General features: G+C 33.7%; 1 protein-coding gene, 1 long non-coding RNA gene and 1 other non-coding gene across 4 annotated transcripts; 1 reads left to right on the forward strand and 2 right to left on the reverse strand.

Annotated features, from left to right (window-relative positions):
* Positions 1-10583: 10583 nt before the first annotated feature.
* On the reverse strand, positions 10584-23590 carry LOC145599807 (uncharacterized). 2 transcript variants are annotated; one of them, XR_014104083.1, is made up of 5 exons: positions 22888-23590; positions 11442-11519; positions 11232-11300; positions 10982-11129; positions 10584-10867 (listed from the first exon to the last, which is right to left on the reverse strand). It is a non-coding gene; the product is annotated as an uncharacterized LOC145599807 (long non-coding RNA). The 2 variants fall into 2 exon arrangements; XR_014104078.1 differs by lacking the exon at positions 22888-23590 and having other exon boundaries at positions 11442-12175.
* Positions 23591-42493: 18903 nt separating this feature from the next.
* Positions 42494-46793, forward strand: LOC145586670 (putative RNA 3'-terminal phosphate cyclase-like protein). The gene is made up of 6 exons (XM_081643563.1): positions 42494-42777; positions 42887-43036; positions 44387-44568; positions 44637-44812; positions 45025-45241; positions 46203-46793. The coding sequence occupies exons 1-6, from the start codon at positions 42573-42575 to the stop codon at positions 46410-46412; spliced, it is 1140 nt and encodes a 379-aa protein (XP_081499689.1). The 5' UTR covers positions 42494-42572; the 3' UTR covers positions 46413-46793.
* A 2380-nt stretch (positions 46794-49173) lies between these two features.
* Positions 49174-49246, reverse strand: TRNAA-AGC (transfer RNA alanine (anticodon AGC)). Its single transcript has one exon. It is a non-coding gene; the product is annotated as a tRNA-Ala (tRNA).
* Positions 49247-72089: the final 22843 nt, after the last annotated feature.

Below are 72089 nucleotides of genomic sequence, written 5' to 3' on the forward strand. Positions count from 1 at the left end.
AATAAACCTCGTTAATGCTGCCATGCGGCCAGTTAGCTTTTGTTTTTATTTAATAAATTTTGGCTGCGATAAGCTGAGGATGGCTTCAATATTATCTGGATTGGCATCTATTCCTCTTTCACTAACCATAAAACCCAAGAAATTTTTGTGATCTAACGCTAAAAACACACTTCTTAAGATTCAACTTTGTAGACACCCATTTATGTCTCCTCAAAACCAAACCCAGTGATGAGTACCTTTTGCGTCGAATCATAATCGAATGAGGTGAAAGTGTGGAAAGTCTAGTGTTACGAATAGTTTTTAATTCTTTTCTTTTTCTCTGTTTTTGAAAACCTATTTTAAGAAAACAGTCAATACAGTTTGGTTTGGTCCATGGCAAGGGTCCAATAATAGTGTAGTTGGATGGGGTTGAAAAGAGCTTTCCAACGATATATTATAAGCCCAATTCCGATGAATAATGAGGAAGTTATGGCCAAATTACTAAACTGGGCCCGGTTTGATCTTTATATGCGGCCCAATGATCTATAGGAGGGCCTAATATGGATTTATCATTCCTAATGCAATTATAATTGATTTTAGTCTTCTAGATTCTTCTAGAAGGTTCTTTTCATTCCTAATTCAATTAGCATTGATGTAGGGAATATTTCAAGCGTTATCCCTAACTTGAACCCCACTGTGATCATACACTAAAGTACGGTGGCGTCCAAAGGGAAAGAAGATAGAGCAAAAGAGTCGCCAACAAGTTTTTTTTAGGAACTTGTAAACCGTTCATGAGGTGAAGGTTACACCCCTTAACGATCCAAGAGATCGTCAACTCCATAAGGTCTTAAACCATGAGTGGTAGTACGGGGATGAAGGTACAAATCCAACCTAAAAGAGATTGAACCTGCCCTAATAATAGGCCTCTACTTTATTCTGATCGTATTCATGTGCGCTTTCTGACTAACATGCAATCAATAGGATTAACCCTAAACCTGTTTAATCTATGTTGGTTGAATTTAATGCACAAATAAACTATTATTGGCAATCACTTGAATTATAATCAAATTAACCCTAAACAAGATTATTAATTATCTTATTAAGCGTGATTACAAGTACTAATTCCCTTTAAACATGCATAAAAGGCATGATCAAGCAATAACAATAAATATATAGCAACATAATAATAATCATCATAACAATTATAATAATCATAATAATAATAAAGCATAATAACAATAGCAAGATCCTAGGCATGATACTAACAAGATTAATAACAAACCCTAACATGTCATTAAACATTGAAAATCAAAGCTTTAGCCCTAACACGATACTAACATTAATATTAGGAAGAGAATAGGAAGCATCATAATAATCATAATTATCATATTTGATATTAGAAATTATAGTTATTACCCTAAACATGATACTAGGAAGATCAAAACATCTTAACATGACACTAGGAATCATAATAACAACCTAGACATGATTTCTATATCATAATATCAATAAATCAATTAAAGCACTTACTTGGATGCCTCGTAGCTCTTTCTAATAACAAAATACACACGTTAGTAACTTCAAGGAAAATAATAAACAAACAATTAAATTAAATAATTGAAATAGAGATTTGGGACCAAACCCTCAGAAATATTAACCTTTCACGTCTAGGGCGAAGGCAACTTCGAATATGGCTAGGTGTATCTAAGTCTTGCGAATGCGGAATTTTGTATTTTGAGAAAAGCTAGTTTAGAAAAGATAGAGAGAGAAAGTACTCAAGAATTTCTTGATGAGAGTTGGTGAATAGAGAGAATTGGAAAGTTGGTGAATGAAAACGGAGTTTTTAGAAGGCTATTAATAGAGAAAATCAGCCAAAAAGATAAAAAAATCGAAACAGAGTTCTTATGCGCAAAACGAGGTTAGCGCGCTAGCGTTAGCGCCAGGGCCAAGCTTAGCGTTGGGCGCTAATGCTGGCGTTTGGCGCTAACTTAATTATTGACGCGTTTTCTTAAAATCAGATAGAAATTGCCGTACAGGAGGATAAAATTATATTTTCCTCAAAAACATTCTTTTGTTCTGATTAAAACTCTAGAAAGTCAACAAAAGTCAATTTATCAATGCTAATTGAATTAGGAATGAAAAGAACCTTCTAGAAGAATCTAGAAAACTAAAACCATTCCTAATTGCATTAGGAATGATAAATTTATATTAGGCCCTCCTCTAGATCATTGGGCCATATATAAGGCTCAAACCAGGCCCAGTTTAGTAATTTGGCCATAACTTCCTCAATATTCATCGGAATTGGGCTCATAATATATCGTCGGAAAGGTCTTTTCAAGCCCTATCCAACTACACTACTATTGGACCCATATCATGGGTCAACCAAACTGGATTGGCTGTTTTCTTAAAATAGGTTTTCAAAAACAAAGAGAAGAGAAAAGAAATTAAAACTATCCGCAACACTAAACTTTCCACACTTTCACTTCATTCGATTATGATTCGACGTGAAAGGTACTCCTCAATGGGTTTGGTTTTGGGGAGACACAAATGGGTGTCTACAATTGATTAATTGACTTTGGTTGACTTTTTAGAGTTTTAATCAGAATAAAAGAAGTGTTTCTAAGGAAAATACGATTTTGCCCTTCAGTACGGCTAAATTTTATCAAAATTAGGAAAACGCATGAAATTGATCATTAGCGCCTGACGACAAGCATTAGCGCCTGACGCTAAGGCTTGGCGCAAACCTTTAGCGCCTAGCGCTAATGTTCAGCGTCTGGTGTTAAAGGTGTTTTATCCTCTTCGAAACTCTGATTCGTTTTTTTAATCCAACGGTTGATTTTCTCTATAAATAGCCTCCTAAAACCTCTGTTTTCAACCATCAACTCTCTAGTTTTCTAATTCTCTTCTCTCTCTCTTTCTCTCTCTCTCTCTCTCTCTCTAGCTTTTTGCATACAAAATTCCGCATTCACAAGATCTAGACACACCTTGTATTGTTCGAAGTTGCCTTCGCCCTAGACGTGAAAGGTTTTAATTTCTGAGGGTTTAGTCCTAAATTTTATTTCAATTATTTAATTTAATTGTTTGATTATTATTTTCCTTGAAGTTACTAATGTGTGTATTTTGTTATTAGAAAGAGATACGAAGCATCCAAGTAAGTGCTTTAATTGTTTTATTGATATTTTGATATAGAAATCATGCTTAGGTCATTATTTTGATTCCTAGTATCATGTTTGGGATGTTCCTAGTATCATGTTAGGATGCTTTCTTTAATATTATATTTAAGGTAATTTGCTTATATCAATTATGATTCCTGCGATGCTTCCTATATTCTTTCCTAATATTCATGTCAGTATCATGTTAGGGCTATATATTTGATATTTGATGTTTAGTGACATGCTAGGATTTGTTATTAATATTGTTAGTATCATGCCTAGGATCTTGCTATTAATATTATGTTTTAACATGATTATTATAATTATGATTATTATTATTGTTGTGTTGAATTATATAATTTAACGTAATTTGTTAATTAGCGAACTGTTTTCCGTAATTTGTTAATTTACAATTTATTTAATGTTATTTGTTAATTGTCGGGTAACTTATATATAATTTAGTTTGATTATGTTTGTCATGATTATTATTATGTTGCTTGATTTATATTGTTATTGCTTGATCACACCTTTTATGCATAAAGGGAATTTATACTTGTAATTATGCTTAATAAGATAATTAATAATCTTGTTTAGGTTTAATTTGATTATAATTCAAGTGATCGCCAATAATAGATTTATTTGTGCATTAATATTCAACCAACATAAATTAAACAGGTTTAGGGTTAACCTATTGATTGCATGTTAGTCAGAAAGCGCACATGAATACGAGAAGAATAAAGTAGATGTCTATTATTAGAGCGGGTTCAATCTCTTTTAGGTTGGATTTGTACCTTCATCCCCGAACTTTCAGTCATGGTTCCAGACCTATTGAAGTTGACGATCTCATGGATCGTTAAGGGGTGTAACCTTCACCCTGTGAACGGTTTACAAGTTCCTAAAACTTGTTGGTGACTCTTTTGCTCTAGCTTCCTTTCCTTTGGACTCCATCGTACTTTAGTGTATGATCACAGTGGGGTTCAAGTTTGAGGTAATGCTTGAAATATTCCCTACAGTTTTTGGCGACTCCATTGGGGAGGATTTCTATTTTAATTCCTGAAATTTATTTCAGCAATGATTTGGAATGAGTGGATGAGACTCAAAAAGTTCTAAGTATTTCATGTGCGTAATTTTGATTAACATTATTGTCATATGCATAAAAAAAATCTCATTGGAAAGACCATCCGTAATGAGTTAAAACATAGGATTTTTACACGTAGGAAATTTGAGGAATATCTTTCATAACTAGGATCGAAATAATGTTGCGCGAAACTGAAAAATTTTATCGAGTACAGAAAGCTGCTGAGGCATGTAGGAACTAGCGTTAGAAAACAGATTCTAGCGCAACTAATTTGACTCTTGCGCCAGACGACAGCTTCTGTCGCCAGGCGCCAAAGCCAAATTGTTGGTGCCGGCCTCAGTTTGCTGGCGCCAAGTTCTTCCAATACCGAGCCAGAAATATGCATTCTAATTTTGACCAGTTTTAGCACTTTTTGCTCGATCCTACTTCCTGATTGAGTTTTTCTCACTTTTTTGAAACCCATATGTGTTCTACATATGGATATAACCTTCTGGGAATTCATGCTCCATCTACCTGATAGAACGCTCTGTGCAACAAAGGGTACATCCGAGAATGTTGAATTCACCAAACCATGGAAGCGAGTTTTTAACTCGCGCTGTCCCATCCACTCGCGCCAACCCTTCACGGTAAGGCTTTCGCGCGGTGCATCCGGACAATTAATCATGGACCCTCTTTGACTAACCCATATCCCGAACTTTATAGAACTAGAGCCATGGTTAGGTTGCAAACTCATTGCATCATATTTTGACTACCTGACTAATTGTGCATTATTTGTTGTACATACTCTATGTGTTTTTTTCCTAACCGTTTTTTTTACTTGTGTTAAGACTAAATAAACTAATTAATGACTAAAGGACTTTACTTAATTAATTAATTAATTAATTTGAGCTAATAAATATATACCTAAAATCGAGTCATAGTTCCTTTAAGTCAACCCGGATTTTTGTTCCCGTATACTTCACAAACGTCAACTTGTTTTGGTCATAGACAGAGTTTTAGGAATAACTATGAGTCCTAAAACCTATGGATCTATAGCCCCGAGTTTTATCTTTAATTTGGCGTTGGTTTCATCCCAATCAGAGTCACAGATCGAAAGTTATGACTAAAATACCACAGCCTGTCCAGTTTAATGCATATACGTGAAGTCTTAATTTAGTCTTTGCTTGAGTCTAGTCACATAGTCTAGTCACATGGTCATGACACAAGTCTTAACATGTCACCTACACTCACTAGTTGTAGCACACACTTTGTACATACTATTTTCACACCATGACCATGTCCTAGATTCATGCATGAGTCGTTTTTTTCGTCATTTGAGTTGGGGGTACATTCTATTCCTAATTTTTTCATATCTCTCCATCTACATCATCTTTCCATTCTCTACATGCTTTCTCCATATCACAACCTTCATTCTTCCTATCTTCTTCCATCCATGCATGTTGAATCGAGTTTGAGTCATGTGATTGACAAACAAAAAAAATGAGCGTAATGATGAACCAAATGCACAAGGCAAGCTTCTCACCAAGATTTCATGCTTTCTTCTTCTTTTTTTCAAACCCTTTCCCTAATAATTCTAGCATAGGCACCCTTCATCCTCCTTGAATTTATTTCTTAGAGTTTGATTTTTACCCTTCACTTTTTAAATAAAATGAGCATTTATTTCCTTACATATGATCTTTGCATTGCATTGGATTAAAAAAAATAAAAAAAAAAAATTCATTGTCAAACTAAGCACAAGGTATACCAATGATTTGAGGCACCCCTTGTAGCCACATAATATCACCTTTCACCCTTCAAAGATACAATCCTTTTTTGATAAACCACTTTGAGCATCGTCTAACGATAGACCTTTCTTTTTCAACCCACATCTACCTAACCTTGGGATGGGACAATGTGCAATTTATGCAATTTTAAAAAAGCTTGAGTGATTTCAAAAAATTAAAATAGCAAAAAAATAAATAAAAGTGTACAAAAGGGATAGTGTTCCAATGTCTTTGACATGAACATGTCTTTAATATTAACACGTTTCAGATTGCGTCTCTTATCGAGGGCTTGATACCGTGCCTGAGAAACATGAATGCCAAGTGAGTGATAGACCGCATGATCGGGATTGCCCACACTTATAAAAAGATTCAAAATATAAAAAAAATGCAAAAGCAAAAAAAAGAGAGCAAAAATTAAAAAAAAAAAAGGGAAAAGCTAAAAAAGAGTAGAAAACCTCAAGCATAAAAATATAAAGATTCAAAAGCACGGTTGCACACCTTGGGGGCTTATCTAGGGTGTTGAGCCTTTATCCCCTTCTTTTCTAATCTTTAGTCTAACAACGTTACAACCCTTAAAAGACCTCTTTGAGGTATATACACACTTGTGCGAGGTTCGGCTAGAGCTACGTTCGGCCTGATTCCTAACGGATACGTAGGCAACCTCACAAAGGGGTGCGGCTGTATTATAAATGCATTCACATTCACATTCACACATCATGATCATATCAAGGGATCTCCTATGCTCATCCCTATTTACTTAGAGCTAGACTTGGGGGCTTGATCCTTACATCATTAGCTTACCTAGCCTAAAGAGTCACCATCATTTGACTCTTCTTGAAATAATATTTTTCCACACACTTAGCCCTTGCTGCCTAACTTTTGTATCACTTTCACACACCGCACAGATACATGACCAAATATACTTTCCCTTAGGAACCCTTTGTCATGAAATCTTAACATAACGCTGAAGCATGCCTTGTCATGTCAAAAGCGCTCATCAATCATCATTGCATCACAAAGTATGAAGTACTTAGCCTCCGCGCCTAAGTTACCTAAATACTTTCATTATCGAGTCAACTAGGATAGTCTAAGATGTTACAATCCTTGTACTAAAGATCGACAACGTTAACGGATTAAGCTCATTCAACATGCACCTTCAAAAACTTCGCTTCTTTCTTTTTTCGCGTCTTTCTTTTTCGGGAGAAAGTCGGTACCCTCCACAAAAATGACTAAAATTTTTTGCATTTTCGAGTCGCACGATCACAATAAAATGCACACACGGGTCATGAGTCACACGTGTCATTTCACTTCGAGTCGAGTCAACCTCGAGTCAATCACAGCGAGTCAAGTTTATACCTTGAGTCGTGTCAAGTCAATGAGTCAAGCGACACTAAATCTTAGGTCAACCCTAAGATAAATAATTAAAGAGATAAGCAAAGTCCTATAGTCAAAGATATAAATGCAGGTGCTCCCAGCAAGCGAGGACATTCCCGGATTTTTTCTAAAAAACTGCGAATATGACACAGGAGATTCCTCCAAGATAAGAGGAATTACATTGATCGGTAAATTAGAGATGAAGAGCTTTAATTTACAAAAGATTTGAGCGGATTTGGTTGAAAGGAAACGACGAAGTTCAAAGTTCGGAGCGAAACCGAGCAACAGCGGCAGCAAGAGCAAAATAAGGAAGACCCGACTCCAGCGCCAAACGACAACATCTAGCGTCTGGCAACAAAGTTCAGCGCCTGGCGCTAGATTCCAGCGTTTGGCGACAGAGCCAATTCTTGGCGCCAGAGATATTTCAGCAACGACAAAGCTCGAAGCCTCTCAGAACAGCAATTTCGGGTTCCTTGTAACGCCAGTTAGCCCCTATAAGCAATTTGACATGATTGAGTAGTCAATTTGATTACAACCGCAAATAAGTGATCGACCTGACGAAAGATCGTCTCACTTAGCTTAAAGCGCCTAAACATTAGCTCATCACAAAGGAACCGACATACTGGTTCAAAAGCACCGACAGAATGGTTCACAGCACCGACATAATGGTTTACAAGTAGCAGAAGCGCCAACGCACTGGCTAAAGTAAGTTCAAGCGAGATTTAAGGATCAGCAAGCGTTGGTCTTTGGTAGTTTTCTTTGGAATATTATCACAACAACTGAGGATGACTTCAAGAGAGGTTATTTTAGACAGCATTCGCTAAGATTGTGGAGGTTGTCACCAAGATTTGAGAAGATAGCACGAAATGGGCGGTCTTCGACAACATTCGCTATGATTGTGGAGGTTGTCACCAAGATTTGAGAAGATAGCCCGAGATGGGCGGTCTTCGACAGCATTCGCTAAGATTGTGGAGGTTGTCACCAAGATTTGAGAAGATAGCACGAGATGGGCGGTCTTCGACGACATTCGCTAAGATTGTGGAGGTTGTCACCAAGATTCGAGAAGATAGCACGAGATGGGCGGTCTTCGACGACATTCGCTAAGATTGTGGAGGTTGTCACCGAGATTTGAGAAGGGCGGTTTGTGATGAGGCAGTCTTCGGCAACTTTTGCTATGATTGGGAAGGTTGTCACTATAATTCAAGAAAAAAAGCTCTTTGTTCAGAGACGCGTGAACATATCCAAAAAAGCTCTATTATTCAGAGACGAGTGAACATCAAAACAACAAGATGGCGTTCCCTAGCTTGTGGAAGGTTGTCACAACAACAATGCAACTACAACAAATCGGTTACCGTCAGAGACGTGTGCTCGACAGTGCCAAATACGCGTTTCTTAACTCTCTTATCTATTTTAACTAACGCTAGTTTACACGTATCGGCGTTACAAAAGTGATTTGGGATTGCAGAACGTTCTGAATCATTCTCCGTCCCTATCGTTACTTTGACTTTCGTTTTAGAAACTTGCGTTTCTCCAAACTCAGTCAAAGTGGGGGCTTCTGTAGACACCCATTTGTGTCTCCCGAAAACCAAACCCAGTTATGAGTACCTTTTGCGTCGAATCATAATCGAATGAGGTGAAAGTGTGGAAAGTCTAGTGTTGCGGATAGTTTTTTATTCTTTTCTTTCTCTCTGTTTTTGAAAACCTATTTTAATAAAACAGCCAATGCAGTTTGATTTGGTCCATGGAAAGGGTCCAATAATAGTGTAGTTGGATGGGGCTTGAAAAGAGCTTTCCAACGATATATTATAAGCCCAATTCTGATGAATAATGAGGAAGTTATGGCCAAATTACTAAACTAGGTCCAGTTTGATCTTTACATGCGGCCCAATGATCTAGAGGAGGGCCTAATATGGATTTATCATTCCTAATGAAATTAGAATTGATTTAAGTTTTCTAGATTCTTCTAGAAGGTTCTTTTCATTCCTAATTCAATTAGCATTGATAAATTGACTTTGGTTGACTTTTTAAAGTTTTAATCAGAATAAAAGAAGTGTTTTTAAGGAAAATACGATTTTACCCTTCTATACGGCTAAATTTTATCAAAATTAAGAAAACACGTGAAACTGATTATTAGCGCCTGACGACAAGCATTAGTGTCTGGCGCTAAGGTTTGGCGCCTGGCGCTATTGTCCAGCGTCTGGCGCTAAAGGTGTTTTATTCTCTTCAAAACTCTGATTCGTTTTTTTTATTCATCCGGCTGATTTTTTCTATAAATAGCCTCCTAAAATCTCCGTTTTCAATCATCAACTCTCTAGTTTTCTAATTCTCTCCTCTCTCTCTCTATCTCTCTCTCTCTCTCTCTCTCTCTCTCTCTCTCTCTCTCTCTCTCTCTCTCTCTCTCTCTCTCTCTTTCTCTAGCTTTTTGCATACAAAATTCTGCATTCACAAGATCTAGACACACCTAGCATTGTTCGAAGTTGCCTTTGCCTTAGACGTGAAAGGTTTTAATTTATGAGGGTTTGGTCCTAAATCTCCATTTCAATTATTTAATTTAATTGTTTGATTATTATTTTTCTTGAAGTTACTAATGTGTGTATTTTGTTATTGGAAAGAGATACGAAGCATCCAAGTAATTGCTTTAATTGTTTTATTAATATTTTGATATAGAAATCATGCTTAGGTTATTATTTTCATTACTACAAAAAAAGGCCTTAGAGAACTGTTATAATAGGCTTTATTAATCGCCTTAGGAGCATTCTTCTGCTAAGCGATGTATAAAGTATAGAGAACGGGTTGTTTAGGCGTTTTATATAATCACTTATAGAGAACGGTTGTTAGTCACAACCGTTCTCTTTTCCCTTCTTAAATTCATACCCTAAGGAAGGAATAAAGAACGGTTTAGGCCACTTAACCGTTCTATATTGCATTACAATAGATAACGGTTAAGTTAGATAATAGTTCTCTAATGTTTTTTTTTAAAAAAAAATATCCAGCCATATGTATTTCGAATTACCCCTGTATATATTTTATATTGTATTATTCCTGTATTTTAATAATCTGTATTATTTTTGTATTTCATTTTAGATTTGTATTTGTTGTATTCCTGTTTTATATCTTGTACATTTTTCCTGTAAGAAAATTTTCACATTTCCTATGTAAAAATAAATCCATGATCCTGTATACGTACAATATAAATTTCTGTATAATAAAATTAACAAAAATATTTCCAAATACGACGAAAGCCATCAAAATATACTTCATATATATAATTTAAAACATCCAACCACAATTAAATTGAAGCATCCATACAAAATTTGTTCTATACAAATAAATACCTGAGTTTAATATCAAAACACCTTTCTAGTTAATGTTGATTTTAAAAAAATAATGCTTAGATATACCAATACCATATTGATCTACAATTCCCATAGGGATGACAACTTAGACAGCAAATCTCTCTTTGGCTCGGATTTTGCTAACAATCTTCAAGGACAACTCCATTGGGATCAAATGACCAGCACCTGCCAGTACAAAATCATTAAGTAAACTAGCTATCGAATCCAACAGGAACATTCACATTTTCTAAACAACCTCAACAACAAGATTATAAGAAAGGGAAATAAAAATTTTCATACCGGCATTTTTGTAATTTGGCCAAGCATATGATGATCCAAGGAAATACTGGTTTTCTATATAAATGAAATTTTGAGCACATCTGATTGCTTCAATGTATGCTATTTGGATGCTCTTGTCTATCACCAAATTCTTCGCACAAACCAGGTTCTGCAATGAATACAAGTACATTGAGTCCAAATTCGCTTCATTATCGAAAATACATAGCTAACAGTACAGTTAGTGCAAAAGCAAAACATTGTGTCAACGAACCTGAGACTTAGCCTCCTGAACATCCTTTGGAAATCCTTGTACAGAACCTAAAACAATAGACCGGAAAACCTGCATCAACACAGTTTTAGATAAGAGGTTAAAATTAGTAGCACTTTTAGGTACTACATCCATTCTTCTAAATGTTGGTTGAATTTAACTTATATGAAAGGAAAAGCTAGATAAAGAAAAGAGTATGAAAAAGATACATACGGAGTACTTTATAAATGGCTGTTATTCTGCAATGTCACCATGTCTTTCTTTGGATGACTTAGCAAAAGTGCCTGTTAACTGTTAAGAGATGGATAAGTTGACGTTATAGTTTCAAAAGTTGGATGCAGATATAATCAACAAGTATTACTAGTGTTAGGGAAGGAGGGGCACTAACATATCAAGTTCAACTCTTCACAATCAACCAACAAGAAATTTTCCTTTAATCAACTCTGCCACCTTATTATTATTATAAATTCACTTCCATAAGATTCTGATTTCCTGCTCTTCTCTCTTCACAATCATCTACCCAAAATCCACAAACACCATGACTACTCTTATACATCACTAGAATTAGATTAAATCATCACTGAATTTCAATCACAACATCTCATAACCAACCCTTTTATGAAAGAAAAGCAAAGCAAATCAAATTTTCTAAAATAATTTGCAAATTAAAGTTTTTTTTTTTTAACAGAAAATCTGAGCATAATATTACTCCAGGCTAGTTAAATCTAGCAGCACGGCATTACAAGCACAATGTGGCACTTCTTCCAACCATACTCTCATCTCACCAAACTCAATGCTACCTCTAGCTAATAAAAGCACGGCACAATTGCCATCTCTACCAACCTGTGAAATATAAATACTAGAGAAAGAGCTAGCCAAGAGAAGAATATCATTAACAATTACACCAAAGGCTGAAGTTTCACATTTCCCATGTTGTAAATACTGGTACAACTTGTTGCAGTCCGTTTCCAACACTATATCACGCAGACCTGCACCCAAAGCAATGGTCAGGCAATGTCTTATTGCAAGAGCTTCAACAATATCCACCTCGAAACACCAATGCTGTAAACAACAAGTTGCTGCCATAACATCACCAAGGTGATCTCTCATGATCCCACCCAAGCCAAATATCAATGCTACGACCCTTCCCAACAGACTTCACCGCCCCTTTTTTCAGCAGGTCTCGAGCAGATAATATAGACCTCCAAGTATAACTTGCATTAGAACCCACCTTAGCATCCATAAATTCAGAATTTGGGAAGTACTTATTTTTCAGAGTTTTAACCATCAGTGAGGGAGTGTTGTTTAGGATCCTCTAAGCTTGCTTAGCGAGTAGAGCTTTATTAAAAGCCTTCATGTCCCTCATTCCCAATATTTTGAAATTAATAGAACATAATAATTTAGTGGTAATCAATTTCCCCTACCCCTCTTTCTTTATCTAATTAGGTTCTATATTTGACCTTGGTAAGAATAATTTGGCGAAAATAATTTTGATTAATACTGAAATTTCTTGTAATTCGAATAAATTAAGTGTAATTTGATTGAAAAAACTGCAATTTTATTGAATTATTTGCGTTTATAAAAATCGATTGAATTATTTCCCAAAAACTAAAATTGTGAATTTTTTTAATCCACCAAAAATTCGATCGAAATTACTGTAATGGATGAAAAATATGAATGCACTACAGCTGAATTGAAAAATTCGATTGATTAATACAATTAGATTGACAAACTCATCTCAATCAAGAAAAATTTGAACGAATTACCTGGAAAGTGCAGTGGTGGTGTAGTGGTGCGGTGAAGTAGACGTTCAATAGTTTGGCGGTGGGACGATGGTGGGGCGGTGGAACGATGGTGGGGAGATGGGGTGACGGTGGGGCAGTAGGGCGACAAAGCAGTTATTGGTGAATTGAGCAACAGGAGGTTTCACTTTTCATCGTTTTTTTGAAGCAGTAAGCAGTTGATAGTTTGATACTCTAGTGAATAGTGATAGTGCAATATAAAAGCGTTTCAATTATGTTAAGCAGCCTTTGAATAATTAGGGTAATTCTAAATATCCCAATGGTCCACATAAATATCCCTCCAATTTTTTATTTTTTATTTTTAAATATAGAATAAAAAAGAAATACAAAACGGTTGTCAAGATGACCGTTCTGTATCATCTAAAATGAATAATTATTTGTTTTTTATTATTTGAGTAAAAAAAATAGAGAACGGTTAACTATTCTAACTGTTCTGTATTTAATAACTCATAAAACGCCTCTTGCACAAATGCGTTCTATATTCTTCTGGAGAACGTCTATCTTTGATAACCGTTTTATATTTTGTGATGTGTAATCTAATTTTTGTGCTAGTGTTTGATTTCTATTATCATGTTTAAGATGTTCCTAGTATCATGTTAGGATGCTTTCTATAGTATGATATTTAGGGTAATTTGCTTATATCAATTATGATTCCTGTGATGCTTCCTATATTCTTTCCTAATATTCATGTTAGTATCATGTTAGGCTATATATTTAATATTTGATGTTTAGTGACATGCTAGAATTTGTTATTAATCTTATTAGTATTATGCCTAGGATCTTGCTATTAATATTATGCTTTAACATGATTATTATAATTATGATTATGATTATGATTATTATTGTGTTGAATTATATAATTTAACGTAATTTTTTAATTAGCGAATTGTTTCACGTAATTTGTTAATTAGCGAATTGTATTACGTAATTTGTTTTTTGATGAATTATTTAATGTTATTTGTTAATTGGTGGATAACTTATATATAATTTATTATGATTATGTTTGTCATGATTATTATTATATTGCTTGATCACACTTTTTATGCATAAAGAGAATTTATACTTGTAATCATGCTTAATAAGATAATAATTAATAATCTTGTTTAGGGTTAATTTGATTATAATTCAAGTGATCGCCAATAATAGATTTATTTGTGCATTAATATTCAACCAACATAGATTAAACAGGTTTAGGGTTAACCTATTGATTGCATGTTAGTCAGAAAGCGCACATGAATACGAGAAGAATAAAGTAGAGACCTATTATTAGAGCAAGTTCAATATCTTTTAGGTTGGATTTGTACCTTCATCCCCGAACTTCCAGTCATGGTTCCAGACCTATTGGAGTTGACGATCTCATGGATCGTTAAGGGGTGTAACCTTCACCCTGTGAACGATTTACAAGTTGCTAAAACTGGTTGGCGACTCTTTTGCTCTAGTTTCCTTCCCTTTGGACGCCTCCGTACTTTAGGGTATGATCACAGTGAGGTTCAAGTTTGGGGTAATGCTTGAAATATTCTCTACAAACTTCATTCAGTAACGTCGGAGAGCATAAAATGTTTCTTTCAAATTGTCAATGTGATCCACGGCCAATCGGCTTTTTACAGTGGAGTCATCTACATATACTTCAACGTTTTTCCCCTTCTGATCTGTAAAGACCTTATCCACCAATTTCTGATATGTTGCTCCCGCATTTCGTAACCCGAATGGCATTGCTTTATAACAGTAAACGCCGGCGTCCGTTATGAATGTCGCCTTATTATGTCAGGCTCAAATAAGCTGACCTGATGATATCCCAAAAAAGCATCCATAAAACTCCATAAGGCATGGCCAGAAGTGGAGTCAACCAGGCAATCTATCCTAGGGAGGGGATAATAATTTTTTGGGCAGAACTTGTTTAAGTCCGTGAAATCGACGCACATTTCCATTTTCCTGAAGCCTTTTTCACCATAACCATATTAGCTAACCACTTAGGATATGTACATGGTTTTATAAACCCTACCGCTAGCAATTTGTTAACTTCAGCTTATATGGCTTCAATTTTTTCGGTTTAGAAATTCCTTTTCTTCTGCCTTATTGGTCTTGCTTGCCTATCCACATTCAATTTGTGAACTATTACGTCAGGGTGAATCCCTGGCATTTCTTCGGCCGAAAAGGCAAACACATCTATGTTTTCTCGTAGGAGCTCAATTAGATGGCATCGCATGTCCGTATCCATGTCAGATCCAATTTTCACCGTTTGGTCCGGGACCCTTGGTTGTAACTCTATTTTGACGGTTCCTCGAGACGGTTCCCCATCCTAGTAGTGGTCGAGGCACCGTCATGGGTCTTACATCAAAATTTTCCATTGCCAGATCATGTGTGGATGAAGTTCGTTCTCTTTTCTTGCTGGTTTGGTTAGTGGGTGGTTGTCGTCTTGGCTGCTTCAATGATGACACATAACATTCTCTCGCCATGGTTTGGCCTCCCCTAATGCGTTCTGTCCTATCAGCGTTTGATACATACACCATTGTAAGATGATATGTCAAAACTACAGCCTACGCATTATGGATCAACGGTCTTCCGATAATGGTGTTGTATGCTAAGGGTACGTCGACTATTAAGAATTCGGTCATAAAATCCCTTGCTACAACACCTTCACCAATTTGGACTTGCAAAGTTATGCTACCCTCAAGCCTGACTATAGAACCATAAAAACCAATAAGTATGGGACCAACATCAAATACTTTCGGCCAATCATCATGGCATCAAATGCCTTGGTGAACAGGATGTTAGCGGAGCTTCCCTCGTCTACTGATGATCGCTTGATGTTGCACCCATTTATCATTAGTATAAATACTAGCGGATCGTCATGTGGGAACACAAATACCCTTGACATCAGCTTTCAAAAAGGACACGGAAGGAATTGTGGCAGGTCGAGGTCGATCTTCTATTCCTAGAGCATTCACAATGTGCTTGTACTCCGACAAGCTTTTCTTCGCTCTGCTTACAGAGCCTCTGTGTACAGGTCCACCAGTAATGAAATCTATAGTGATTTTATGCCTAGGTGGCACATGACCATGTCGGTATACTTCTATATCAACTTGTCGATAAGTGTCATCCTGCATGGATGGGTCACCTTGCTTTTGGTATTCCGTTTGCCTCGTCTGTGCGGGTTGTTGTCGACTTGGCCCCGCTTAAGATAGATATTGAGATAGGTGCCCTTTCTTGATAAGGTCTTCAATATTTTCCTTCAACCGGATGCACTTTTCAAGATAATGACCAACATCCTTGTGAAACATGCAATACTTCTTTACATCCTGGCCTTTATTTTTCATAGGCGTCGGTCGGTTCCAATCTTCCCTGTGTTGATTTACAGAGTATATTGCAGCTCTAGGTGCGTTCAGTTGTGTGTAATTTTTGTATCAGCCTAAACCTTTGTTGGGCCTATTTGTTCTTTGCTTATTCTGCTGCTGCAATCTATTTACCCCGCCAGTATGAGTGTAAGGAGGGTGTTCCCATCGTAGGGGATCCTTCTCCTTAATAAGATGCTCACGGCCCTTTTTTCTTTCGTTCTATTTCTCTTTTTTTTCTTTTTTTTTTGTGAGGCAAACATCCAAGTAAGGTTCTCGAGATTTTCTTTTTAAACCATAGAAGAGGTAAATAAATTGTACTCTTAAAATAAGGTTTATCAATTACAACTAAAACATGATGAAAACAAAAATAGACACGTCTAAGAATAAAAATATTGATGACTTCCTATTAAGGGATGCTGCAGACACCCAAATGTGTCTCCCCAAAACCAAACCCGGTGATGAATACCTTTCACGTCATTTGATTATCGAACAAAGCGAAAGTGTGAAAAGTCTAGTGATCAGGATGTTTTTATTAAAATATCTCTTCTTTCTATTTTTGAAAATATTTCTTTTCTTACCTTATTTTTGAAAAACGTGCATTCTATTTTAGTTTGGTCCATGATAAGGGTTCAATAATATTGTAGTTGGATAGGGCTTGAAAAGACCTTTCCAACGATATATTATAAGCCAAAATACTAAACTGGGCCCAAACCGGATTTTACCTACGACCCAATGATCATGTGGAGGGTCCAAAGGTTTAATCCTATTACTAAACTAATTAGGATTAATTAGAAGCTTCTATAAGTTTCTAAAAGATCTTAACTATCCTTTTTGAAAAGATAAGATTAAAGAATTTGAGTTGAATAAAAACTTTCCTTTTTTAAAACTTTCATTTTCTTTAATCCTAATTCTATTCGAATTTAAAGATGTTCAAAGACAGCCAGATTTTATTTTCGTGCCTCATAATCTTTATCCAAATCTTATATGGTTGGATAGATCTTGAAATTATCTTTCCAATGATATATTATAATATTAAATCCGAGCTATAACGAAAAAGATATAAATTAGATACAAAACTCTATCCAAAACTGACACCGTCCCACTATTTCGGCCATATCTTTTTATCTACATAAAATTTTAATCTGATTTTTATTGGGTTGAAAAGTAGACTTTAAGAGCTTTCCAACGACATATTATATGTCTTATTTAGACTTCTGGATCAAAAGATATGATAAAAACAAAATCCGCAAAAACTGCTGTCCATCGAGTTTTATTTTGATTCGAATTCGGATTATTTTCTTATTCTTCGACCCTCTTTTTTCTCTATAAATAGAGGTCATATCTCCCCTTTTTCAATCATCAACTCTCATCAAGAATTTCTTGATTCTCTCTCCCTCTTTCTAGCCTAGCCCTTTTTCAAACACAATTCCTCATACATTAGCACTAGACACACCTAGCCAAGTTCGAAGTTGCCTTCGTCCTAGACGTGAAAGGTTTTAATTTCTAAGGGTTTGGTCCCAAATCTTTATTTCAATTATTTAATTTAATTATTTTCCTTGAAGTTACTAACGTGTGTATTTTGTTATTAGAAAGAGATACGAGGCATCCAAGTAAGTGCTTTAATTGATTTATTGATTTTATGGTTCTTAGAAATCATGTCTAGGTAGTTATTATGATACCTAGTGTCATGTTAAGGCGTTTTGATCTTCCTAGTATCATGTTTAGGGTAAAGAATAAGTTCCTTAAATCAAGTATGATTAAAAGAACTTTCTTTCCTAATATTCATGTTAGTATCATGTTAGGATCTTGCTATTATTATGCTTTATTTTTAACATGAACATGATTATGATTATTATTTTATTATTATGTTGCTTGATGTTGTTATTGCTTGATCACGCCTTTTATGCATGTTTAAAGGGAATTTGTACTTGTAATCCACTACAAAAAAAAAAATCAATATAGCATCAACTAAAATTTGTTGCTATTCACCAAAAATCCGTTGCCAACTCTATTTATCAACGAGTTGGAAACAAAAATTTGTTGTTGCTAAAAGGCTTGTTGCCATGGGATTTTGGAAACCAGTTGCAAAGCAATTTTGTTGCAATATTGCATCAATTTAAATATAGTTTCCATGATTGTTGCTGTTTTTGGTGCATTCGTTGCCAACTTTGGCAACAGATTACCATTGGTTGTTGCTAAAATTAGCAACAAATTATTAATGTTAGTTCCTAAAATAGCAACAAATTATTAATGTTGGTTCCTAAAAATAGCAACAAATTATTAAAGTTGGTTCATAAAACTAGCTACAAATCATTAATATTGGTTGCTATCAACACTACGAGACAAAAACCCAATCCCTATTAGCAATTCGGTTCAACCCGATCTCGGCCTTTACCAATCTGAAATCTCACTAAGGTTAGGTCAACTCGGCTCGACTTTGCATGTAAGGCTCTTTGAATCCCCAGTCTCAAGAATCGCATTTGGTAGGAGTCGAACTTGCGACCTCAAAGTCAGATGGTGAATCTCTTACCAACTATATCAAGTAATATTTGTTTACTTCTATGCATATAATTTATAATAAGTGAACAAAATATTAGAGACGAAATTGAAAATTTTGTCTCCAAATTAGGGACAAAATCAAAAATCTGTCTCTAAATTAGAGACGAAATTGAAATTCGTCTCTATTTGATGTCATTTTAGCAACAAATTATTTTATACATTACAGCAAAAAGTGGCTTACATATAAATTAACAACAATATGTAACACAACTCGTTTCCAATGGCAACAAACAAAATAATGCGTTATCAATTAGCAACAATAATTTAGAAGACTTGTTTCTAATGGAAACAATTCAAAAATTCATTGTACTTGTTTGTTTCTAAATCAATACAAATAAAATATTTGTTGTCATAGATTGTTACTATTTGGCAACAAGAGAAAAATATGATGCCGTCTAGTAAAAACTAGTAAGACAATTTGTTTTAAAAAGAAACAAATCAAAAATATGTAGCCATTGTTTATTAAAAACTAAAGCATAAAATGTCACTTTTAATTAGGCAATGAAAAAATTTAGATTCGTTGCTATTTAGCAACATTTTAAAAATTTGTTACCAAACTTAGTTGCTAAAAAACTTTTATTTTTGTAGTGATCACGCTTAATAAGATAATTAATAATCTTGTTTAGGGTTAATTTGATTATAATTCAAGTGATCGCCAATAATAGATTTTTTTGTGCATTAATATTCAACCAACATAGATAAACAGGTTTAGGGTTAAACCTATTGATTGCATGTTAGTCAGAAAGCGCACATGAATACGATCAGAATAAAGTAGAGGCCTATTATTAGGGCAGGTTCAATCTCTTTTATGTTGGATTTGTACCTTCATCCCCGAACTACCAGTCATGGTTCCAGACCTATTGGAGTTGACGATCTCTTGGATCGTTAAGGGGTGTAACCATCACCCTGTGAACGGTTTAAAAGTTCCCAAAACTTGTTGGTGACTCTTTTGCTCTATCTTCTTTCTCTTTGGACGCCACCGTACTTTAGTATATGATCACAGTGGGGTTCAAGCTAGGGATAACGCTTGAAATATTCCCTACAGATGCGAACTTCTAATGATGAACCTTATAAGAATTAATGTCATTAGTTTGATTATAAAGTACGTAAACGAACCATCATAATCAAAAATAGTTTCGCGCGCAATTCTTCATCTTGCGCTAAGGTAGAAAGTGCAACTTCAAGAGTAGCATCTGCCACATGCGTGTTTTTTTTTTTTTTTTTTTTTTTTTTTTTTTTTTTTTTTTTTGCGAAAACGCAAAAAAGAACGATAAAAAACATTGTTTTGATTTTTTTTGAAAAAAAAGAAAAAAAAAAACAAAAAAGACGATCAAAGTAAAGGTAACTAAGTTAGACAACGTTGTTAGCCAAAGAGATATTTGTAGCGCCTACTTAACAATTAAACTCGAAGCGGTAATATCGTTTTCTCCATATGATATTGTTCATAATGAGTCAAACTCAACGTTAAACAGTGGGCGTGCGCAAGACACAGAGTTGCGCGAAGGTGCCGCGCGCAACTTCTTAACTTGCGCTTGGAGGGCGCGCGCAACTTTGACAGTTGCGCGTGCCACCTGGTAGGTTCGACAATTTTTCTTTTTTTTTTTGGTCAAACCATAATTTTTGCGAATTTTTTTTTATTATATCTCTAGGTAACAAGTTGGAATTAGTTAGATTAGACACGAAGCACATATTCATGTAATCACATAAGCACATAAAAAGAACCGTCAAAACATACAATGTCATACTAAGGTCAAGGCTTGGGTGTCCAAAGGTACCTTATCTTAAGAGACGATGTATGAATCAATCACTCAACGTGTTGACCCATGACATAGCCCTCCCAAAATTTTGTTGGCGATATGGATAGGATGATTGTTATTGATTTTGGGATAAAAGCCTAGTGTTGGCAACCCCTAGTCAATGACACAATCCCCAATGGTTAAAGTGTGCTATGATTATGCATGATGCAATGTTGCTTGTTTGGTTTTTACTTTTGTGAAAAAGGAAGATATTATGCATTCGAGTCTCGCTCTCTAACTAGAGATTAACCAAATTAATTCTCGTTACAATCCATAGGCAACCTAGTGTTGGAAACCTTGAACCATAACTAAGAACTAATCTTGTAACCTCTAAGAACCCAGTGGAGTCGCCCACTGTAAGGAGGTAGGGTACCCTTCTCCTTAGATGCCAATGGCCCTTTAAAAGCCTATGAATTTACACTTGTTAGGGTGTATTAGGATTTAAATTCCTGATTGTTTGGGAGACCTTGAATTAGAAATGATACTCTCATCATGCTTTTTTGTAAGAAATAAGTAGGAGTCGCCAATGAGTTTTAGGAAAACTCATAAACCTCATTCATGTCTATCTCCCAAGTAGAGTTCAAGGGATAATTAACACAAATCGTAAGTTTACCCATTCCCAAATTGGTTTACATGTACCAGAAATGAGTTCGGGAGCAAGGGTACTAAAATAACATTCCTTTTAGGGAGGAATCGCTATTCTAGCCCTAGTTACGGCCTCCACTAGCTCTTCCTTTTTCAAAATTTCATTACTAAACCATATATGCAATGTGGCTCCTAAAAACTAAGTTAGTTGATTTTATTTACAAGCGTCAATCACGTAGGAATTACATTGCAAAAGTCGTTATTCTTATTTAGTCAATATTCGTGTAAAGAACAAAATAAACAATATTTGTCTTATCTTAAGTGATAAAACAACAATTAATTATCAAGTTCTAGTCTTGATTAACGAAAGAATACTATGAGAATTAATTAATTAAAAGTTTGTTTAAGTGATCAAACAACAATAATTAATCAATTAAAGTTACGTTATTTAAACTATAAAAGAAAAATGATTTATCTAAGTGCTTAGGAAACTAACAGTTCTTCTTTTATGCTAAATCTCCTTCTTATGCGTTTATGGACTTTCTTTCTTCTTCGTACCTCCAAGAGCTTCAATGAATAGATTATGGTTGAAGATTAGTTGGGAATAAAGAGGAAAAACTAGTGTGATAGTGTAGGGAATAATTTTTAAGCGTTAATCCCCTTTGCTTGAACCCTACTGTGATCATACACTAAAGTACGGTGGCGTCCAAAAGGGGAGAAGATAGAACAAAAGATTCGCCAACAAGTTTTAGGAACTTGTAAACCGTTCACATGGTGAAGGTTACACCCCTTAACGATCCAAGAGATCGTCAACTCCATAAGGTCTTGAACCAAATAAGGGTTCGGGGATGATGGTACAAATCCAACCTAAAAGAGATTGAACCTGCCCTAATAATAGGCCTCTACTTTATTCAGATCGTATTCATGTGCGCTTTTTGACTAACATACAATCAATAGGATTAACCCTAAACCTGTTTATCTATGTTGGTTGAATTTTAATGCACAAATAAAACTATTATTGGCGATCACTTGAAATTATAATCAAATTAACCTTAAACAAGATTATTAATTATCTTATTAAGCGTGATTACAAGTACAAATTCCCTTTAAACATGCATAAAAGGCGTGATCAAGCAATAACAATAAAAATCAAGCAACATAATAAATAATAATATAATGATAAAAATAATTATAATCATGATCATAAAAATAAATTATAATTAAAATAATCATAATAATAATCAAAACAATAATAATAATAATAATAATCATGGTCATAAATTATGACAATTATAATCATAATTAACATAATTATGTTAAAGCATAATAATAATAGCAAGATCCTAGGCATGATACTAACAAGATTAATAACAAATCCTAGCATGTCACTAAGCATTAAAAATCAAATCTTTAACCCTAACATGATACTAACAATCATAAATATTAGGAAGAACATAAAAGGCATCATAGCAATCATATTTTATATTAAAAGTTACCCTAGACATGATACTAGGAATATCATAATAATAAACAAAACATGATTTCTACATCATAACATCAATAAATCAATTAAAGCACTTACTTTGATGCCTCGTACCTCTTTCTAATAACAAAATACACACGTTAGTAACTTCAAGGAAAATAATAATCAAATAATTAAATTAAATAATTGAAAGAGAGATTTGAGACCAAACCCTCAGAAATTAACCCTTTCACGTCTAGGGCGAAGACAACTTCGAATATGGCTAGGTGTGTCTAGATCTAATGAATGCGGAATTTTGTATGTGAAAAGCAAGTTTAGAAAAGAGGAGAGAGAAAGAGAGATGGTAAATGATTAAAGAGAATGAGAAAATTGATGAATGAAAACTGGTTGTAGGTGAATAATTGAAAACTGGTCGTTGATGAATGAAAACTGAGTTTTTACGACGTTATTTATAGAGAAATCAGCCAAAAAGATAAAATTATCAAAACAGAGCATTGGCGCACGTGAATCAGAGTTGGCACCAACGCTGGCTTATTGGCGCCAGGCGCCAACACTAGCGCCAGGCGCCAACACTAGCGCCAGGCGCCAATGCCAGCGCCAAACGCCAGGCACTACTAGAAATAGGCCTATTTCCGACAGACACCTAATTCCGTCAGAAACATTGGAAATTCCGACGAATTTTTATTCCATCGGACATTTACGATGGATTTTAAAGATCTGTCGGAAATCCGTCGGAGATTTCCGACGGAATATAAATCCGTCGGAATATATAAGCTTTCCGACGGAAAATTCCGTTAGAAATGTAATTTTCCGACGGAATTAAAATCCGTCGAAAATTTCCGACGGAATATTCCGTCGGAATATATTTAAAAAAAAATTCTACAAACCCTAAAATCAGCCCTCCTTTTATTTCACCCCTCAGCCGTTTTTTTTCACTTCCCCCTTTTCATTCTCTCTCCTTTCTTTTGCTGTTTCTCTCGCATCTATGGCTTCCTCTCCTTCTCCCCCTTCTTTCTCCGTCATCTCACCCACGACCCTACGTTCTCTCCTTCGTACTTCCTCTCCGCCGTCGTCTCACGCCGCTGCAACCTCTATAAATCCCCTTGTCGCGCCAATTGTCTTACGTTTTTTATTTTATACGGTTTTTAAGGTTAAATTCGACAGTCAAAACTCTAGATCTAGAGTTTTTATTGTCGAATTAAGCCCTATTAACCTAAATTTGGTGAAATTCGAAGCTAATTTCATAATTAAAGGTATGCTTTGATGTTTTTAATGTTCTTTCTTTTGTTTTAAAGTTTTTTTTTTTTAATTTGGTGGTTGTGGTGGCTCGTTGGTGGTTTTAGGGTCAGTTTAAGGGTGGGTCGAGGGAGGTGGTGGTGGGTGCCGCCAGGGCTAAGGGTTAGGGTTAGGGTTTGGGTGGTGAGCGAAGGTTGGTTTAGTTAGGGTTCGTTCTGGTCTGGGTTAGGGGTTTGGGTGTTTTAGGTCAGGTCTGGGTTTGGGGGGTTTGGGTCTGAATTTAGGGGGTTTGGGTCTGGGTTAGGGGTTTGGGTTTGGGTCTGGGTCTGGGTTAGAGGTTTGGGTCTGGGTTAGGTTTGGTTTTGTGGTGTGGGTTAATTTAGTGGGTGGCGGTGGTGGTGGTCTGTAGTGGCGGTGTTGGTCTGATGTGGTTGGTGGTGGCAGTGGGTTAGGGTTTGAGAAGGTTGGTTTGGTTGGGGTTGACAGGGCCTTTTTGGGTGGTTGGAGGTGGTGATACGCCGTGCCGGTGGTGGCACGACGTATTTTTTTTAATTTCCCGAAAATAGTTTCCGACGAAATTGGAAATTCCGTCGGAAATTTTCGACGGAATTCGCAGGTACCAGAAATTGTCTTGCGACGGAAAATTCCGTCGGAATAGTGTTTCCAACGGAATTTTCGTCGAAATGGTGGTTTTTCCTACCAAGGCATTTCCGACAACCTTTTCCGACGGAATTCCGTCGGAAACATCTTTTCCGACGGATTTCAAGGTGTTTTCGACGGAATTTTTCCGTCGGAAATGGGCCTTTTTCTAGTAGTGAGGCTTAGCGCCTGGCGCCAATGCCTGGCGTTAGGCGCTAACCCTGTTTTTGACGCGTTTTCTAAAATCAGATAAATTTTGCCGTACAGGAGGATAAAATCGTATCTTCCTCAAAAATGCTCTTTGATTTTAATTAAAACTCTGAAAAGTCAACAAAAGTCAATTTATCAATGCTAATTGAATTAGGAATGAAAAGAACCTTCTAGAAGAATCTAGAAGACTAAAACCATTCCTAATTGCATTAGGAATGATAAATCATATTAGGCTCTCCCCTAGATCATTGGGCCGCATATAAGGCTCAAACCGGGCCCAGTTTAGTAAATTGGTCATAACTTCCTCAATATTCATCGAAATTGGGCTTATAATATATCGTTGGAAAGCCCTTGTCAAGCCCTATCCAACTACACTACTATTGGACCCATATCATGGACCAACCAAACTGGATTGGTTGTTTTCTTAACATAAGTTTTCAAAAACAGAGAGAAGAGAAAAGAAATTAAAACTGTCCGCAACACTAAACTTTCCACACTTTCACTTCATTCGATTATGATTCGACGTGAAAGTTACTTATCACTGGGTTTGGTTTTGGAGAGACACAAATGGGTGTCTACAGATAGGAAGAGAGTTTGAGAGAGATTAGGGTTTTCAGAATTTAGGGTTTTGAATTCTGATTTTTCGGGTTTTGGGGAGACACAAATGGGTGTCTACAAATGGGTGTCTACAAATTGATGTCTTTCGGGTTGAACAAAGACCCCTATTTATAGGCATAGGGATCTAGGTTTAGGGTTTTAGAGTCGTGCCTTCAGGTGGCGCGCGCAACTCTCTGAGTCACGCTGGGTGCCGCGCGCATCTCAATTAGTCGCGTACGCCAGGCGCGCGCAACTCACCGAGTTGCGTTGGGTGCAGTTTGCCTTATACAAAAACGCGTTTTTAAAACTTCCATAACTTTTGATTGCAAAGTCAGATTAAGGCGTGTAAGATTTCATTGGAAAATTTGAATGTCTACTTTCCAATTCCGTTAGAACTAGTTAAAATCTGTTATGGATCAAAAGATATGGCCGTTGGAGTGGAAGATTGTCTGTTTTAGGGCCCGTTTAGTGTTTTGATCATAACTTCTTCATTTTAGCTCGGAATTGGGCTTATAGTATACCGTTGGAAAGATCTTTTAAAGGGGTATCCATTTGTATAGGCCATGCATGGAAATATGATGTTGTTTTATCTGTTTGGCTCGGTTTTTAACAATGTAAGATCCGTTGGATCTAATCATTGCATTTGACGCATTTGGGTCCGTTATAAATCAAATTAAAACATGTATGAGCACGTTTTAGGCCTAATTAGTAATTGTACAAGGCTCTAATATAACTTGGTCTCAAATATGGGTTTTAACTTATTTCAAAATGCATTTCGTAGTCCATAAACACTTTAACTTTGATCTAGCATGAAGAACGAATTTTTGTAACATCATCGCACTTCTTTTCGAGACAAGAGGCCAAAAGTAGGTGTCTACAATGAGTTTTGGGCGTTACACTATAATTCTGTTGCCGAGAGGGTTCTGCTGATGCTATTTGGCTGCTAGTCTTTAAGAGCTCCTCACTCTTTATATACTCATGCGCTTTGCCGAACGTTGTACCCAAATTCGAGAAGGATTTTTGTGCCATATATCTCCTTACTACTATTTCTTGTTGTAACTTTGGTATGGTATTGGCTTCATTGTTGAAATACCTGATGAAATCCCTAATCGATTCATCTTTTCTATGCCTTACTGCCATAAGTTCTCCCGACATTCTCTGTCTTGCGCTGTTGCTTATGTATTGGCCTATAAATAATTCTACCAAGGTTTCAAAATAGTCTATGGAACCGGGATCCAAGTTGGAAAACCAGTCTGAGGCAGCCCCCGTTAGCGTGGTTGGGAACACTTTGCACTACACAGCGTTTGTGTCGGTGTATAATAACATGTGGCTTTCAAAGGCCGCCACATATCTTTTGGGGTCTTCTTTGTTGTCATACGTGCATGATAGCATTTTGATTTTTTCCATTTGTTCATAGGATCTCCTGAGTAAAGGGGGATATTCTCTGGCTGACCACAATACTGGCCACACGTCGGGACGACCCACTACTAGCTTCTTGTCGATAAGACTCTGAGTCTCCTACCTGCACGCCCTACAAGGTCGTGCGCCTTGGCGGTACTACCACTTCTTGGGGTTGTGGCTGGGCCGGGTTGCCTTGTTAAACAGACTCGCAAGGTTGACGAACACAGGCGCGGATGGCACATAGTTTCCTCTTATTCTGTCGATCGTTGCCTCGGCGATTACTTTTATTTTTTGGTACATTGCTCCCATAACCTTGGCTGTTAGCTCCAATTTCTCTAGAGTGAACTCATCCAGAGGGTCTAGGGTTGGTGATCAATTTTGTTCGGGCGTTATCGGTCTTACATTGACATTAAGGATTCCGGTGTCATAATTACAGTTTCAATTTCTGTCACTTGTCTGTAATTTCATTGTTTCCTTCCATGACTGTTGGAGGTCCTTTGAACGATAGAAGTTATTACTTTCCCCTCCTTTTAGCGCCAATTGTTCCGAGTGTGCACCGATATCGAGAGTCCTGGGGTTGGTAAAGGTTTACCGTCTAATTAAGCACTTGCACAGTCAGCACAAATTAGCTAACCCGAAGGATTATCCTGGGATGACCACTCCAATGCTAAAGTTAGTAATTTGATTAGAAGAATTAAGGAAAGAGTAGGAAAATGCTTTTTAGAGAGAGAAAGAGAGATATTGTACCTTTGTAATGAAATTGTGCCTTGGTATTTATTGGGAGATAACCAACCAGGTGCCACCTATCAAAATAGGTGGCAAACCGACCTTGTAGGCAGCAGGTGCCTACGTGATCTGGAACAACTCTCCACGTGGCCAAGAGAAGGGTAATTAAGGTAATTAAGCCGATATGCGAATTGATATATAAGATGATTAGCAACTTAAGGTATTTTAACAACTAATTATTACCAGTGTCGGCTCAATTTAATATCCATTGCCTATAAATTTTAAACTTTTATCACTCATATAGAAGATACATTCCATAAACATGGATACTAATGGGACTCCTCCAAACTAATTCTATTCAAATATTCAGAACAAACAACTACTCTATTATAAAGATCACTAATTTCCACTTCAATAAGTGTAGGGAATATTTCAAGTCACCCAACTTTGAGCCCCTCTGTGATCATGCATTCAAGCATGGTGGCGTCCAAAGAGAAGGAAGGTAAAGTAAAAGAGTCGTCAACAAGTTTTAGGAACTTGTAAACCGTCCACGAGATGAAGGTTACACCCCTTCACAATCATAGAGATCGCTAACTCCATAGTGGTCTTAAACTTTGGCTGGATATTCGGGGATCAAGGTACAAATTCAACCTAAAAGAGATTAAATCTGCTCTAAATAGGCCTCTACATTATTCTTCTCATATACATGTGCGCTTTCTAAATAACATACAATCAATATATTAATCCTAAACCTGTTTAATCTATATTAGTTGAGTATTAATGCACAAATAAATCTATTATTGGTGATCACTTGAATTAAAATCATATTAGCTTTATTTAAAATTATTAATTATCTTATTAAGCGTGATTCAGGTACAAATTTCCTTTACACCTGCAAGAAAGAGCGTGATCAAGCAATAACAATAATATATCAAGCAACATAATAATATTGATATAACAAATTATCACCATAAAAATAGTCATAATCTCATCAAAGCATAATATTAATATAGCAAGATCCTAGGCATGATACGAACATGATTAATAATAATTCCTATCATGTCAGTATACAATAAAAATCAAAGTTTTATTCCTGACATGATACTAGAAATATACATGATATTAGAAATATTAATTAATTCCCTAAACATGATACTAGAAAAATACATGATATTAGAAATATTAGTTAATTCCCTAAATATGATACTAGAAAGCAATAAAAGCATCCTAATATGATAATATAAATTAATAAAATAATCTAAATATGATTTCTATATCAAAAGAATAATTAATTAATTAAATTACTTACTTTGAAGTGTCATATCTCTTTCTATTAAAAGAATACACACGTTAGTAACTTTAAGGAAAATATTAAATTAAACAACAGTAATTATAATTTAAATTAGATTTGGGACCAAACCCTCGTAACTATCAATCTTTCACGTCGAGGTCTAAGGCAACTTCGAGCTTGGTTATGTGTTAAGTCTCATGAATGAAGAATGGTGTATTTTGAAAAAAGGTGTAGAAAGGCTTAGAGAGAAGAATAAGCTTTTAGATTAGAGACAGAAATAATAGATGATTGTTGATGATTGAAAACGGAGGAAAAAAACTCTATTTATAGAGAAAAAACGTCTGTAAACAATAGAAAAGAGTCAGAATTTGACTCGCGGTAAAATGGTTCCATCGCGACGTGACAGAGTTATCGCGTCACGATGGACTTCATCGCGGCGCGATGGAATTTATCGCAGTACGATAGCGACAGTACGATAAGACGCGTACGGATTTTCCTTTTTCAATCAAATTGGGTTAAGAGGAGTCCGTACTTATCTTTTATTAAATCAGAATTAATCTTTTAAAATACTTGTCTTATTCCAAATAAAATTCTTTATCTTTTCTAAAAATCAAATATAATTACAATTATTAATTCTAATCTCATTAGAAGTTAAAAATAACCTTTTAGAAGATTCTAGAAGATTAAGATAAATCCTAATGACTTTAGGAATATAATTTAAACTAATGGACCCTCCATCACTGGTTTGTATATAAAATTATTTATAACCCAGTTTAGTATTTTGGTCATAACTTATTCGTTATAACTCAAAATTGGGCTTATAATATATCATTGGAAAGCTCTTCTCAATTCCTATCCAACTACACAATTATTGGCCCCATATCACGGACCAAACTAAACTGGATTTGACGACTTTTTTTTATAAATAAGATACAAAATTAATGATTTTCGAAAATAGAAATGAATTATTTTTATTAGAAAATAGAAGAAATCACGAGGCCTTCAACATTTCACCTTGTTCGATATTTAATGACGTGAAAGATACTCATTACTAAGTTTGATTTTTTGGGAGACTCAATGAGGTGTCTACACTAAGCTAATCAACTAAATAAATTAAATAACCTCTCTAATTCAATACATGACTACAAGCATAAGGTAGAGAAGGTTTTACTGTATTGAGAAGCAAATCGACGAAAAAAAATGAATCTGCCCCTCAGCAACCATATAGATGGCCAAAAAATCACTCGAAAGAGCAAGTATCGAAACCCTACCAATAAGAACATCAACAACACACAAATCCTAAACAGAAAGACCACTTCCTTTATCCTTAATCTCCTTGGCCGCTGCAAAAACATCTGTAATCTTCGCAACACAAAATCCTACCCAAATTATCAAACAATTATAACAAAAAAAATTGAAAAAAATCGATTCTTAAAAAAATCAAATGATATTTGTTGATGAATAATCAACTTGTTTACCAGGAGATCGAATGAACAGCAAATATGAGACCGAACTTTCGAAAATAACCAAGGGTTTTTGCAGGAGGATTGTTCGCATCGAAAATCAAACCGTCGAACATGATAGTAATAGGATTGCCGATTTTTGCAGAAGAAATAGTCTTTTTTAATCTGTTTCGATATGTTCTTCTTCAACTTGCTCTTAAAATTGTAAGGTTTTCTTGCTTGAATTGTGATCACTGATAACCGCCATTGTTGATGAGCTTGATCTGAGGATTCATCAACTTAGTGTTTTCAAATTTGTTCACATAAACTTCAGCATCGCACTAGCATATTTCGAATTTGTATCAATTTTTCGAGTTCCCAAAAGTTAAACATAATTTAATTTGTGTCGAAAATTGACAAAAAATTGCGTTCAAAATGCATAATTTAAACACGCAAATGATTTCTAGCAACATGAATTTCAAGATTACATGTTCAACTAAGAGAATTTGATCTTCATCGAGTGTAAAGAGGTTGAATGTTTTTTGACAGAGGAGAGAGAAAAGGCTTGAGCAAAGAGAGAAAGAAGAGAGAGAAACGCAAGATCTGTGTTTTGGGTGAAATGAATCTGATTAAATCCTCGCTGTTGATCGCACGCCTCTTTATGTTAGCTCTGATGGTCCAGATTAGTTCTTGGTTCCTATTATTCGTCTAGTTATACACGTATACAACACAATATGAATATATATACACGTATACAACACAATATGAACTTTAAATTTGCAGATCACAACATAGTAACAAAAACAAGGACTCGATCACAAAAAAAAAACTAACAGCATCTAACAACAATGAATGAAAATTATTAGGGTTAGAAATTTCTACACTTATCAGTTACTCGATCAAAGGAAAGAAAGGTGAAATTACTTCAAATAAAAAAATAAAAAATAAAAAAAATAAAAAAAAAAAAAAAAAAAAACTCAAGTACACATCATCACACTATTCATTAATTGGTTACCCAAATTTAAGCATTTTGCTCTCATATTTAGGATCATTCGAAAGAAATCTGATGAAGATTGAACTTCATTATATTGAGTATTAGTGTCACCTTCCTCATCTCAATGTAGTTTTTTCACCTAAACCGTTAATGTCACAATCAGTATCACAATCATTAGCGATTTTGACCCCATTCCCTCTAAGTTTCCTTATGGGATGTAAGTATATATTCAAGTTTTTGGAATTTTAACCTTCAATAGATTTTTCTTATATATCCTCCAAACTTCCCCTACCCTCCTCCTTTTTCCAAAACCCCTTTGTCCTTGTAGAAATCTAAAACATTTTTCCCTCTCTTCCCTCTCTTCTCATCCTCAACAGATTTAAAGACTTTACTAAGGGCCGCTTCAAGAGAATAAGACAAAATCTTACTTGCATCTCCAAAAAGGTAGAAATGTCGAAGAGAAGGAGAGTTTGCTTCAATCGTGTGAATAAGGTTGGCGAAAATATCAGTCTCCTTTCTCGTTAGAGGTGTTAAAAACTGACCCCCATTTCGAATTGAAAAAAAATTAAATTCTGATTTCGATTTGTATAGACACAATAATTTAGCATGACTCAAATTTTAAATGGACTTGTCCTGACTTCAATGAACCTAAGCACACTCAAATTAACACCTCTACCACATCTTATTTGTAGTTGTAAAGAGCTTCATGGATAGGGTACATATCAACCATTATGAGGGACTCAAATAACATATCTATGAGATAAAACAATGAGAAAGGAGATATAAGGGATAAATATAAGAGAGGGGTCTTAAAGAAAATGAAGACAAAGAGGGAAATCGAGGGAAGAGAGAGAGAAAGATTGGTGTCTGAATTTAAGAGAAAGTAAAAATGAATGAAGGCTAAGGTTTTTAGATCTTAAGTTGTGTGAGATATGATTAGTTGATGAATTAAGTTTAGGTGAATTGAATGATGGTAGTAGGGATCGGAGGATGATTAATTTTCTTTGGTGGGGTTCATTAGGTTTAGGGGGGTACTAAACCACGCCCGATATTTATCGGGTAACGCCTGTAATTTTATATGAACTCCCTTAAGTAACCCTTTCTTAAATAACTCTTCAATTTTCTCTCTGATCTCTTACTTTCACTTTCACTTTTACTTTTCTCTCTCTTCACCTTAAGAATTTCATCAACAACCATCACCAATCAAACCACCACCACCAAGCAAACCACCAAGGATTGCGACCGGCTACAAGGGATGATTCGAGAAATCAGAATGGTAAGGGGGTTGTGACTAGCAATCATGCACTGGTTTTACTTTTTATATATTTTTTTTATTTTTTTATTTCAGTCATTCTAAACAAACGTCTGAAATTTTAGAATGTACACCTTAAATTTTAGAATCTCCTCTAGAACATTCTAAATTTTCAGGCATTTCCCCCATAACATTCTAAAATTTGAGGCATTTCCCCCATGAACGGCTGAAATTTTTAGAATGTTCTAAAGGTGACTCTAAAATTTTAGACGTTCCTTATATGATTACGCAATTAAAAAAACAACAAAAATTCTAATCACTCACCGATTGCGTGTGCTCTGATGACCTTGATGTGTCTATTTTATATAGTATTTTACCCCCGTCCCTTGGTCATAATTAGTAGTGTTTTTGGCTCTTTAGAGCCACTTTTATTACTAATTGGTGTTTTCTAGTGTTTTCGTAGATTTGGTTGACTTTTGCAGGGATTTGCACTTTTGGAGCATTTTCCCGAGATATTATGGAGCAATCATGAGCATTGGAGAAGCACAACCAGTTTTTATAGCCCAGGGCCGGTTAGAATCGTCGAACCGGTGATTAAGGGCTTGGTATGTATGATACCGGGGCATTTGGACCAAGTATTCAAGACCCGAAGAGGAAACCCAGATTGGCCCGAAGAATTGGAGCTCAATCGTAGTCCAGATAGTGGCCCAAGAGAGCCGCCCGGCCAAAAAGGCTGGCGCCCGGAGGCGCGCCCGACCGGGCGGGAGAAGCAAAGGTCGGCGCCCGGTGACGCGCCCGGCCAGGCGCGAGAAGTGTACTGATGAGCAAAAAGGCGCGCCCGATCGGGCGATGCCTCGCCCGATCGGGCGCGTGTTATTATTAGGAGTTAATATCGACGTTTATGTTTGTTTTAGTTGAGGATTTGTACGGAGTATAAATACTTCTCCGTAAAACGATTTTAGGATCTTCTTTCACCCTTCTCTTTTAGATTTTCTCTCTCTACTTAGCTTTTAGATTTTCTCTATCTTATACCTTTGTTCTTAATCTACTCTTAATTCCAGATTTATTTGGTAACGATTTCTTTTCTCTTAATCTTAGTTGTTTATTTTATTCCTTCGATCATGTCTTGTTTTATTGCTTTGATTAGTTTAGTTGTTGTTATGTGTGAGTAGTTCTATTTCTAGGGTTTGTGGGGATCCATAAATAATATGAAGGGGTGATTTATTGTTGTTGATTGTACTGTCAATGCTAGATTAATTTCCTATTGATTGATTTAATGCTCTGTGACTAGATTAGGCCTGATCTTTTATGCATGACTTTGACAATATTGATTCGAGATTCGACAGATGAGAATTGATGTTTATGTCTAGTTTCAATAGGCAGGTTAATTTATAAATGGTTAGGTCGAGATTCGAAAGATGAGATTTAATACCGGAAAATTAATTGTGTGATTATAATACGTAGCGAAAGCCCTTTATAATCTGGTTCATGTATACATTGATGAATGATTATTATATTCTACCCTGAAATATTATTTATTGGTTAACCTATGCCCTAGATCTTTTTATTCATTGTTTTCTCCCTATTCTTAGTCTTCGTAGTTTAGTTTCATATTCAAATATATATTGGTTACTTTATAATCTAGATTATATTAGTTAATTAGGAATAGAAAGACTCGTTTCTCTGTGGATTCGACCCTACTTCCCTATCTACATTAGTTAGAGGATTTAGGAATTACTTTTGATTTGGAGATACGACTTTACCCTGTCAGACCTCTCCAGTGGTGTCGTTGGCTCTTAAACTCATCCATTCACTGTTTGCGTTGATTGGTGAAGAGTAAAGCAATTTATTTTAAAAAAATGACATGATGGCTGTTAGGAGGTGATGGTTGTTCGGTGTGTGGTGGGGGTAACAAGTTGGAGAGTGATTAAATAAAGTGAAAGTTGAATACGATACATTTTATAAAAGGGCATGCTTGCATTGTGAAGTTATGTTAAAAATACATGCGTTATCCGATAAATATCGGGTGCGGCAATATAGTAATTCCACTTGAAAATTTACTCAAAATGAAATTTTTGGATTGTTGCACAAAATTGTAGCATTCGTTGTTGAAATTTGTTGTAAATGATAATAAATTGAGATAACAATGAGGATTTTTTGAACAATAATCACCAACAATGGTTGTTGTTGTAGTAATAAATTCTTTTTTTTTTTTTTTTTTTTGGTGAATTACCATCTACTTTTTTTTTTTTTTCCCCCTAAAAGACTAAGGGCTGAGCTGAATTGAACTAAACTGAACTGAACTGGATATTTTATGGGAGAAGGAAATTAAGATAATAATTTAACTGAATTTATTGGAACTGTATTGAACTGAATTGAAAATCTATAATATAATTGTAAAGTGGATCAATGAGGAGCCTCCAAAACCCCAACCAAGCCTCCTCATTCACTCCCGCCTAATTACCCCTAATCCCCACAATTTCCCATTAACCAATCTAATTTAAATTTAAATTTCAACAACAACAAAAAAAACTTTCTAATTAAATGCGTGTAGCATACTATCACAATTACCATAAAATGAGAAAAACTGCAAAACTACTCTATTTTTCATGTACATCTTCAATTTTTAATTTTAGAATTTTATACGTTGATCCAATTAAAATACAAGAGGTCAGTTTCCTCTTTCACTCTTCTTTTCAATATTCTTTACTACTACTAATTTCTTAGATTTTCCACCTTTGCTTTTGAAGCCAATTGGGTGATTACTAAAAAATGTTTTTTTGTTTCATTAAGGAGGTTTTGGCTACACAACATTGGCAAATATAGGAATCTGATAGTGCTACATTACTACATATTTGTTGTGTTTTTCGTATAGATATGAACACATTCTTAATGATGAATGTGGGTAGGAGGCTTATGAAGCTGTTGAATTTGATGGGCATACGTGGGTAGGAGGCTTATGAGCTGTTGAATTTGATGGGCATTTATTTGAGCTGACCAGAATGTTGAGATCATCTATACCTATCTATACTATATATAAAAAGACGTTCATAATCAAGGATATACGCCACGTGTCACCCATCTCCATATTCTACCAAGAAGATGCCACGTCACCAAGGAAAATCATACATCAACGGTACATGTCGAATAAAAAAGGTTTATGTCAAGAATTGAACCCGGGTCCATTAGAAATGGAATAAAAAGTCATACCATCTTTGCTATCTAATACTTTTGCTTATTTATTCCTCTTAAATATAATCAATATAGGCCACGATTTTTTTTTTTTTTCCAAATAATTTTCTTCAACTACATATATAAGAAAAGTATTTAGGATTATCATTTATTAAAAAAGAAAGAGAAAAAAAAAACTGTAATACGAAGTTAAGAATATTTAACGATAGTCCCGAGGCAACGCCATCATTTATTAAAAAAAAAAAAAAAAAGCTGTGATATGAAGTTAAGAATATTTAACTATAGACCCATGGCAACGCCCGGGCTAAACACTAGTTACTTGAATGAAATAATAATAGATGAAGTCCGTGCGATGCACGATTTGTTTGATTTTTTTTTTTTTTTTTTTTGTATTAATGTGTTGAAATTTATTATATATTTAGATAAAATTCCAAATATTAAAAGATAATGTATACTACCTCCGTTTCTTTTTAGTTGACACGTTTTGACTTTAGCACTATTCATCCACCTCCCTTTTACCATATTTTGTGCTTTATACATAATGAAAAATATAGTCATGTGCGATCTTGTTAGATTCGTAACGTTATATACTTTCAAAATATCAACTTTTCAAAATTTTTGCTCATCGATAATTAAAGATATTAATGATTGAATAAGTGCATTGACAAACGTGACTAAAGAAACGTGTCAACTAAAAAGAAACGGAGGAAGTAATAATTAATTAATTTAAACTTAAAATTTTCATTCGCTAATTTTGCCTATGTGACACTTGAATTATTTAATTTTAAAAGAAATTAATAATCTCTTATTTAATTGGCTACAACAAAAATTTAAATCCCACATGGAGCGCTAAGAAAATTAAATCCTACGTGACTCTTTAAAAACTCGGGAAAAACTCCCCTTTATATATATTAGATTTTGTTTTAACGGAAATTATTTGGAATCGTGTGTTTTCATCAAACATAATTCTGGGTTGTAGATAATAGTATGAAGTTTTACTGTCTCTTACATCTATATGATATCATTACATTTTCTAACATGTTTGATGGGTCATGGCATATTCTGATTATATTATGCCAATTTTATTATGTGTTGTAATTTTTGGTAGAAAATTATATTAAAAAGTGAAATTATAATTTTCTTTTTTCTTTTTGGTTGTTTTGTTTAATTGTTATACGTATATACTTTTTTTTTTTTTTTTTGGTAAATCAGGTTATAACCAGTGCATTAGCACAGGTGCATATTAATAAAATGAAAAGAACAGATCCTAAAACTTCCCACCAGATTGACCATGCAGTCTAATGTGACATCATACAGTGGCCCACTAATGACCTTCTACAACAAATAAGTGTAAGGTTAAGAATGCTAATTTTATTATGTGTTGTAATTTTTGGTAGAAAATTATATTAAAAAGTGAAGTTGTAATTTTCTTTTTTCTTTTTGGTTGTTTTGTTTAATTGTTATATATATATATATATATATATATATATATATATATATATATATATATATATATATATATATATATATATATATATATTTGGTAAATCAAGTTATAACCCGTGCATTAGAACAGGTGCATATTAATAAAATGAAAAGAACATATCCTAAAACTTCCCACTAGATTGACCATGCAGTCTAATGTGACATCATACAGTGGCCCACTAATGACCTTCTATAGCAAATAAGTGTAAGGTTAAGCAACTAAGCATTGAGTAGTGATAGACCACTACCAGGTATGGGCTCGTTGGGCCCATACCTAGGACAAAAACGTAATTTCACGCATTCCTTTTCACAGTAAGTCACAGAAGTTACTAAGCAGTAAAAAAAATCTTCTCTCTCCTTTTTACTACTTTATCAACTGAAAAACCGCTTCCCTCACCTCCTGTTCTCTAACTTTTCTCCTCTTTTCCTCTTTCTCAATTGCAGTGCTCATCGAGTCATCGGAAAACGGTTGGTGAATTTGTGTAAATGTTTTGTTTTTCATTGAATTGGGATTTGTTGATTAAATTGATACTAACGAGGTTGTAATACTTGTAAAATTTGTACTCATATTATTATTGGGATTTGGTTGATTTTTTTTTTTTTTTTTGTTTGGGTTTGGTTGGTTCGTCCCTCGTCGTGGCAGACCTGGCAGTAGAAGCCATGGATACAAGTATACAACATAAGCTTGGTGGTCTTGTTTCATAGTTTGAGATTTAATTGATATTTAATTATTATTTGTAAATTTTAATTTTATGTGCATACTTTGTACACTTATTAAATTAATTGATGAATTTCAACCAGATTTTCTAGATGTAATTTACGGGTTTTTTTTTCTCATTTATTCTACTCTGTATTATTTTTTTAATAAACAAACTATTGACTAAAAATCTACAATAGATAAGCATAAAGATAATACAAAAACTGGAAGGAGATTTAACTTGGGTTATAAAAGTCAATTTTGTAAATTATGGCACTTGATTAGTACGCAGAATTTAGAAGTTCGGGTACGTTGTGACCCGACCCGGAAACATCAGGTACCCGAAACACGAGTTAGGTCATGGGTCGGATTCCAAACTACCTAAAGATCTGGATACCCAAAAACGCGAATTTGAACACCCCTAACTTAGTAACTAAGTATGTTTGAGTAAATCGAATCAAATCGGATCGATTACAATTCGAAAAAGATAGGTTTTTTTCGGGTCGATTCAATTTTGACACCTCTACTTGTTGGTACAGTTATGGGGCTTATGGCCACGTTTACTATCGTAACATAGCTAATGTTATGACTAAACCAATATATAACAGTATCTATTTATAAATGATAGCATCTATTTCTAAATAATCGTATCTCTTTATAAATGACAGTATATCTTTCTATGTAACAATATCTCTTGACAATTTTTTGTATGCGTTACTCGAGTTACTCGGTCAGGGGTTACTCGAGTTGCCGAGGTTACTCAATTTTCTCGGTTAGGGGTTAGTCGAGTTGACGGGCTTACTCAAGTTACTCGGTAGGAGTCACTTTACACCCCCTCGAGTAATTCATGACCGAACCCCTCAAATAACTCTAACCAAGTAACCCCTGACTGAACCCTCAACTCCTCAAGTAACCCCTGATCGAACTAGTTCAATAACCTCTGACCGAGTAACTCGAGTCACCCATGACTGAGTAACCCCTCGAGTAACTCTTGACCGACTAACTCGAGTAACCCCTAATCGATTAACCCTTCAAGTAACCCTTGACTGAGTCAACCCCTCGACTAACCCATGTCCGACCTGATTTTACAATAAGATTAATTTAAACCCGTGGTAAATATATTCGCAATTGATGTTAAATTGAATATAGTGACCCTAATGTTAAAAAAAACTCATTATAAAAAAAAAACCTCTTATGACTTTTATAATAGCACAATGATATAATAGCCTTTATTTTAACATAATGACATTTTTTATATAAGGTAAAATGATCATAGTGTCTCTAATAGTGGTCCACAATAAAAATAATGTGGACCATATTTTTTTTTAGAAAAATATGAACCTGATGTATTTAAGAGTTAATGACGGTACATCTTTCTATATAACTGTATTGTTTTGTAAATGAAAGTATATCTTTCTATATAACAGTTTCTATTTATAAGAAACAATGTTATGCAAAATTAATAAAAAATGAGAAAGAGATCTATTTATAAATGATAACCTCTATTATTTTATTTTAAAATTAAGTATGATTCCACTTATTTAAGTGAATAACCCTTTTTCTCATTTAAGTGATGGAGTGCTTTCCCCTCACCTGACTGGATGTAGTTTGTTTATCGAGATGAATATGATTCGATCATAGTTTGTCTCAGTTATTTAGACTTAATTTTCTGTTGAAAGACTAAGCTAGCTTTCTTGTTGATGTTATGAGTATTCACATATATATAGCTTAATAAAACAATATACTCCATAACACATTTCTATATATCTACTTTTATTTTACCTACTGGTTATTGTTATTACATTCCTAAATTTTAAATTAATAATTTTTTTTTCAAGTTTTAATTGTTTTGTTGAAAGTATAGTTTATTTTGTTGTATTGTATGTTGTAGGTGAAGTCTAGTTACAGGGAATTACAGGGAATTATTTGGAGTACGTGTTATGCTAGTTGTAACGGTGGCATTCGCAACCAACAATGCCAGTTACAAAAAGTCAATTTCGCGAGTTACAAATATCATTTTTTCTACTAGTGCTTGTCCGACCCGATTTACAATAATATTAATGCAAACCCGTGGTTCATACGCTCGCATTGATGTTAAATTGAATATAGTGACCTTGATGTTAAAAAAACTCATTAAAAAAAAAAAAATTAACCTCTTATGACTTTTATAATAGCACAATAATAAGAATCTTTATTTTAACATAATGACATTTTATATATAAGGTTAAACGACCATAGTGTCTCTAATAGTGGTCTATAATAAATTAATGTGGACAATATTTTTTTTTAGAAGAAATGTGAACCCGATGTATTTAAGAGTTAATGTTAAAAATGACAGTATATATTTCTATATAACTGTATTGTTTTGTAAATGACTGTATATCTTTCTATACAACAGTTTCTATTTATAAGAAATGATGTTATGCAAAATTAATAAAAATTGAGAAAGCTGATCTATTTATAAATGATAACTTATTAACTTCTATTATTTTGTTTTAAAATTTAAATATGATTCCACTTATTTAAGTGAATAACCTTTTTTTTTTTCCTCATTTAAGCAATCTACATACTTTAAAGTAACTCTATTTGCGGCTCATTATTGTAACCCTTATTAATCGATTTATATGTGATTATGTCAATTGGTCATACCATGTGGCTAGCCACATATAAGAAATTGTGATATTAAAAACACAATTTTAAATTCATTTAGGAATTTTGAAGACTTTGTCATAAAATATTAGATATTTTGGTCGCTTGAGATAATTTTTTTTACTAAAATGTCACTTGGAATTAGTTTTTTTTTTTTTTTTTTTTTTTTTTTTTTTTTTTTTTTTTTACCATTCGCTAGGTTTTTTTTTAAAATTTTTTTTTTTTACCAATCTAGTCAATAGGTCGCATATATTTATACATAACATTATTTATTTACAAATAACAGTATCTAAACAAATATAACAGTTTGTCTTTATAAATAACAGTTTTCTTAATAGTTCATAATGGTTTATCGGTTACAATTAAACTTACAATTAAATTTGAAATTAACAACTTTAATTATTACAAATTTTCAACTTTAGTAATGTGAAATTAACAAAACATTACTATATTGATAATAAGTAATTTATCGTTTATCAACACATTACTACATTATAACAACTTTAGTGATTAGAAAATAAATTAACAACTAGGCATGACTTTATTGCCTTATACAAGACTTATTTTAGTTGTTTTTGGGGTTTTTACGGCTCTCGGGAATTGTGCCTTAGGCCTTTTTCATCCTACTACGAGCATGTGACACGTGTCATAACCTTCTTAAGAGCATGTTCTCATACGTTTATTTTTAGTTTAGTTCAGTTCAGCTCATAATTTCCTTCTCTTATAAAATATTTATTTCAGTTTAATTCAGCCAATGAGAACAGGCCCTAAGTCTGAACTATGGTTTTGAGGGACACGTGTCACTATGTTTGGTACATATGTCCAATGTATGTTTACTGTAAACAATAGTCAAATTCCTAGAATAATGATATAACTTCAAATTAAGTACCCGTGTAATGGTATGATAACTATGATTATGTTAGTTACTACTGTAATCTAGTAATCTTACTATCACTCTCTATGTTAACCTTATGAATATACTTTAGTTCCTATTAAAGTTTCTAAATATAATGTAGAGTAAATTTAAATTCATCAGAAATATCATTACACAATAGTATGCAACAATATATAACAGTTAATTAAGCTGCATATAACAGTATATGCAAACAAAATTACAGCATCAGATATTAAAAAAAAAAAAAAAAAAAAAAATCCAATGCAACCATTTTTGTATAAGCTTCTTCCATTTCTGCAAAACAGAACATTCACTTTAGTTCAATTCTTTACTTCAGAAGACAAGAAAAAAAAATGATTTAAAAAATCCATAGTAGAAATAGAACACAAAAATTATAGTAGTATTGCAAGTGGAGCAGTACCTCCCCTGCAAGAATTGGGTTGATCCACATCATTGGCTCTATCACATTCTTCCCGGATGAAACTTTTTTCCCAAATTAAGGTGGTCGAACAAGATAAAATTATTGAGTAGATTAAACCAACACCATATTCAAAGGGAAAATTAAGCAAGCATATTCTTATGACTTTGATGCAAGACCCACTGATACGACCTTTCAAAAACCTTCCAATTCTCTCAAAGTTGTTCCAATTAAAAATTAAACTCTAAAACAAAACAACAATTTACTAGATAAAGAGGAATTTAGCTCTACGAAGAGCTACAGATCTTCACGGATCGGAGCTTCTTCTTTTCAAAGTTCAGAGGTAGCCGGAGCTAGGATCTCTTCTATGGAGCTTTACGGTTTAGTGGTTTTCCGACCAAAACAAAACCATTCTCGCGATTTCTGTGTTTTTTCACAGGTTATGATTTTTTACCCCCCTTCCATCACTTTTACCTACTCTTATTTCTTTTAACTTTAAAAAAATTGCAAATATTATTTTTTTATTCTGGTACGGACTTGACATATCCCATATAGGTAGTGGGTAATACTTACTCCTAAGCATTACCCCCTCAGACGTAGATAAAGAAGAGAAACCCACGCCTATATTTGCCGGCCGTCAAACCTTCAAACACTCCAAAAATGGCGAAAACAAACTACAAGAGATTTCAAGGCAGCCAAAATCTAAGACTTCGTCTTCTTCTCTCTACTCTTTCTTCAACTCCTATTCTCATTGACGATATTCGATCTAATGAAACCATTCCCGGCCTTCGTCCCCACGAAATCTCTCTCCTTCGACTCATCGAAAAAGTCTGCGATGATTGTCATGTTGAAATCAACGAAACTGGTATCAATTACAGCATTTTCATCAGTTGGGGTTTAGGGTTTTTCTGGGGTTTAGGGTTTTTCTGGGGTTTTACAATAATTGATTTTTGATTAATTAATTTTTGTTGCAGGTACAAAGTTGAAGTACAAGCCTGGGATTATAATGGGTGGGAAATTCTTAACTCATAATTGTGGGTTGAGTCGTTCAATTGGTTATTTCTTGGAACCACTTTTGGTTTTGGGTTTATTTGGGAAGAAGCCCCTTTCAATTAGGCTCAAAGGTATTGCCTTTATTTTGTTTTAGTTTTCTTTGATTCCAGTTCTTTCGTGTTGTGTTATTCGCTGTTGATTTTGGTTGTTTTATGAATTGTAAGAGTTTAGGCTTTTCCATGCTCTTTACAAATTGCTTTGAGTTTAGATTAGCAGAGTTCACTTCACTGTCTAAATTACAATCTCTCATTATTCAATAATTCTAGTTCTCAATCCTCTTCCATATATGTTCATAAAACGATAATAAAAAGCAGAATCAATTTCATACTTGGGTTTATAATCCTGATTCCTTACCTTATAACCAGCAACCTCTGAACTCTGAAAGCTTCAGCTGCCATTAAGCTCAGTCAGAATTCTTCCCCTTTTCAGATTTTTGTAGAAATTTGTTAATGTATACTGTAATGGATTTTTGGTTCAAATTTTGCATTTATTTATGCTTTTATTTGCTAATTTTTTACATGATCAATGTTCTACAAGTATTGCTTAATTTGAACTTCATTTACTTTTTTAATTGACTTGATTAATTGGGTTGTGTTGTATTTTATTTATTTATATCATTTACTTCTATGCTTTCATATTTTATTTGCCAAGTGTTCATATGTGTGTGTGTGTCTAAAAGGGTACTATAACATTGTTGAGTAAAAATTGGTGTAAAAAAGTGTGATTGTATAACAAACATGAGTGGTCTTCTATCAAGAATTTATTGTTAAAGTTATTGTCATGCTTAGGAAACTATGTGCATCTGTTCTTTCGGATTGTGTTCTTTGTTACTGGATTGTTGATGCAATTTGGGAATTTTGTTGTGCAGTTACAAGGAAATTTGTGGTTTAATTAGTTTAACGTTCATGCCTTGAGTTTGTTGGTCACCTTTCAGCATGTTTTGGTATTGATGTCCCTTGTTATGTACTCGATTCCCTTGACCTCAGTACAGGAATATTTGAGTACTGCCGTCATATATTAACTCATCTTAGTTGTCTTGTATAGAAATGAGTAGGAAAATAGTAAAATTAGCTAATGTTATATTAGCATATTGGAACCTGTCAAATGGAATCATTAGCTTATTAGGATCATTAAAACTTACCCGAATAGACTACAGAAGAGAAAAGGAGTTCAATAAGAATGAGAGACATTAAAGGGAAGAACTGAATAACCTATCTACTGTTGGTGAGGAAGATTGATTGTGTGCGCTTTTTTACCTGAACTGGCTGTTAACATTTGTCCCTTTCTGGTACTTTTTCTTGGCTGTGAAATTAACTGAGAACAGTACTTTTTAATCTTTCGAACTTGCTGCTCTGGTTTTAGAATGCAAGTGACATGCATTATGTTTTCATCAGGTTTTACAAATGATTTGTTTTCATCAGGTATTACAAATGATTCTAAGGATCCATCCATTGATACTTTCCGGTCAACTACCTTGAACATTCTGAAACGCTTTGGAGTTCCTTCCGAAGGTCTGGAACTTAAAATTGAGAACCGTGGGGTACCTCCTCTAGGTGGTGGAGAAGTAGTTCTGTCGGTACCAATTGTGCATAGTAGTTTAACGGTAGGCTTTACTTGCTTAGCCTTTTCCATGATTGATTTAAAGTATATCTAATATATTCTCTTCTTCAGGCAGTAAATTGGGTTGATGAGGGAATGGTAAAGCGTATCAGAGGAGTATCATTTTCCACTCGAGTATCATCTCAGTTTGAAAATACAATTATACATGCGGCTCGTGGTATTTTCAATCGTTTGATTCCTGATGTCCACATCTTCACTGATCACAAGAGTGGTGCACAAGCTGGAAAGTAAGATTCTGCTTCCATTTGTCTGTAATTTTTCACTCCATTCAAAAGTACATGGTACATGCATGTCTAACGCCAATACTCTAGACATTATTGTGGTTATTGTATGATGAGAAAGTACACATCAACTTTTTATTTATTTATTTATTTTAATGTTTTGTGCCTCTTTTGAGTTCTGATGACTTATTTTGTATGGATATCTGATTCTGGTTTAGCTCCCCTGGCTTTGGGATTTCACTGGTTGCTGAAACTACTTCTGGATGCTACATTTCTGTTGATACTGCTGTTTCTTACCCACGAAGAGATGAAACAGATGAGATTGAAGATGAAGAAAAGAGAAATGTGAAGCCGCCTGAAGATGTTGGCATAGAAATTGCTTCTGCTTTACTAAATGAAATTGAGCAGGGGGGAGTGGTAGACTCTACACATCAGGTTTGTGCTATCAACAATCATTAGATACTCAATATGTTATGTGGCTTTGCACCAATAGATTACATGTGTTGTTTATATTGATTTTAAGCTTTTAACCATTGCTTCATGTTACATATTCTCATTGAAAGATACTCTATATAATTTTTTTCCTTGAAAAAAAAAGTAATGAAAAAAAAAGGTTTGAACATGATTAATATAAGTCGAGTTATTGCATTTTGAAATGATTGTTTTAGTATGACAGATTGATGGTTAGACTTTGTTTTGACAACCAAGTGACAAATGGTCTCTTAATTTATAAAAACATGAGAAAAATGCTTCATAGTACTCCATATTTACTTTTAACGCTATAGAACTTGTTTTCAAGCAGTATTGTATTGAGATCAAATGAACAGAGCTAACTGGCCTTGAATGTAACAGTGATAGTAGGTTTTACCATCCTTTGGAATCATAGTGGTGGTTTTGCTATCGTTTAGAATGAGACATGACAGTGATTGGTGTATACACTTTGACTCCTTAATTGGAAAGATATCAAATTACCTATTTATAGTGTAGGTTATCCTAAAGTACCTTGCTTGTGATATATACTTGTATCTACTAAAGATAACCTCAATTAATTTAAACATTTTTCGAAAGCGGAAATTTTGGCTGAGCAGCAACTGCTGATATGATATAGGAAAAAAAATCCTAAGAAGCGAGTATTGTTCTAGTGACTTGTTATTTGCTATGCAATATAGGAGACTGAAAAAGTTTCAGAATTTAGTTATGTTGTCATTAATGTCTTTAATATCCTATTTAGTAGTGTCTTGGACTCTGGATCAGTCCACACTCCACAGAGTAGACTTAATGAAAAGAGTGGTGAACAGGGCTCATGTTGCTTGTCATCTGTGTTATTAGTGATGTTTGCTCTCTGACATCCTATTTTACTAACTACCCATTCCTTTCTATTATACTGCTTTTGCAGGGCTTGTTATTTCTTCTTTGTGCTTTGTGTCCTCAAGATGTATCAAAAATCCGTGTGGGAAAGCTTTTTCCTTATGGAACGGAAGCGTTGAGGCTCATAAAAGACTTTCTAAATGTGCAATTTGCCATCAAGCCTGATCCTTCAACAGGCACTGTTATACTTAAATGTGTGGGATTTGGTTTAAAAAATCTCTCAAGAAAGCTTTCATGATGCGTTTCGTCTCTATTTCACTTATATCTCTGGTGGAATATCTGTTTCTACAGGCCTGGCATTCGTCTACCTGGGAAGTATGATGAGTCTACACAGCTGTTTAGTGTTTAGTTTTTCTTAGGCCCAAATTGAGAATGTAGTAAAATCGAATGTCATAAATGAAATCAATAGGGCTAATTTTTGTTTCGTGAATTTTGATTTAGTATAGGTAATAGTCTCTCTCAAAGCTGGTAGTTGATAGCTTCCACCAGCAACAGCAAATTCAGAAACACATTCAGGTTTGTAGTCCGTATTTTTATGATAGAAGACACTAAAGTTATTCATGTATGATGTATACTGCATTATTGAAATGTTATTATTTCTAAAAAGAAAGTTAGTGTCCTTTGGGATTTCTTCAAAGAAATGTTATTATTTTTAGACAGATTTCCTTACTGTATTAATGTTACAGCCCTTCTACCTTCTACCCCACCTATCCCCAAAAACAAGGAAGATTTGTACTACTAGTAGAAAAAAAGAAGTTTCTTTGTGATTAGTTTGGAGAGTTTTATATGAGTTAGTCTGGACGTTTTATTTGGGCAATTGGGCTATTGAAATGTCTTCTATTACATTTTTTCCAAATTCCTAATGAAATAGAGGAAAATTTATGGAAACAGGGATGATAAATACGGTATTCTAAACATTGTCGTGTTGAGTCAGGAGTCTTATTAGAATTACTTAGATGTATAATTTCAAAGCATTTTTTTTAACTAATGGCCTGTTCATATTTACTGACTGAGCTGAACTGAACTGAACTGATTGGAGCTGAACTGAACTGAACTGATTGGAGCTGAACTGAACAGAAAAATTAAAATGCATAAAAATATATGAAAATGTTTATGAAAATTAATGATAATATATATAGTGGATTGTGAAAAATATAAAAGTATTTTAAAAATAACTTTGTATTTTAAAATATTATATTTTAAATTATTAAATTTTGTGTATTATATTTTAAATATATATATAAAAATAAAAAGTATTCTTCAATATTTTACTGTAGTCAATCGTTGCTTGTTGTACTCTACACAATTTTGTTCGTTTACATGAACTAGGGATTCCATTCACGCTCCAAGTTGAAGTCATGGGACCAACAGAAGATCATACTATGTTCGTTGATAACAGAAAAGCAGTTATGGATATTGTACGAAACCAAATAACTGATCAGATATGGAAGTCAATTCAGAGGAATGCCGAGGTAATGGAGCAACTTAATGAAGAAGAAGAAGACGAAGAACTAACCGATTATGAAAGCTAGTAACTGTTGTGTAGTACTCTTATTTTGTCAATGAGTTCAACTATAAAAAAACATGTGACCATTTTGAATGACGAATATAATTTAAAATGATAATAATAATAATTGTTATTATTATTATTATTATTATTATTATTATTATTATTATTATTATTATTATTATTGTCGTTGTTGTAATATGCTAAAACATCTAAAACGAAAAAATTAACAACTGAGCTGAACTGAACTGAAATGATTGGAGCTGAACTGAACTGAAAATAAGTAAATATGAATAGACCCTAAGTATATTTTTTTTCAAATCTATTAAAGCTTTTAACTTATGCATTTGAAAGTGTTAAAATGTTTGAAAATATACAGTGATCATCGGTTATCAATTTTTTTTAAAAAAAAAAACAAGAAAAAAAAAGAAAAAGAAAAAGTGGAGAAACACTATTAAAGCTTTTAAGTCATTGTACTATCCCGTCAAAAAAAGAAGTCATTGTACTATATTTTTTTTCTAGGGAAGAGAGGATAAATTTCAAAGAAAGTTCCTAGTAAATTCCTGTCACTTTCGTTGCCCTAACCAAATGATCTTTCATGTAGTTTGGGTGCAATTTCCTAATTCCATAATCTTTGCCTATATATATATCCTAAACATTGTTTAATGATATCCCAACTCAATGCTTCCACCTGATAAATTTACTGCAGTCTTATGTAACAAAATTCCCAAATACCAAACCAGTAACTTCCCCTTGAAAACCTGCAGATTTACCTCTTTCTTCTCCAGTGCATCTTCACTGCGCTCGTGGTATACACCGAAGGGGACTTTCCCATGGTAGCTTTCGTGTTTTTCATCGCTTACGTTGCTTTGGAAGAACTCCGAGAAGCTTACTATCAACTATCATACATGAAAAAGTGCTACTCTAAGACAAAATACTTGTTGAAGCTTTCCATTTTGGCTCTTTACATGCTCATTGTACTTGGTTTCACTTGCAAAATGGCAATTGTGTTTCCTTTATGGGTGTCTTTTCTCGTCTTTGTCGTTATGAGCACGGCATGTGGCCTTGAGTGCTACGAGATTTTCGTGATCGAAGGTGAATTTAGCTACACCAGGAAGTCTAGCAAGGTGATAAACACAGTGTTTGCTCAGTCATATACTACTGATGATACGGCATTTCTAGGGGAAAACATTGTTTAGGCATGTTTGGTTTTTAACCTTTTCTTTTTTTTTTTTTTTTTTTTTTTTTTTTTTTTTTTTTTTTTGTAGAATAAAATTTCCATAATTTTTTAGAGTTGTTTCTCAAGAGTCAAGACAGTAATGTAGTTAGCTAGTGTCGCTAGTATTGACGTAAATTGTGTGTAATCCTTAACTACAAAAATGGGTTCAAAAACATAACTGGAACGTACCGTCATTACGTTATGATTAATTGTCCAAGAACATTGTATGATCAATGTTTCAAGGAGCCAGACAAGAAAGTGGTGAAAAAAAATTGGAGATGCGGGGTATCGATCCCCGTACCTCTCGCATGCTAAGCGAGCGCTCTACCATCTGAGCTACATCCCCAATGACAAATGTACTAGTACAATACTAAGTTTAATTTATTGGCTCTCTGTTTCTAAAGAGGGAGCCCCAATTAGTTAATCTTTGAGAATAATATTTTAAGTTGATCTCTTCTCACAACTAGGGATGGTAATGGGTCGGATCTGGGTCGGAATCAACCCAGACCCGAAATTTTATAGGTGGATCCAGATCCGTCCCAGACCCATCGGGTCTAAAAAATCAGACCCAGACGACCCATCGGGTCTAAAACAAGTCCAACTATAATTTTTTTTTTTTTTTATTTTTTTTTTATTTTTTTTATAATTTTTCATGATCTTTTACACTATTTCCGTTTTTTATTAGTTGACATGTTTTGAATTTAGCACTATTCACACACCTCCCATTGACCATGTTTTGTGATTTATATGTAAAGAAAAATATAGTCAAGTGGGATATTGTTAGATTCGTCACAACGTATTTTTTAAAAATATCAACTTTTTATAATTTTTGCTTATTGGTAATTAAAGATATTAATGATTGAATTTGTGCGTTGGCAAACGTGACTAAAGAAACGTGTCAACTAAAAAGAATCGGATAAAGTATATATTATAAATTTATAACTATACTACTACTTGATATAATAAAAAATGCATTATAAAAAATTGTTCATATTTTTTATACACAAATAATTTGTTCATTAAAAAGTAAAGACATGAAAAAAAAAATCTTAAAAACTAATATTCTTGGCTGCTTGCTGTTTCACCGACTTTCTCTAAAATCTATCTTCTCAACCTCTAATTACGTAATATATTACTAATCTAATATACTTCCTCCGTTCTATTAATATTGCAACAATGGACTTTTTGCACTATTCATCACTCTTGTTTGACCATATAATATGAGTTATACGTTAAGCAAAATATAGTCAAGTGTGATCTTGTTGGATTCGTCTCATAAAATACTTTCACAATATCAACTTTTTATAGTTTTTATTCTTACACAATTATAGATATTTAGCATATAAAATGTGTTTTGGGATGCGTAATTTCCTCCTTGTTGCAATATTAACAGAACGGAGGAAGTATCTGATTAAGTGATTTATTTTAATTGCAGTATGTCTAATATACATTTATTATTTATAATAAATAAATAAATAAATAAATAAACGGGTCCATGGGTCAGATCTGGGTCAGGTCTAGATCCATTAAGTGTAGGCCCAGACCCAGACTGTAGAAACCCATTTGTGTCTCCCCAAGACCAAACCCAGTGATGAGTACTTTTCACGTCGAATCACAATCGAATGAAGTGAAAGTGTGGAAAGTTTAGTGTTGCGGATAGTTTTAATTTCTTTTCTCTTCTATCTGTTTTTGAAAATTTATTTTAAGAAAACAGCCAATCCAGTTTGGTTGGTCCATGATATGGGTCCAATAGTAGTGTAGTTGGATGGGGCTTGAAAAGACCTTTCCAACGATTTATTATAAGCCCAATTCCGATGAATATTGAGGAAGTTATGGCCAAAATACCAAACTGGGCCCGGTTTGAGCCTTGTATGCGACCCAATTATCTAGAGGAGGGCCTAATATAGATTTATCATTCCTAATGTAATTATGAATGGTTTTAGTCTTCTAGAATCTTCTAGAAGGTTTTTTTCATTCCTAATTCAATTAGCATTGATAAATTGACTTTTGACTTTTTAGAGTTTTAATCAGAATCAAAGAACGTTTTTTGAGGAAAATACGATTTTATCCTCCTGTACGACAATTTCTATCTGATTTTAAGAAAACGCGTGGATTTCTGAGTCAGCGCCAAACGCCAGTTGTAGCGCCTGACGCTACGCTTGGTGCCTGGCGCTAGCCTTAGCGTCTGGCGCCAAGGCCAGCGTTTGGCGCTAACTTGGTTTTTTGGCGTCAGAACTCTGTTTTTTGATGTTTTATTTTTTTGGTTGATTTTCTCTATAAATAACGTGTTAAAAACTCCGTTTTGATCCATCAATTCTTATTCTCTCTCTCACCAACTCTCATCAAAGTTCTCTTGATTACTCTCTCTCTCTCTTTTCTAAACTAGCCTTATCTCAAATATAAAAATTCCGCATTCATTAGATTTAGAAACACCTAGCCATATTCGAAGTTGCCTTCGCCCTAGACGTGAAAGGTTTAATTTTTGAGGGTTTGGTCCCAAATCTCTATTTCAATTATTTAATTTAATTGTTTTGTTTTATTATTTTCCTTGAAGTTACTAACGTGCACTACTACAAAATTGGCCAAAGAGACCCAATATATAAGACCTGTCATCTACATAAGCGGTCTCTTTGATCCAAGAGACCGTTTATTATTAATAACGGGTCTCTAACTTTATTGGTTGGAGTGGTAAATTTATTCGAGATACCGGTTATTTAAGACAACGGGTCTCTTGTGTTTTTTTTGAGAAAAAATTATTTATAAAAAATAAACCAGAGACCGCCTTTTGCGAAAACCGGTCTCTTGTTTTTGATAGATAGACCTGTTAACATTAAAAACCGGTCTCTTGGTTTTTGAGGTTCAATTCCACGCACGTCCCCACTCACTTTTCTCTTTAACTTCTCTCTCCTCTTCATTCCCTACCTTAGTTACCGCCGCTCATTTCCTTTCTCTTCTTCTCTCATCTCTTTCTCTCTCCTCCTTCAAACCCTAACTATTTCCTTCCTTCAAGCCAAATAGCTAGCAACTGTTCAATTCGAGCAGCCATTAACGAAGAAAAGAAAGAGAGCAAAATTATGGAAATTAAGCTCTTCGATTCTCAACGGTGAGAATTCTTCAATCCCCCTTTTCAATTTTTTATTTTATTTTGCTCTTATATGTGGCGCAAAAAATAGGGGTTTTTTCCCCTTCATTTTCTTTCTAGTTATCTATGATTTTATTTGAGTAGATCTTTGTGTTCTAGTCATCTGATGTTCATTTTTATCATTTTTTCTTAATTAAAAATCTGAATTTCTTTTAAACTTTGCTTTTTTTGTCCAATTTTTCGTTTAGCCATGGTAATTGATTATAGTTTGTTTATTTTGCATGTTAATGTTTTTGTTTCAAAACCAATTTTCGCCATTTTTTATGAAATTTATGAGATTTGAACATGATGTGTTTTTCGGTTTCGTTTTGGGGGTTTTTTCAATGGATGTATTAGCTTTATTCCCTTTTTCTTTTACGTTTTTTTTTAAACATTTTTCCCCCTTAGATCTTCTGTAGTATTAGATCTAGTTTAGTTGATTTTTCGTTTATTTTTTTTATATATGTTATTGTTCGTTTCGTTCTTCTTTTATATTAGCCAGATGTGATATGTTGATGAATTTATTTTATTTTTATTTTCAATATCATTTTTTAGTTCTTCAGATTTTAGTTCTAGAAATTTTTTTCGTCTTTAAAATTTATCTTTTTAGTTTATCCTGTCAATTCACTCTTTAGCTCGTTTTTGAAATTGGTTAAAATTATTTTTATGAAATTTCATTTTTATTTTTTCTTTTTGTGTGTTTAATCGCCATTTAACCAAATTTTTGGTTTACATCCTGTATTTCATCAGTTATGAATTTTTCTTTTCAATTTTAAGATCTTTGTTTTGTTTCACATGGTTTTTTTTTTTTTTTTTTTTTTTTTTTTTTTTTTTTTTTTTTTTTTTGAAAACAATGGTTTTTTTTTTTTTTAATTATGCTGGTTTAATTGTTCTGATTTATTTTATTAGATACTAATTTTTGTCCGATTTTACTTTGTGTTTGTTTGTGGTTACAGGCAAAAGATTTCTTAAAGTTATCATCTAGAAGATCTTTGGAACTGGAAGTTATCATTTACAACGTTTTGTTTTTTTATTTTTTTTTTGTGTATTGGATTTTCAATTACTGTATATTTGTATCATGTTTGTAATCTTTGAGGTATATGACATTCAAGAATTATTTTGTACTCTATATTTAATAATGTAAAAAAATTAAATGAGTTATATTGATGAATTGTGATTATAAATTTATAATTTTAAAAATCGTATCAAATAAGCAATATTTTTTTTTTTATTTTAAATGAGATTGGAGAGACCTTTTAAGTTTAAAAACCGGTCTCAAATTTCTTAAAAAAGAGACTGCTTATCTTCCACAGGCGTCTCAGTTTTTCACAAAAAAGAGACTGCCTATCTTCAATAGGCGGTCTTAGTTTTCTCATTCTAGAGACCGCCTCTAGTCAAGCAGTCTCTTAGCCAAAGAGACCACTGAGCTAGAGACCGCCTCTAAAGCAGTCTCTTTGACCTTTTTCAACTGGTCTCTTTGACCTTTTTCAACTGGTCTCTTTGGCCTTTTTTGTAGTAGTGGTGTGTATTTTGTTATTAGAAAGAGGTACGAGACATCCAAGTAAGTACTTTAATGGTTTAATTGATGTTACGATATAGAGTTCATGCTTAGGTTGTTATTTTGATTCCTAGTATCATGTCTAGGGTAACTTTAATATCAAGTATGATTAAAAGTATGATGCCTTTTATGTTCTTCCTAATATTTATGATTGTTAGTATCATGTTAGGGCTAAATATATGATTTTTATTGTTTAGTGACATGCTAGGGTTTGTTATTAATCTTCTTAGTATCATGCATATGATCTTGCTATTTTTTAACATATTTATGATAATTTAATAATAATTTATGATGATAACTATGATTATTATTATTATTATGATTATTTATTATGTTGCTTGATATTATTATTTATTGTTATTGCTTGATCACGCTTTTTATGCATGTTTAAAGGGAATTTGTACTTGTAATCACGCTTAATAAGATAATTAATAATCTTGTTTAGGTTTAATTTGATTATAATTCAAGTGATCACCAATAATAGATCTATTTGTGCATTAATATTCAACCAACGTAGATAAATAGGTTTAGGGTAAACCTATTGATTGCATGTTAGTCAAAAAGCGCACATGAATACGATCAGAATAAAGTAGAGGCCTATTATTAGGGCAGGTTCAATCTCTTTTAGGTTGGATTTGTACCTTCATCCCCGAACCCTATTTGGTTCAAGACCTTATGGAGTTGACGATCTCCTAGATCGTTAAGGGGTGTAACCTTCACCATGTGAACGGTTTACAAGTTCCTAAAAAAACTTGTTGGCGACTCTTTTGCTCTATCTTCTTTCCCTTTGGACGCAACCGTACTTTAGTGTATGATCACAGTGGGGTTCAAGCTAGGGGATTAACGCTTGAAATATTCCCTACACAGACCCAACCCATTAAACTTAGACCCAAACCCATAGATAAAAAATTTAAGGACCAAGACCCTAAAATATGGGCCAGGTCTAACCGGATCTAGGTTGCGTCCAGAACTCATTGTCATCCCTACTCACAACTTTATTCATTTGTTTTCCTGCCACTTTAATATTTCACTATTATTATTTTTAAAATAAAAGTTAAACAATGCTCCGTATATTATGGGAGGAGATTTATTCCTTGTTTATCTCAAAGATAAACTTGAATTATCCCGTTTCTAAAGCTCATATGCAATTTTTATGCATCCTAAATCCTATATCTGTCACATGTCAAGTCTAACTATAACTAATTAGCATTTCCCCCATTTTTTTGGGCTAAAACGGCTTCACTTAATCATTCAGAATCAAATCATCCGCAGTAGCAAAGGGGGTTAAGAAGGCTAAGCCGCCCTGAGTTAATAGTTTTACAAACCATCAAACACATAAACAGTGCCATATACAAACTTAATTGTAGTGTTGTTAGTGACAAAAACTATATCATTTGGACTATCAAGGAGCTTCTTCATGCTCAATTTTGGGTTAATCCTACAAAATCTCCACCTTCTGTCTAGCCTTCCTACCGACCCTTTGGTCCCGCTTCCCTTGCGTTCAGGACAGTTTGTCTAATTCTTGGAGGATTTCCCTACTGTTTATGCTAATTTTTGTTAGGTGGGATTGAGTATCAAAATCTAGGCTACGGATCAACTAAATAAAACCGTAAATAAAGTTAATGCGAAAATAAAGGAATGACACAGGGAATTGTTGACGCGGAAAACCCAAAGAAGGTAAAATCCGCGGGTAGAATGAGGATCTACCAAACTTTCACCATGGAAAAATATCAAAGAGTTTGGGGTTACAATGTATGTTTGAAGTACTTTCAGTAGCTAGGCTGTGATGTCTTCGATGGACGATACTTCATCCTTATATAGATGCTAATTAGGGTTTCTAATTAGCCGTTAGTTGCAAGGTGGTAAACAGTGCTCCTTAATTATTGGAAGCCACTTGATCATTTATCTTTACTCTGCTTATCCTTATAATGGCATAGCACAGCTATTGTGTGGACTTGGTCACTCACGTCCATCCATTCCTAAGAAATCGGAAGGCAGTTGAGGCTCCTTTTGATCGTCGAGGTTAGTTGATCTTCATCGAACTCCAGTCTTCGTCGTTGACTTTAGTTGACTGTCGTTGACTTTAGTTGACTGCCGTTGACAAAGATTTACAAATTTTTACCCATCACACCTACATTCATCATATGCCTTTATTAATCTCATCCCAAACCTTGCTCCTTAAAGTTTTGCCCTGCACAACTCTCTCACAGTCAGAAAACAAACAGGCTCCTTAAAATTATGCCCTGCACAACTCTCTCACAGTCAGAAAACAAACAGTCTTCCCTAAAACCGCCCATCTCAAAGAGTACAGAATCGCATGAGTTTCCCTCCAAATAGCAGATGAATATGAAATGAGAAAATACAAGTTGATATCTAATATCAACTTGTATGGTTAATATCGTGGGTAATTCGATCTTTTCGTCAGTTTAATGAGGGGCACGGTGGTTCATGTGAATAATCCAACTCATTTCTCGTTATGTTAGCCCCGGTCTAAGGGTTCAAAGGAAAATTCATAGTTAACGGAGAAAAATTGGTTAACTCAAACTCGCCACCCACCATCTTCAAGCTTAACAGTCAACCACCACCTGCCGCTTCACCAACCGGCCACTAACAATCTTTAGCTTCACTAGTCGACCCTTGTCGACCACCGCTCGACCTCCGTTTACCTTCACTAGTCGACCACCGCACATTCTCTAGCACCACCAGCGACCGAGCACCACTGTTCGACCCTCGCAACACCACAAGTACGAGCTAAGCCCTTCCCTAAGGGGTTTCTATGGGCCCAATTTTCACAATTTACTACTAGGGTGTATATTGTTTGGCCGGCCGGCTACTTTTGATCCGCGAAGGTGGTCGATCTTGGGCATAGCCATGAGAATGGCAGAGAGAGAAGCAAGTAGTAGCCATGTGAGGGGAGGAGAGAGAAGGAAAAATTGGCCATACTAATTATATAGTCGACCAAACTTTCCAGATCCACTAGACTCCTCTTCGCTTTCCCTCACTAAGTTTTGTTTTATCTCTCCTCTTACCCTCTTACCCAGAATTGCAGACACATAGGAAGCAACGACATTAATTTTGCGTTAACGTAGCCTCAAAATGGAATTGGTACAACAAACTCAAAAAACGGAATCCACATCATCAATTGAAATATAAAATGAATACTTTTCATAAAGTAATGCTTTTATTTTCAACTTTAATTTGCCACGATATCAACAAAAAACGTTGATATCCGATATCAATGGGGACCGGCTCAACGTGAAATATGCATAGCCATTCCATTACACCAAACTCCATTACTATTCCTACAAACACAACCTATTCTTGCTGAGACTAAAGAAGGGGAGAAGGAAGCATCAACTTGGAGAGTAAAGCCGGTAAACTGCCTTTTGGGATACAGCAAGGAAGGTGGGGAGCTTGAGGGAGGCTGAGAGGATGATTTTGTATGGGAGGGTTTCTCAATCAGCCACTTAGTGGATTTCTACTAATTAGCATTTCTCTATTTCTTTTTACTTGCAACACTTATTATTTCACACGATAATTTGGATGTTTCTACTGTGTCATTTTTCAAAAACTGACACCATAACATGATGATGTGTCATCCTGTCATGTTGTGATTGGTTTTGGATATATTTTGTATAAGATTATCTTTGATATCTGTACATATCTTATAGTTACCTAATATGATTAGGTTATTCATTGTAACCGTATAAACTCCTTGATTAGAGTGATTTCCATTTGATCAATATTTATAGGGTTACAATGAGTAACCTAATCATATTAGGTAGCTATAAGATATGTATAGATATCAAAGATAATCTTATACAAAATATATCCTAAACCTAGGATGAGAATATTCTATGGATATTCTCTATCACATTTTTTATTTTTTTAAAAAGCCTAAATGTACTATACATGTATGTATAATTGTAGATACATGCATATTTTAAATAATACATAATTATTGTTTTCTAAAATCTATCTTTTTAAAATCATTTTCGAAAATTAAATTATAATTAAAATTTAGAAAATAAAAAAAAATCATCTTTGCTCTTCATTCATGATCTTAATTAACCACCCCAAAATCTTGTATAATCTATTCGGAACTCAAACTAAAATTCCGTCCAATGATCGGATTTCTTGGGTTTAGAATTGAATCTGCTTCATTGATTTGTATACATATTTTGTTGGCCAATTGGTAATTTTGATTTTTGTAAAAATAAGGAAATTTTGTCAAAAACCACCTGTTAAAACCACTTTTTTGTGAAAAACCACCCACAATAAAAAATGTTGTAAAACACCACCCAAACAAAAAAAAAAAACGTTGCAAAAAGCCACTCACAGCTTAAATTAGGTCGTTGACCGTCCTCCCCTGACGTTGACCACACTAGAAAACCCCTAGCATTCACCGGAAAAGTCTAGCCGCCCTCCCCCTCCCCCTCGAAAACCCCTAACATTCACTCCCCCTTGGAAACCCCTAATATTCACTCCTCCTCCACCTCGAAAATCACTCCGACCATATTTTCTAGTGGTGGTATAGGGTTTTTCATTATTTTCGAGTGAGTTTTAGGGGTTTTTGAGGGGGGTGGGGATGGGAAATAACGGCCAGATGTTTTCCGGTGAATTCTAGGGGTTTTAAGGGGATGGAGCGGCAACGCCAAGGGAGGGCGGTCAACACCGGCAAATATGGTCAACAACCTGTTTTTGGCTGTTGGTGGCTTTTTGCAATATTTTTTTTTTAGTTTGGGTGGTTTTTTACAACATTTTTTATTGAGGGTGGTTTTTCACAAAAAAGTATTTTTAGTGGGTGGTTTTTAACAAAATTTCTTAAAAAGATTGTTTTTTTTTATAGTTTTGAGGATGAAAATAGCCTTAGGATCGTATACTATGATGATCTAAAACATATATATTTCAATTATTTTAACAATCAATGGATAATGAGGGCGTGCTCTGTGATTTACAGTTCGATTTCTTTTTTCGCAAACTTGTTTGATCTAGAATCGTAATCTGCGATTTTTTAAAATATGTTCGTGGTTAGGTAATTACCTGTATTTAGTTAGGTCAGTGGCGGATCCAGGAATTCTAACTAGGAGTAGCATACAATAATAAGAAAAATAAAAATTAGAAAATTATATACTAGTATTATCGTTTAATAATTAGTCTATTAATTTTAAAAATTCATTTGGTAGATAAATTATACTACTTTATAAATTTTTATAATTTAAATGAGAGTCCTTTAAAAACAAAAAAAATAGTGTAAAAATAAAAGTTAAAAAATAATTTGTTTAAAAAAAAAAAAAAAAAAAAGTAGAAGCTAAGAGACCTATTTTATATATAACTGGTCTTTTTTCTTTTAACATGGAAAACAGTTCAATAAAAAAAAAGGTACAATGTAAGAGACATGTTTTGTATATAACAGGTCTCTTTTGTTCTAATACTAGGTTAGTCCCGTGCGATGCACGGTTTTGGCAATAAAATATTTGATCATTTGTATTACTCCGTAGAAGACATGATGTTAAATATTCTAATTAAATTCATAATTAATATAAAATTAAAAAAAATGATAGCATTAGTGTTTAGTGGTTAATATAGGAGGAAAGAATGAAAAATGAAAGAACTACCACCAATTACGCAATATTTTTTTTTTTCTATAAGGAAATTGTGCTGCTAGTCAATTTAGTAAAAAAAAAAAAAGTTTTTATGAAAATGTGTAATTAATTTAGCTTTTCCAAACATTAGCTTTATCTTGAAAGGAAAAAAGAAAAAAAAAACTTAAAAAGGATGATGTCACTTTTAGTTTTGGCGGGAATTTTTTTAATAAAAAGTTGACACATAGGCAGCAGTGATGTCAACGGTTTCTACTTTAGTTATAGTTATAGATGTAAAACAAGCGGGTTTGTTGGCACTTGTTATAGCATCCTCAAAGAGACCGGTTATGTAAGATAACAGGTCTCTTTGAACAACTTCTTCTTCTTTTTTTTTTTTTTTTTTTTTTTTTTTTTTTTTTTTTTTTTTAAAGGGGTAGCATATGCTACCCCTTGTACAATGCCTTAGTGGATCCGCCACTGAGTTAGGTCATTATCTAACCCACAAACAAGTTCGAGAAAACTTAATTACATTTATAGGATCAAATAGGGGTTGCGAACAAAAAAAGAAGCGACCACTTAGTATCTTCTACAAACTTGATATATATTCCTCGTTCTTTTACAATATTCCACAATTTGAGTCCACATAAATGATATTTTTGAACCATTCAAAGCGGAATTCGTTCTTTGTAAATAATTATAAATGATATTGTTGTTGAGATTATATTATGAACAAAAACCTTAAATAAAAAACGTACTGCAAAAAAACTAAATGCAAAAACACAATTTATTTTTGAATTTTTATCCCAATTTATGTCTGGATTTATGAATTTATCAACAACTAACATTGATTTTAGGATTGGGGGGCTAATCTATGACATGATTGGTGAACAATATGAACAATGATAAACACTTTTAATTTTGTTATTTTTAATTATAATTATAAATTTGAAAATTAATTAATATTATAAGTTATATTTTTATAATTATGTATTTCTTACAAAAATACATGAATTAAAAATAATACATAAAAATACAATTTTAATACATTATGGACATCAACAATAAATTAAAATGAAAAAATATAGGCCAATCAGATTTTGCCAAATCAGCAAATTGTGATGTCATTTTTAAAGAATGGCATTGTAGAATTTTTATAGTAGTGCACTATTAAATCATTTTTATAAGTTTAAGAGCTTGTTCACATTTACTGAAGTGAACTGCACTGAACTGATTGGAGCTAAACTGAACGGAATTGAATAGAGCTGAAATGAATATTTTATGAGAGAAGGAAATTAGGAGCTGAACCGAACTGAAGTAAACTAAACTGATTGGAGCCGACTGATCTAATTGGAGCTGAACTGAGCTGAAATTAAGCTAAAGTGAACATGCCCTAAAATTGGCAAAATCGCTAAAATAACACAAATTATTGCTTGAGTGCACTCAATAGCACGAACTTTAAGTAGAGCAATAAACAACACAAATTTTGGGGGTTGAATGCAGTAACTGACATAAACTATTTCTGATGCGGGAGATTCCACCAAATTCTGGCCACCTTTTTTTTAGTAATAAAATTCTAAATTTACTTCCCTCGGCCTTCCAGTGTGACTACTATGCTACTATAAACTTGATAACTTTTTTTTTTTGAAGCCATAAACTTGGTTATTTGTTCTAATATACTACTTCCACCATTTCTATTTTAGTTGACAAGTTCAATTTAGGCACATAAATTTAAGGAGGGGAGGAGGGTGAGAGAGAATGATAAAACAGGTGAGGTACACTTAAAAACAAGGTATAAAACTTACCCAAAAAGAAAACGTGTCAATTAAAAAAAAAAATTCCTAAAGAGGAATACGTATCAACTAATAAAAAACAGAGGTAAGTACTACACTACTCCCTCTGTTTCATAATGTTAGTCTTATCTACATATATCAATGCAAATGTTATATCGCATAATTTTTTAATCTCACACTTGTAAAAATTATATAAATTAGATATTAATAAAGTATTCATCAAGACAAATAAAACTAGATCTTATATGACTATGTTATTATATAGAAGAGAACTTTAGAAGATTCCCTCTAATTTTTAAGAGTTAACAAATTTTAAATGGGTTTAACATTATGAAACGGAAGGAGTACTATAAAATTCATATGAAATTGGTGATGATGAAAACTATAATCATTGAAGACTAAGTCCAAGGTTGAAGACCAAACTTTCAACCATTGTTTCCGTTACTTGTAAGTTATCTTTACCTTTTTTTATTAATTATATAGGATACAAACACGGAAGAAGACATGTTAGGGTTTTATATGATTAATTTTGATTAAGTTATGGATATATTTTGGGTTTGGTGTGATTAATTTGGACAAATTGTAAAATGGAATTTTGTTTGATTAATATTTATTATTTTTTAGGGGTAAATTTGGGTTTTTTGCGTAATAAATATTGATTGATTTAGGGTAAATTAGGTGTTTGTTGAATCATGATTGATGTAGGCCAGAATTCAATTAGGAATATTTGGGACTACATGTATGTAGAAAACATGTGAAATTTTGATTGCGAAAAATAAGTGATATATATTTGTATGCTTTAAGACATAACATTGTACCTACTCTCTATAATTAATGTTAATATTTGTTATCATATTATATTTACATAACATATGTTATAATTTTTAGAAATTTTTAGAAATTTTATTCTCATATGCATAATAAATTACATAGGTTACATAATGTAACATATTATATAATTAACAAGGAAAAAATTGTTTCGATAAATCCCAATTATAAAGATTATATTAGTCGCGTGAAAGAGGGGTTGTTAATTTTATTAATAAAAAATAAAAAAATCTGTACAATCTCCGGCACCGAAAATAGTTTATGTCATTTTCTGCACCTGACCCCCAAAGTTTGTGTTGAATATTGCTCCACTTAAAGTTTGTGCTATTGACCGCACCCAAGTATTTCTCTTTGAATATTAATCATTAGGGGCCGCCTAGGTTTAGGGTAATAAGCCCATAATATTCTCTGGGTTAATTTTATGGGCTTTTATGTGTACCTGGAATGAGGGTAATTGTTCAAGCCCGTAACTTATTCCCTCAAAACAGGGGTAAAACAGTACACTCCCCCCCTAGTGTAATATTTTACAGGTTAAAATATCAGCCCAAAAAATTACATCCTGCTTTCCTCTCTCCGACCTTCGTACTCGCCTATGGAAGAAACCTACCTATGGCGGCGGTAGACTAAAGCTTTCTCTCTCCTCCTCTCCTCCTTCAACCACATTGACTGAAGAATTGGATTTGAAATTTCTTCCCTTTTATAAATTCTCCCAGATTGAAGTTGAATATGAAGGTTAACCATTATATTTTTGTTATTTAATCTGTGGATTCTTAAGATTTTGAATCCTTAATTGATGTTTGTGATTTAATCTATGATCGATAATTTGATTTTTGCGATTTTTTCGTTTTATTTTTGTGATTAAACCATTCTTTTTTTGATTTTTTTTTTTTTGTTTTTATTTTTGTGATTTAATTTAGCCATAATTTATGAAATTGAACTAATATTACTTCAATTTGTGTGATTTTTTGTGATTTAATTTAGCCATAATTTATGAAATTGAACTAATTATTGAAGGAGTTATGTCTTCGTCGTGTGCAATTACTAAACATATAAATGGATCAAATTATAGAGATAATTAAGTTTTTACATTTGGGTTGTCGTTTTGCCATAGCTAGAGGTACTAACGATCTTTGGACTAGTAAAATAGCCCAAAGCCCAATTAGACGGATCCTATAAGGTCACACAAAGGGGCTAGATCGAGCATTAGAGGACGAGGCCCATCATGGGCCTCATCACTCTAGGTGGCCGGCCATATGGAGTGGATAAGAGAGTTTTGCGCTTCGTGCCCTAGTCTAATTATAATAGGATTATAAATAGACTAGGTGCCTAGATTTGCATGTAAGCAATAAACTAATCAGTGTGATCAAACCCTAATTAGCAAACACGAAATCCAACCCCTCTCATATTCCTCTCTGTCATGGCTCTCTCCTCCTCCTCATGCCGGTGGTGGTCCGTGGTGGTGGTGGTGATTCGTGCGGTGGTCGGTTGTCCATAAAGGTGGTGATCGCGGTTTTCCTCAATCACTCGACCAATCTAGTATTGGTGGACGGCTCGTTCGAATCTCATGGACTAAGTAGAGGAGCAACGCTTGGGGCTCTATTCTCTCCCTGATTTTCCTGTCGAATAGCTTCGTGGAATTCACGCGTCAAAGGTATGATTATGTGTCTTGTGTGTTATGCATGCGATTCTAGATTGGTACTTGATTGAATATGATTCATGTTATTTCCGCTGCGTAGTACTATAAACTCCTATAGTGGTATCAGTTAGCCTCTTGCATGAACGTGCTAGATCATAATAATATGATTATTTGATGTCCATGTTAATTTTATAATCAATTAAGAGGGAGTAATTAATTTAATTATGGTTCAATTATTATATTTAATGTGATTAAACTTTTGGAATCGATTAAATGTGATTTAATTATGCTCAAAATAGCCATGAAGAGACCGAATTTTAGCCCTAAATTGTTTGAAAATTTCGAACCCCCTAACCCTCAATTTCAAAATTTTCGAAAATCCTAGCCCTAAAATATGTTTTTTGTGCTTGATTTTGATTTAAATTGATTTATTTTATGATTCATAATTTTAATTAGATTGATTTATGCATAAAAGTGTTTTGTGTATGATCATCAATTTAATTTTAAGAGTTAGAATTAAATTGAGATTAATTTTGTGATAAACCCTAATTTTAAAGTTGAATATGATTTAATTTTAATCTTATGGACTGATTTAATTTAATTATGATTAGCGTTATTTTAATTAAATTAAAACACACAAAAAACAAATAATTTAGAGGCGGCATCCACGGTGGCTGCCACCGCTGCTGGTCCAAGAGGGAGAGAAGGGGAGGGCGGAGGTCGGAGGGTGGCTGTGGGCAGCAGCGTGCAAGCGTTGCACGGCTGCTGCCAGAGCTGCTGCCATGCGGCAGTGGCTGCTGTTGTGGCAGCCAGCCACCGTGGCTAGCTTCGGCTAGCCAACCACGGTGGCCGGCGGTGGTGGCTCACGGTTTTTTCAAAAAAAAAAAATTTAATTATCTTATTTTAAAAATTATTTCAAGATAATTATGAATTATTTTGGGATAAAATCAGTTTTGTTTTGGATAATATAAAATATTTTGAAAATATGATCTTTTATTTTAAAAGATAAAATTGGTTTTATTTGGATAAAATCTTTTATTTTAGGATAAAATCAAATATTCAAAAGTTGTTATATTTGGTATTATCCACATTTAAAGTTGTTAAATTAAAATTATCCTAATTAAAGTGGTTAATTTTGGATAATATTGATTAGGATATTCTGAGCATATTCCAAAAGGATAATAATTGATTTAAATAATGTGATTATCCCATAATTAGATTAGGATATAATTGATTTTAAAATTATTTGATTGGCTAGTAATTGGGATAGAATCTCCTAAATTTTTTAGGATAATCATAAAAGATTAAATATGATTTATCTTTCTAGATTAAAATATTATTTTATTCTATCGCATGACTAAATTAAATACATGATATTTTATAAACGGTCATGAATAATATATGATATTATCTAATTATGATTAAAATATGAGATATTTTAGGAAATGCGTTGACTTTATTATGAACATTCGATGTTGTAGTTTAGACAAGCATGTTGAGTGATTTATTATATGACACTTTTATAATATATGATATTATATTGCTGTATATAGACTAGTATGACCCATAGATTCTTAAATACGATCTGCGCATCGTGAAATATTTTTGTAATCTAAATACGGTCTGCGTATCTTTAAGTATTTTTGTAACTTTTATTTAAAGTAAATAGAATAGTTATTTAAATAGTGTTAGTTCAAAGAAGCCCATGAAGTGAAGGCCCAAAGGAGCAAAGTGGATGGAGATCCATGATGATTCAAGTAGGAGCATTTTCATTTCTAGTTTTTCTTAGGACTAAGGGGCCATACTATGTCATGCTTTATTTTATTTCATTAGTAGATTATGCATGTTAGATTTTATTTATGTTGATTGATGATGCGCTAGAGTTCACTAAATAATCACAACATAATAAATCTAGGTCCCGGTAATATTGAGGCAGCTTTTCCAATTAAAAACCCGATGAAACCTTTGATATTTTATGATGGGTCATGCCTCAGCTGGGTGTCATATTATATCTTTGGGGAGTTGGGGTAAATCAAGTTTTACACTTTTAATTGGTTATACTCAACAAGGTTACCTAAAGGGTTTAGAACCTTGAAGCTAAGGGTAATAATTAAACATGTGATGGTTAATTATTCAACCAAGAGTTACAAGAGTTGTAATTAGTAAAGAGTTTACTCACCTTGAAAATGTAATGGTTGATGGTAGGTGTAGACACCTAAAAATGTCTCCCCAAAACCAAACCCGATGATGAACACCTTTCACCGCCATTATTGGTCGGGTTGAGTATTTATTCTTGGAGTACTTAAACCCATATTTCCATTTCATAAACCAACCCAACTTCTAGCCCATTTCCCCAAACCATAACTTATTTTTCACTTTTCGTGCCTTTAAACCCAAAATAATTCATTTCGTGTTCTTTTAAATCATTCATTTCGTGTCCTTTTTATAAAAACATTTAGTTCAGTTTATTTTGGTATATAATGTGGGTCCAATGATTGAATAGTCGGATGGGTCCTTAAAAGAGCTTTCCAACAATATATTATAAGCCCAAATCCGAGTTATAACGAATAAGTTATGGCCAAAATATTAAGCCGAGCCCAAACCGAACCTAAACCCACCTTACCTACGACCCAATGATCATGTGGAGGGTCCAAATGATTTAATCCAATTCCTAAACCAATTAGGATTAATTAGAAGCTTCTATAATTTTCTAAAAGATCTTAATTATCCGTTTTGAAAAGATAAGATTAAAGAGTTTGAAATTGAATAAAACTTTTCTTTTTGAAAATCCTATTTCTATCCGAATTGAAAGACGTTCAAAGATAGACAGATATTATTTTCGTGCCTCATAGTTTTTATCCAAATTTTATATGGTTGTATATCCCTTGAAATTATATTTCCAATGATATATTATAATATCAATTCCGAGCTATAACGGAAAAGATATGAATAAGATATCAAACTCTATCCAAAACTGACACCGTCTCACTATTTAGGCTATATCTTTTGTTCTACAAAATATTTTAACCTGATTCTAATTTTGTTAGAAATTAGACTTCAAGAGCTTTCCAAAAATATATTATTTATCTTATTCCGATTTCTGGATCAAAAGATATGATAAAAACAAAAACTGCAGAAATTGCTGTCTATCGCAAGAGTTTAATCCGATTCGAATTCTTATCTTATCTTGTTTCTTCGACCTTCTTTTTTCTCTATAAATAGAGGTCATATCACCCCTTTTTCAATGATCAACAAGATTGATCACAAAATAATTATCTTCTCCCTCATTAGCCTAAATATTAGCCTCCCTATTCTTCCAAAATACTTCCCCTAATTAAGCACTCCAAGGAGTTCATACAATACCCAAAGTTCCATCCTTAAACCAAGGCGTGGAAGGTATAATTGACTGAGGGTTTGGACCAAATCATCTCTACTTTTATTTAATTTAACTATTTCAATTTGATTTACTTTTATTGAAGTTACTAACAATTTATTCATGAAGTAGCAATTTAAAGGAACGCTCGGAATGTGAGTAATTAATTAAATTAATTACTCTTATTTTATTTTAATATTGCTAGTATCATGATTAGGGTTATTTTATATTTGATTTGACTAACACTATTATTGTTAAATTGCTTCCAATATTAATGTTTATTCTATTATATTTTTTATTGATCACCATATTGCATGTTTAAAGGGAATATGTAATTGAAAATCACGCCTAATAAGATAATTTGGACAACCGGTTTAGGTTCCTTTTTAATCTTGTTATTAATTCAAGTGATCACAAATATTTTAGAATTATGTGTTGCATTAATATTTAACCAATTTAGCCTAAGAATAGTTTGGAGCAAATTGAATCTTTGTTTGTATGCCTTTGAGATCGCAGGAATCACTTTTCACTATAAGAATCGAGTAGAAGCCAATACGGGCGAATGTGACTCCATGACTCACTTCGTACCATCATCCCCGATCCTCCTTTCGTGGTTCCGAACCATATGGAGTTAGTAATATCATGGATTATGAAAGGGGTGTAACCTTCACGGGTCAATCATTGTTTCCTATCGTTGTCCCTTATTCGTGGTTGCCTTTATGATCCGTGAACGGTTTACAAGTTCCTTAAAAACTTGTTGGCGGCTCCCTACTTTCCTTGTCCCTAATCGTATTATGTCAATTCCCACTTCCTATGAGTGTCAAGAATATTCACAACATGCTTTTTACGTAGGCGCACTTCGAGCGACGCCTACAGTAGGGCCTAAAAATGTCTCCCCAAAACCAAACCCGATGATGAACACCTTTCACCGCCATTATTGGTCGGGTTGAGTATTTATTCTTGGAGTGCTTAAACCCATATTTCCATTTCATAAACCAACCCAACTTCTAGCCCATTTCCCCAAACCATAACTTATTTTCCACTTTTCGTGCCTTTAAACCCAAAATAATTCATTTCGTGTCCTTTTAAATCATTCATTTCGTGTCCTTTTTATAAAAACATATAGTTCAGTTTATTTTGGTCTATAATGTGGGTCCAATGATTGAATAGTTGGATGGGTCCATAAAAGAGCTTTCCAAAAATATATTATAAGCCCAAATCCGAGTTATAACGAATAAGTTATGGCCAAAATATTAAGCCGAACCCAAACTGAACCTAAACCCACCTTACCTACGACCCAATGATCATGTGGAGGGTCCAAATGATTTAATCCAATTCCTAAACTAATTAGAATTAATTAGAAGCTTCTATAAGTTTCTAAAAGATCTTAATTATCCGTTTTGAAAAGATAAGATTAAAGAGTTTGAAATTGAATAAAACTTTTCTTTTTGAAAATCCTATTTCTATCCGAATTGAAAGACGTTCAAAGATAGACAGATATTATTTTCGTGCCTCATATTTTTTATCCAAATTTTATATGGTTGGATAGCCCTTGAAATTATATTTCCAATGATATATTATAATATCAATTCCGAGCTATAACGGAAAAGATATGAATAAGATATCAAACTCTATCCAAAACTAACACCGTCTCACTATTTCGGCTATATCTTTTTTTCTACAAAATATTTTAACCTGATTCTAATTGGGTTAGAAATTATACTTTAAGATCTTTCTAACGATATATTATTTATCTTATTCCGATTTCTGGATAAAAGATATGATAAAAACAAAAAATGCTGTCTATCGCAAGAGTTTTATCCGATTCGAATTTTTATCTTATCTTGTTTCTTCGACCTTCTTTTTTCTCTATAAATAGAGGTCATATCACCCCTTTTTCAATGATCAACAAGCTTGATCACAAAATAATTATCTTCTCCCTCTTTAGCCTAAATATTAGCCTCCCTATTCTTCCAAAATACTTCCCCTAATTAAACACTCCAAGGAGTTCATACAATACCCAAAGTTCCATCCTTAAACCAAGGCGTGGAAGGTATAATTGACTGAGGGTTTGGACCAAATCATCTCTACTTTTATTTAATTTAACTATTTCAATTTGATTTACTTTTATTGAAGTTACTAACAATTTATTCATGAAGTAGCAATTTAAAGGAACGCGCGGAATGTGAGTAATTAATTAAATTAATTACTCTTATTTTATTTTAATATTGCTAGTATCATGATTAGGGTTATTTTATATTTGATTTGACTAACACTATTATTGTTAAATTGCTTCCAATATTAATGTTTATTCTATTATATTTTTTATTGATCACCATATTGCATGTTTAAAGGGAATATGTAATTGAAAATCACGCCTAATAAGATAATTTGGACAACCGGTTTAGGTTCCTTTTTAATCTTGTTATTAATTCAAGTGATCACAAATATTTTAGAATTATGTGTTGCATTAATATTTAACCAATTTAGCCTAAGAATAGTTTGGAGCAAATTGAATCTTTGTTTGTATGCCTTTGAGATCGCAGGAATCACTTTTCACTATAAGAATCGAGTAGAAGCCAATACGGGCGAATGTGACTCCATGACTCACTTCGTACCATCATCCCCGATCCTCCTTTCGTGGTTCCGAACCATATGGAGTTAGTAATATCATGGATTATGAATGGGGTGTAACCTTCACGGGTCAATCATTGTTTCCTATCGTTGTCCCTTATTCGTGGTTGCCTTTATGATCCGTGAACGGTTTACAAGTTCCTTAAAAACTTGTTGGCGGCTCCCTACTTTCCTTGTCCCTAATCGTATTATATCAATTCCCACTTCCTATGAGTGTCAAGCATATTCACAACATGCTTTTTACGTAGGCGCACTTCGAGCGACGCCTACAGTAGGGCCTCAGTCCGGTCAATTATTGCACAAATAAAGGATCTTGGAATCATTTAAAATTCAATTGGGATCAATTAATTATTGAATAAAGTGTTTTAAAGTTACCAAATGAATGCGTTTATGGTACTTTAATTTTAATTAAACATACTTTGCCTTATTTTGGCATAGATGGGTAGTCGTAATCACAATGACAGCAACGTTTACAATCTTCGACCATTCCTTGAGAAGGATAGGTTGACAGGGATAACTTTTCCAACTGGGATGGAATGCTAAGGCTTGTTCTGAAATCTGAAGGTAGAGAGGATGTCATTGACACCCCATTGCCAAGTGTAGGGAATATTTCAAGCATACCCCTAGGTTGAACCCCACTGTGATCATACACTTAAGCATGGTGGCGTCCAAAGGGAATGAAACTAGAGCAAAAGAGTCGCCAACAAGTTTTAGGAACTTGTAAACCGTTCACAGGGTGAAGGTTACATCCCTTAACGATCCAGGGGATCGTTAATTCCAATAGGTCTGGAACCATGACTTGTAATTCAGGGATGAAGGTACAAATCCAACCTAAAAGAGATTGAACCTGCCCTAATAATAGGCCTCTACTTTATTCTGATCGTATTCATGTGCGCTTTCTGACTAACATGCAATCATTATGATTAACCCTAAACCTGTTTAACTATGTTGGTTGAATATTAATCCACAAATAAAACTATTATTGACGATCACTTGAATTATAATCATATTAACCCTAAAAAAGATTATTAATTATCTTATTAAGCGTGATTACAAGTACCAATTCCCTTTAAACATGCATAAAAGGTGTGATCAAGCAATAACAATAAATATCAAGCAACATGATAATAATAAAAATAATCATAATCATAATCATAATCATAATAATCAAAATCATGTTAAAGCATAATAATAGCAAGATCCTAGGCATTATACTAACAAGATTAATAACAAACCCTAACATGTCACTAAACAATAAAAATCAAAGTTTTAACCCTAACATGATACTAACATGAATATTAGGAAAGAATATAGGAAGCATCACATGAATCATAATTGACATTATATTCTTTACCCTAAACATGATACTAGGAAACATTCTTTTAATCATTCTTTATATTAGAAATTGCCCTAAACATGATACTAGGAATCAAAATAATAACCTAAACATGATTTCTATATCATAAAATCAATGTAAACAATTAAAAGCACTTACTTGGATGCCTTGTATCTCTTTCTAATAACAAAAATACACACGTTAGTAACTTCAAGGAAAATATTAAAACAAACAATTAAATTAAATAATTAAAAGAGAAATTAAAGAAAGTTTAGGCTAGATTTGGGACCAAACCCTCAGAAATATCAAACCTTTCACGTCTAGGGCGAAGGCAACTTTGAAAAATGCTAGGTGTGTCTAGATCTTGTGAATGTGGAATTTTGTATGTAAAAGGGTTGGTTTAGAAAGAGAGAGAGAGAGAGAATCAAGAAATTCTTGATGACAGTTGATGAGAAGAATTGATGGAAATTGATGATTGAAAACAGAATTATAAGAAGCTATATATAGAGAAAATCAGTCGGATGGATAAAAAAACGAATATGAGTTTCAACGAGAATAAAACACGATTAGCTCCAGACGCTGGTCATTAGCGCCAGGCGCTGAAGGCTTGGCGCCTGGCGCTAATGCTTGTCGTCAGGCGCTAATAATAAGTTTCACGCGTTTTTGTATTTATCATATCTTTTGATCCGAAAGTCCAAATAAGGCATATAATATGTCGTTGGAAATCTCTTGAAGTCTAATTTCCAACCCAATTAAAATCATATTAAAATATTTTGTAGATAAAGAGATATGGCCGAAATAGTGGATGGGTGTCAGTTTCGGATAGAGTTTCATATTTTATTCATATCTTTTTCGTTATAAATCGGATTTAATATTATAATGTATCATTGGAAAGATAATTTCAAGATCTATCCAACCATATAATATTAGGATAAAGGTTATGAGTCAAGAAAATAAAATCTGAATATATTCTACTTCGTACAAAACAAGGATTCCAAAAAGGAGTAGTTTTATTCAATTTCAAACTCTTTGAAACATAATTATCAATCCTAACTCCATTAGGATTTAAGAGAATCTTCTAGAAAACTCTAGAAGACTATAATTAATCCTAATAGCTTTAGTAATTATAATTAATAATAGGCCCTCCTATAGATCATTGGGCTGCATATAAAAACCAAATTCGGCCCAGTTTAGTATTTTGGCCATAACTTCCTCATTATTCATCGGAATTGGGCTTATAATATATCGTTGGAAAGGTCTTTTCAAGCCCTATCCAACTACACCATTATTGGACCCTTATCATGGACCAAACTAAACTGGAATGCACG

Source organism: Chenopodium album, chromosome 2, assembly GCF_948465745.1.
Source record: "Chenopodium album chromosome 2, dcCheAlbu1.1, whole genome shotgun sequence".
NCBI classification, from domain to species: domain Eukaryota; kingdom Viridiplantae; phylum Streptophyta; class Magnoliopsida; order Caryophyllales; family Amaranthaceae; genus Chenopodium; species Chenopodium album.

Excerpts from the sequence above, each read along its gene's own strand:
- LOC145586670 (XM_081643563.1), top strand. The coding sequence starts at position 42,573 with ATGGCGAAAACAAACTACAAGAGATTTCAAGGCAGCCAAAATCTAAGA. Across the intron at positions 44,569-44,636 it reads TTGTGCATAGTAGTTTAACG|GCAGTAAATTGGGTTGATGA; the intron begins GTAGGCTTTACT and ends TCTCTTCTTCAG. Across the intron at positions 44,813-45,024 it reads AGTGGTGCACAAGCTGGAAA|CTCCCCTGGCTTTGGGATTT; the intron begins GTAAGATTCTGC and ends ATTCTGGTTTAG.